The sequence below is a fragment of the Leptosomus discolor genome, chromosome 25 (assembly GCF_034619465.1).
Source record: "Leptosomus discolor isolate bLepDis1 chromosome 25, bLepDis1.hap2, whole genome shotgun sequence".
In the NCBI taxonomy this organism is placed as follows: Eukaryota; Metazoa; Chordata; class Aves; order Leptosomiformes; family Leptosomidae; genus Leptosomus; species Leptosomus discolor.
In genome coordinates, this window is record NC_141415.1 from 7230426 (window position 1) to 7295536 (window position 65111).

Sequence of the window (65111 nt, forward strand, 5' to 3'; positions counted from 1 at the left end):
CTAAGTATGACCGGATACACTTCATAATCAACACCATCTCCCTTATGAGCGTCCTGATCCCCAAACTGCCTCAGTTTCACGGAGTCCGGATCTTTGGGATCAACAAGTACTGAACCGCGTGGCTGGAGCGAACGGAAGAGGAGCAGGGGAGAGGGGGAAGTTCCTTCTCTCCAGTCCTGTTCCTTCACCCCCACGCACACTGGGATTTAATTTCACAGCGGCTGTTTAAATGCAGTATCCAATAGACATATACCGCATGCTGGATCCTCATGCCCAATAAATCTAAACAAGCTCCAGCGTAGAGTTTAGTGCGGAGCAGGGTGCATGGCGCTGGATTCCTTTTATTCCAGTGTCATAAATAGATGCGGATACACTGAGACTTGTAAGGTACAACACGGATGAATCCTGGGGAGATTTTCATCTGTCCCAGACATTGAAGGAAGAGAATAGGGATGAGGGGAAAAGCTTTTAGTGCTGGTACTATTGCTGTGGTAAATGCACTTTAAAATATATTTCCCTTTCTGAAGCTAGGTGCTTTAAGCGATATGTGGGGGAAATTCAAAGGGATACAGCCAGACTTCCCCAATACTTGATCGTTTCGGGGTTTGAGTTCCATTTTCGGGAGGGGGAAGAGAACGACAGATTTTTATTTTGCAATCTTTTACGTTACCGAGAAAGGAAGTTCTTTTACTAAAAACAGTACAGGAAGGAACGACCCGCAATTTGACAAAGCCTTCAGTTTTCTACGGTACCATTCTTGGAGTTCAGGGAAAAGCTCAATAGATCCTAATCCCTACTTGTTATTTTCAGCTTGTGCCAGAATGTCTGGGTAACGCTGCTCCCACCCCAAACCGCTAATCTTTAAGCTCATTCTGCAGCCTTTGGGCTAAGGGCTGGGTGCAGGTCGTTGTGATCGACAAGTGCCACTGGGCTGCTCGATACACGGAGGCTGCACAAGTGTGGGAGGAGCTGAAGACTGATCCGTACAGGCTGAATGAGAGACGGAGGGCTGCTTGCTCTAATCAGTTAGTGGCTAATTGGAATTCTGCTCCTCAACCCAGCTCTTTGGTCTCTTAAGTCTGTGTACGTTACTGGGATTTGCCAGTGGACCTGGCTCGGCGTTTGACTCAAGCGAGCGTGTGATTTCTGGCTCACCTGGAAGCCCGTCGCTCGGCTCCGTGCACGAGTGCGGCAGCAGCATCCCCTGAGCCCTCGGTGATCCAGCGGGGCAGCGAGACTAACGAGCAGCGCCAGCACCAGACTGAACTGACCAACAGAAGGATGCAGTGGGTCACCAATCATAGATTCTTTAGTACAGGAACAAAATTGAGCCTTTTTTCCCCTAAAATTACCACCTACACAAAGCAGTTTGCAGGTTTAGATTTCCTGGCTGAGATAGCTTTCTACTGTTCAAAATCATCAGTTTTTCTTTTGGGTTGTGTGCTGGATAAAATGTGGTTTTCCCTCATGCTTCCCCTGTAAACTCATGAAAGCCTGTATTTTTGTTGTCTTAGTGCTTATATTGTCTCACACTTTGGACAATGATATAAACGTTTGAAATGTGCTAGTTTTGTTCCTGCATTAGCCAATTCTAGCCGTAGAGGTCACAGCGGGAATCATTGAGTGGTCTGATGGTCTCTGAGCACAGGACAGGGATAGGGGAACTTCAGGGGTGCATTTAAGACCTAGAACTCCTCCACACATCATTTTAGGCAAGCTGCTTTACTGCTTTATCTCAGACTTGCTGTTGGACCGCTGCAGAGAAGGGAAGACACATCTGGTGTACCTTAAAGGGCTGCTGGAATGCCGAGAGAATCATTAGCTAATACCTTTGGAAATTTTTAATAAATCGTTTAAGTGACAAGGAAGTTTTCAAGCACATAGAAAGAGGAGAGAGTCTGGCTTGATACCCGCGTGCTGTTGTCCAGCCAGGGAGTTTGACAGATGGGCAATTCCCTTGATGGGGCGTTAAACCTTTCAACCACCACGACACCAGGGCGGCTGCTTTGGTTCAGGTATGCCGCACTCTAAAGCTAATGCACTCTTTAAGCTGCAAGACAATGACTTTTGGAAAAAACACTGTTTTCAAAACAGAGCTCTCTCATCAATCAGCCAAGGACCTTTGAAATGACTAAGAAACCAACGGTGTCCGTGCCCGGAAGGCTTGCGGAGGGGCCGCTGCCCGCCGAGCAGGACGGCCGAGCTGTGTCCGCAACGCAGCCTGTGCCTCGCTGAACGGATCGGACCGTCCGCCCGCAGCCCCGACGTGCGCGCCAGTCTCCGGAGGGTAGAGAACTGCTTAGCTTGGTAGAACACAAGGGGGAAAACATCCACTTTTTGGCCACAGAAACAGTCGCTATAGCTTGAAAACATCACTGCTGCCCAGACAGTCATATACTGATTGTTTCTGAGTAGATTACCTACATCGAAGCAGTTGTGCTATTTTTAGCAGAAGTTTAAATTGAAGGTAGGGTCAGCTCTCCTCGGTGAAGTACAGCACTTGACAGTTTCCTTGAAGGCCTTGGCATTACAGCTGAGGGTTTGAACATGTTATTTGTGCCGTCACCTGACACGATGAGCATCTGATTCTGTTTTGTTAAATTAAAGATCAACTGTAAAACAGAACGGGATTATAAACCTCGCAAAAAGGCAGTTTTTGAAGCTTAAAGTCTAAAACTTCTTGTTAGGCAAAGCCTTAATTGTGACAGGAAGCTTTTCTGATTGACCTTGTTCACACTGAAACGATTACGGCAGCCAGCACACAGGTACGTGTTACATGGCAAAGGACACTCCCTGCAGTGCAGGGGTGGCACTTTTGCCATGGAATAACTGAAGTTACCTTGGACTCACACAGTTAATCCAATCAAGAGAAACAAATGAAAACTGCAGAAACATGGAAAGAAGTGAGAGAGTCAAAGAAAGATTTCATCTTTTTGATGCGCTGTGATAAGTATCTCTGTACCATTAATAGTTACTTGAACAATGATACGTCTGACAGTGTCTTCTTTGAGATCCCACCTTAAGGGTAGGTATCAGAACTAATCAAAAGTAGAAATTGTAATCAAACCACAGTTGCAGTTGCTACTTGTTAGGTTACCCGAGGTAGTTTTTAGGTTACCCGAGGTAGTTTTAAGGGTGAGAGGTTTGGGTGCTGCTGGTCACACAGGAAGTGCTGGCTCCCTCCTGTCTGTGTGAGAGGAGCGAGCGGTACCAGGCTGGATTTCTAGCTGACTGTCTCGCTGCAGTGGTGTGGAAATAACGGACGGTTCTTGGTCTGTTGACAGAACTGAAACCACTTCTGTTTTACTTGTGTTTGGTAAATTTGTGTAGAAGCGAGTTCAGCACTCAAAAGCTAATCCTGCGCGCACACAAGTTAAAGAGCTCAGTCAAGACACTAAAACTCTCATGGGATGACCCATTTCTGAGAAAAGGGCGATCGGGACGGCGTGGGCAGGATGAGGGAGATTCAGACGAGTACTTGCAGCGATCCCAGGTGAAGCCTACCTTTTGTGTGGAGAACCAGAACGTGAGCCCAGAGACTGTCCATTCGTTCTTGCAGACTGTAGCACCTTCGCCACGTACCTGCGAAGGAGATCATTGTCGGTCACTGATTTTTAAATGGGATTTTGAACACATCACACATGGCAGATTTTCCTCCCAAACTTGTACTGCCTTCCTGAACAGCGACTCGGGCTCAGGTCAGCTGGAGAATTAATTACTGGATAAGCAGGTGCTTCGAACGCTTTGCTTTTCCGTTCTGCAGTGAATGCCGCAGGAGAAAAGCCTTTGGAAGCCACCACTCGAACCGTGCCCAGGCACTGGCAGAAGCCCTCCCTCGGCCCCATCTGGTCCTGGGCAAAGCCTCTTTAAGCCACTATCAAGGACAAGGCACGTAGTCACCCAGTGCAGCAGACGCTGCGCCAGGACAGTCAGAAAACAATCAGGTGCTGACGGGCCAATGCTTCTGACCCAGGGATCCTGTCTTGGGACCCATCTAACAGGGCAAACAGGATGTCCCACAGTCCAACCCTTTACAGGAAAAAGCCTTTAAAAACAAAAAAAAAAAAGCCTGAGGTCTAGGGCTACTTAACTCCCGAGTGTTTTTTTTAAACCATTCTTTAATTTTGTTTGTTTATTCTAACAGAAGCGTGGTGCTGGCCCTTGAAAAGGGGACAGCAGCTGCTACCGTCGTTAACACGTCCAGATTTCTCATTGCGACTGACGTTGCTTTTTCAGCGCCTATAATGTCTCTTAAGCATGAAAGTGTTTGCGCACACGAATCCTCACACGATCAGTTTAAGTGAGCTAAATTAGTTGGGGGTTTTTAATGGAATGTTCTGACATTGTACAAAGTTTTAGGTTTTTTTTCCAGTAGCCCTTCTTGTGTATACAGAAGTCTCATGTAGAGAACTTTCTAAAATAAAGTGTGAATATTTTTATTACTCCTTTGTACAGTATTCTAAGAGGAACTAATAAAGTCAGTCTTCATGTAAACACTTGAGTTTGACTCCCTGAATTTTCTTGCGGATGGCTTTTGCCTTTAACCCAGCACAGGAAACAAAGACTATGTGGCAATTCCGAGCCCACCCAGTGACCGACTGCAGCAAAGCAAAGAGCCTGCAGCCCCTTGGCCGGGCCCCGCACCGCTGCTAACAGCGAGCCATAAAGCACAGAACGTGTGTACGTCGCTGCTCAGCCAAAGTGCCTCCAGAAACAGAATATCGTCCCCAACACCACACTAATTAGTTACTTCTCACCGTGTAGTGAAATCCCCCTAAACCAGACCACGCTGTTCCTCATCCTAACAGACCAGAAGTAGAAACAAAAACCAGACCCACGCTAGCAGTCAAACAAATCTTACAGGAGCGGCAGAGCTGTACAACACGTTAAAGCGACCCACAGCCACGAGCAGATCTCGACAGGCTGACCCCAGGCAGCAACCGAAACTTCCCGGAGGAAGAACGGTGCAAGTGATGGGCTTTTTGCACGCTAATGCAGCGGAGGCTTCTGGGTCTCTGGGCAGAAAGGCGGGGACAGAGTGTTTTCCCAGCCCCGCTGTGTCGAAGCGCCCACACCAGTTCAAAGCCCAGCGGGCTGCTCCACACATTGCCCTCCAGCAGCCGGTCAGAAGCCACTCGCTCCTCGAACAGGCAAGTACATTTTTAAGAGCTTTTGGCAGGGAATGGGGGGGAGCAAACTGTTCTCGTTTTGGTTTTGCCTCTTTTTGAAGCCTCCCACGCGAACAAGCCCAACAAGTGCTACTAAAATGACCCCCAGTTAAGCACACGACTATTTCCCAGCCCCACCGCGTACAACGCGCCATCCTCTGGGATGTAACAGTCTTTCCCCTTTCTGGAAGAATCGGACTCAGTCTCTTTTTTCAGACCCTTGTGGGACATTAGGGAGAGGGAAGACATCCCCTATCCACTATCTGACCTGTAAACAGGGATCAGCACCTCTTCTCTAATGTGACTTGATAAAGCAGGGTGCAGAGGAGAGGAAAGACCTCACGCTTCTCCTCAATCCGTATGGGAAGTTTTTTCGTTTCTAGATTGAAGGGGGTTTTTGCCATGTCTTAGCACGCCAATGGAAGCAAGAAGCAAAAGTGAGTCTCCGGAATAAAACCAAGCTGTGACAGGAAACCAACAGTGATTTCGATTCTGCCTCGCAGACACCCAGCTCTCCCTGCAGGGTACAGGCACAGCACCAGGGCACACCCAAGCAGCTGTGCAGGGGTGATTTTTTAGCGCTTTTGGGAGGAGACTTGCCATAGAACAAACTCTCCCACTTTCCCTCAACCCCCTGCTCTCTCAGCACTTTCACTTGCCATATGACTTCAACGAAACCGTTTTTCTAACGCTGTGTTTCGTAACAACACCGCACCGTTCCTGTCTGCCAGGCAACGGGGAAAACGCTGAAGGAGTAAAAACCAGCAAGAAATTGCTCAAGCTTTTTTCCTCTTAAACTGGTGTCAGGGCAATGCGTTAATTAAAGATTAAAGCATTTTGGACCAGGATAGATCCTAGGCTAAGGAGCAACGTCTACTTTAGTCATGAAAACTCTGATGGTAGGTGCTGGTGCGTGCAACAAGTTCCCTTCCTTGAGCGAGCAGGGCCAGGCGGCGGTGCTGGAGACCAGCCCCCGCAAACACTGCGGGCTGCGTTCTCGGTCCGCACGGTGCCTGGGAGCTCCCCAGCAAAGGGGGATGAGGCTGAACAAGCCTCGTTACCAAGCCACAGCTCATGCTCCTGCCCCTCCGAGTGCTCCCTATGAACAGCCCTGTGAATCTTGTGTCTCTGTACTAATCTGGGCTTTGTTGGGGTTATCATCAATTTTGAAAAGTCCTTCATTATTAAAAAGTAACATAGCTGGTTAAAAACCTTCTGCTTGTATTTCAAGTAATTTTGCTAAACCTGTCTTGCCCCTTTCCTAAGGCACCAGTACACTCCGCTTTGCTTCACAAATTCATCCAGCTGCAGCAGAATGTTTAAGAAAGTCACCCAAGCCATAGCTGATGAAATGGATCCAAGAGGAAAACTGGTCCCAGTCCACAGCCTCTTAGACCAGGAACATTTCAAACCCCTCTGTCTAGTGAGAAGAAAAAACAAATCCATATTCCACCGATCTCCCCGCTACCTACAGACATGGTACACACTCGACGATCTGCTGCTGCCTGCAGAAGACAACAAAAGCACAGGTAAAGCCCACTTTTATCATTCTTAAGTTGATCATTTCCATAGACAAACCAGTCGGGTCATTTGTGGCTGAACTCTACCACATTTCATCTTCCTTGTTCGTTACCACATCAATTCTGTGTAATCATGCTCACGCTAGTGCATCAAATTATTTCAGAGTCCCTCTTTCCCAGCGGGGCTGGTCAAAATTCAAGGCAATTTACAGTCAAAAAAAGAACCAGTGACAGAGTTGATGGGAGTCTAAGCCTTTGTGTTGACTCGGCCAGCGTCGAGCTGATAGGAGCTGCCTCCTTGTCCAAAGGGTGGTCCATCAAGCTGGAGAAGAGCCACATATCGCTACCAAAACTTGATGCACTGAAAACAGAAAGGTAAGCAGACACACAGGGAGAACGTACCCTCCGGGCAGCCTCTTCTACCCCATGCCAGGTCACACAATGGCCTTTCAACTGCCAAAACCCAAGATTAAGACCCGAGAGGGTGCATTCTCCCTAAATATGCATGTTTCTGGAGGACAGGAGAGACAGCTTTGTAATGCTTATAGATTTCCCTGTAACTCAGAAGTATTCCCACCTTCCGGCATGGAGTCAAGCCACCTTTCCTCATGGTTTGTACCTGGAGAGGAGCATATAGGTCAGGACAGATCACCTGTGTGACCTGCCCGGCCACAGCCTCGCCGCTCCAGACCCCTCAGACACAGAAGGGGAACACGGTGAGGACAGCAAGAATTGCAGCCCATTTTCTGCCACCCTTCTTCCCCCAGAAGCCCCTGACATTGTGATACTTACACCTGCCCATGTAGCACGAGAAAGGACACAAGCATACGGCTGTTGGTTCCCAGAAGAGCACAGTACTTTTACCATAACCACAGAAAAACCACCGGGACATTGCATCCTTTCTCTCTTTTAGAAAAATAAACCTGAATCACTCCTTCATCCAACAACTACAGAAAACACAACAAAGTTTATATGTGGTTCATGAAGCAATAGAAACTGCCGAGGAGGCCAGCTACGAGGAATCCACCGGGGCAGAGGGGAGCTTCATGACCCAACTTTACGCCAAGTTCTGTGCAAAGGTTTGCAGTCTCCTCAGGCGCAGAAGCCAGTCCTTCCCCAGCATCCGCACGCCGTCCAGGCCTAGTAACGCATTTTTGTCACTGACCAGGGCAACCACGAGAGCAAAGCAAGCATAACCATCCCCAAGGGCTGCACCCTGGCATTCAAGGCAATCCATCTCTACATCACAGACTCATCGTGGGGTAAGTCACTTTCAGAAACTAGCGACTCCTCCATTCAGGAAACAAGGCAGAAGGGGAAAAACAATTTCTGAAGCATCATTCAGCCTCACGGCCACCCTCGGCTCATTCGCAAGGACGTGAACAGGCGCAATAGGGGTGACAGAAACCACCCGGGGGAAGGGCAGGCTGCGGGTGTAAGTTAAAAGAGCGGCTTGGGAAAGAGATGCCGTTTGGCTGGTGTTGGTAAGGAACTGCAAGAGGGACACTGGAAGCCTCAGCTCCATTTCAGGAACCGCAGAGCTCCTGTTGAAAACCGTTGGGGGGGTTTCATTCTTTTCTTTCCCTACTCAGAGGAAAAGAGCCAGGGAGCAAACGGGGTGGTTGACCCTTCAGCGGGAAGACCGGTGCAAAAGACTCTTCTGCAGGACAGGCAGAGAAAGAGAGGGCTGAGATCCACAAAACCCGCTGCAGGATTTCAGGGACCGCGTTTGGCTCGTGTCCTCTGTGCTCCACACTTCCCGTGCCTGCACGGGTCTCGCTGAGACTAAGCCGCCATTTTCATTTCCTCCTGTTTTAACACCCTAACTGGCCGATACAGACCCCAGGGAATGAGGTCTGGGAATAACGAGTTTTAAATGAAGGGGCAGGAGACAGATGCGCTAAAGAGGGCAAACGCCAGCCTGACCTACGACCCGCACGTGAGATTTCACACCTGGGACACCAGGACCTTCAGACTTCAAAACAACAACCCTGGTAAAAAAATACCCATCCAGTTTTAAGTATTTTTCTAAATCGGCAATGCCCTTTTTATCCCGTTGCAGATCTTACGTATTTCCCAAAACAAGGAGCACTCGCATCTGATAGTAAGCAATTTATTTTACTACTTTTGCACTACTTTTACCCCCTTTGGGTTAAGATGGAATCTCTCAGGACAAACACAAACCACCAAAATCAATGTGTTTACTGTAGAGTACTGCCTGTTACCTGAGACATGGCAACTGCCCAACTCAGAATTTTTTATTGCTTAAAAATGTTTTCACGGAAATATTGTAAATTCTATATTTTGGGGTGCCAGCGGACTTCTTGTGCAATTGCCTAGTTTAGAAGTGACATGTTTGGACTCTCTGGTTTTCAGGTCTCTCACAAGGAAAATTAGGACCACTGGAATCAGAAGTTAGAAAGAATTGTCAGATTCTCTCCATGTTGTCTTCCGATCTGTTTGCCATACTTTTAAAAGCCATCAAAGCTGTGATGAGAGACAGGAATCTCTTTCAAGAACTGACCCAGAAAGTAAGCAAAGCTCTTCTTACTGCCGGGATTTATAAACGCAGAGACATCCCAGACCACATCTCCTGCCCCAGAGGTCGTCTCTGCCAGGCCACAACTATCAGTCGCTCAGCACATGTCAGGTCTCCATCACCACAGGGAGAAGGAAGGGGCTCAGGACAGAGCCACCTGCTGAAACGTGTCCTGAATACAGCCTAGCAGGTTCACCTGAAGGTGTCAAACCACTTCATATTCCGCCTCTAACTGGAGCGGTGTGACCGCTAAAGCCGCAATTACCGCCTCATAAACAGCTAAGGGACGGGGGACACACATTACGTGCCTGTTCCCATGCCTCTGCAAGGGACTATCCACGGCCTCCCCTCTTAAATCCTGACATTTTTTCTTAACCCCCCAGATGCAAGCAGTTCTTGATGAAGCTGGTAGCTGTGAGCTGGAAACAGAAAGCCCAGACTTAAAAGACCTGCTGAGCAGCTTACGGGACTCTTCAAGCCAACTTCTCCTTCCGCTGGCAGGAGCAATCACCTACACTCTCGACGCGTTAGATGGTAAGGCTGTCGGCCATTTTAATAGAGAAATCCAGTAGCACCAGAACACATCCCAAGCATCCCCACCGACCAGACTAGCAGAACGCAGGAAACTTGCAGAGCGCAGGAGACTTGCCGAGGATTCACATAACAGCATTCCTTAGGCTGTGGGTGAAGGCGGTTTATGCCGAGAGCACGGACCCGTCCGTAGCAGCCGCCGTTCAGCCCCAGTCGCAGAGCAGCGACTGCCGGGAGCACGACACCGCATGACCACTCTGCCCAGGAACATCCTGCGCGAGGGGATCCTCGAAAAGAGGCTGGAAATCAGAATTAGAACACGGGCAAAGATGGCAAAATCGCTTTACAGCAGGAGCAGTGCAAGTTCCAGGGTTCTTTTCCCAAGGCTGCAACAAAACGCGGCTTGAGCCTCGCCTCGGCCCCGTGCTCTCTGCACGCCATGTCACAGTCCTCCGCGCAGCGTAACCTCGCCTCACGGGGGGGCTGCGCTAATCATCAGGCTTAACACACTGGGAGAACTCCTGAGCGAGGAGACGCTCCCTGCAAGACAGTCGACGGTCACCCTTCACATCCCACCAGTTGTCTCTGGAACACTGGTGGGGGGTTCAGGTACAAACTGTTTTCATTTGCAGAGCTAGCGGAGGATCAGCTGCTGCTGTTGCTGCAGTCCTTGGAAGAGAAGATCGTGTCCCAGCAGCTCAAGCTGGTGAGAGAACGTGCATCACGTTTGCCTCTAGATGAAAGGGTGGGGGGGTCGTTTCAATCAAGCAATATGATGTAGGTAGCGGCCCCCGCTGGGAAGAAGAGAAGGAATAATTGTTCCAAACTTGGCAGGGATTGCAATACTCACTTTGAGAGAAATCACCCCAAAACATCAGGAGTTACGATTTCTAACAACTGTTTTGCTGGTAATAAGTGTTAAATTGGACACAGGTGACTACCATTTTTCTGAAACAGCAGGCAGAAGTTTCTGGCTGCTTTGGCTCCAGATTTTAAAAAACAACACAAAACCGCACTGTGATTTTAATTTCTCGGACATAACGAATTCCTAAGAAATTGGGAACTGAATACACAAGCGGGATAACCTTCCAGGGTGAAAAGTCCCATATATACAGGTGGAGAATTTAGAGCACCCGTTAGAGGGTAAAGCACCCCACAAGTCAAAGAGATCATTTACTTAATGCCTTCTACGGATGGGAGCGTTAAAATACTGATTTTGCTTTTTTTTGTTGTTGCTGTGAAGGTTAAGAGCATCTTGGAATACAACATAGAATGCAGGAAGGAGCCTTTCCGCGTGGACGCCAGCTTGCTGTCCTTCTCACAGGAGATGGAACAAGAATTGACCATTGTGATGGTGGAGATGAGCGGAGTGAAGCTCCAGAAAGACGGATCTGCCATCTGCACTGGAGAAGCCTTCTCAGCCATGGCAGCCCTGTACGTGTCTCTCTACGTCCTCGATCTCCTGAGTAACTCAGATTAGGTCCCGCGTGTCCTCCCACTGGGGATGATCTGAAGGGAACCACTTGATAATCTACGTGGAAGTCTCTTGCTGCAAACCAGTTCCTCTCTCCAAACTTTACCCCTACACAGGCGACACGTTCCTTATTAAGGCTCAGTGCTGCTTTGGAGTAGGAAAAGCAGACTTCTGGCAAGGAAACTCCCTATGGAAGCCAGAAGCTGATACCAAAATTGACCTCCCCCCTGCCATATGAATGCAGAGTGCCAGCTGAAATATCCGCTTGCCCAAATAACCACAAGCCTCTCAATTGTGCTTTATATAATCCTGGCTTTCCTAAACGATGCTGCTACACAGCCACATGCAACCAAGAAGGCGCAAAGCAGTAAATACATCAGCAACAATTCACTTGCCCTGGTCACACCTGCGATTCGTGCGTGACTCAATAAGCTGTGGGGTCTCAGAGCACTTTAATGATGCACACGTGGTAAAATGGCACCTCCACCACACCATTACCCATCCCACCAGCAGCAGGAAGGAATAAATTACATCTCAGAATGACAAATACTTTGATAGCTGCTTTATAACCGCTTTATAAATAAAGAGAATAATTTCTTACTGAGTAACTGGGTGTCCTCAAAGGCAATTCTTTAACCCGCAGGTGTGCTCAGCTGCCCAGCGGTGCAGCCTGCCTGGTGGCCCGGCTCCCCTCAGGCCTCTGGGGCAAGGGGGTGCCCTCAGCAAGGGGCAGTGCTGCGGAGCTGGGCGGTCACTAGTGCCTCTGGGGGCACCGCCAGCACGGGGGGGCCTGGCTGTGCTCTGCACCGGTGTTGAGGGGAGCCGACCCCAGCCTCAGCCTCAGCCCCGAGCCCCTCAAAGGCGGGGGGGGGGGGGGGGCGACCATAATGGCGGCCGGGCCTCGCACCTCGCCTCAGCGCGGCGCGGCGCGAAGCGTCTGCGCATGCGCCGCGAAAAAGGGCGGGAACAGCCGATCGGCGGGCAGAAATACCAGAGCGTCCGCCGGAAACACCCGAGCGCGTGGCGGAAAGACCCGAGCGCTCTGCCGGAAACACCCGAGAGCGAAGCGCGGCGGAAGGAGCCGAAAGGTACCGGTTGCTCGGCGCTCGACCGCGCGTGCCTGGTGGCGAGGCCGGGAGCGGCTGGTCGGGCCTGGCGACTCCCGGCGTGCCCCGCGGTTGTTGCAGTGTCACGGCCGGCCCGGCGCGCCCGGCCATGAAGCAGGAGGGCGCGTCCCGCCGCCGCGGCGACAAGGCCAAGGCCCCCCCCGACGGGCCGCCGCCCGCCCCCCCCGACGTGGAGATGCAGGAGGAGGCAGCGACGGCCGAAACGGCCGGGGAGCGGCAGCCGCAGCGAGAGCTGGACGCCGTCACGTTGGAGGGTGAGGGGGGGTGGGGGGAGGGCACGGCACCGGAGGAGGACTCCGCTAACGGGGATCTGTGAGGGGGGGGGGGGGTCGGTTGGGAGGTCATGGGGAGAAAGGGAGGAGGGTCAGCTCGGTGCAGCCCCCGTGAGGGATCGCTGTAGGAGAGGGGGCTGGGGGAGGAACGGGAAGGGGGGGGGGGGGGCGGGGGTCTGTAGAGGAGGGGGCGGTGTGGGGTGTACGTGGGGGGAGAGGAGCTGGAAAGGGTGTCGGGGGAGGGGAATGTGGGGATCGCTGTGGGGAAGGGGAGTTGGGGGGCTGTAAGAGGAAGAGAGGTGTGTTTTGGGGGGGAACCCCTGGAGGGTCCCTGTGAGGCGCTGCAGAAATGGTGCGGGGGGAGGCTGGAGCCCACTGGGGCAAGGGAAGGGAGCTTGGGGTGGGGGGTTGTCTTCTCCACCCCCCTGCTCTGAGCGGGGTCGGGTCAGGTCACTTGGGGCACGGAGGCTGCACAGCCCCAGCGGACAGAGGGATCCGGGAGCAGCGGGACGGGGCACCTCGTACCGGGAGGGATCCCGGCGCTGGCTTCGCTCCGGTGCGTCCTTCAGCCGGTGGCACGTCCCCTCCGCTCCCGCAGACATCAAGGAGCACGTGAAGCAGCTGGAAAAGGCCGTGTCGGGGAAGGAGCCGCGCTATGTCCTGCGTGCCCTGCGGGCTCTGCCCTCCACCTCCCGCCGGCTCAACTCCAACGTGCTCCACAAAGCCATCACCGGCTTCTTCACCTCCAACACCGCCGTGCGAGACTTCCTCCTCGGCTTCCTGGAGGAGGTACGGCAGCAGGGGGGTGGGCAGAGGGGACACCTTTCCCGCCCCGAGGAGCCTCTGGAGTGCCGCTGGTGCAGGGTGGGAGGGCACCCAGGGGGACAGCACGGGTTTGGGGGGCGCTTGGGACATACAGCCCGGCTGCTCGGGAGCCCGTGTGAGAGGAGATGGGGCGCTGCAGCTCTGCCAGGGATGGGGCTGGAGTGCCACAGCCCAGGCTGGCTCTTGTCACGCCGAGCTGCCGCCAGGACGGGCCTCGCTGGAGGTGGGGGCGTGAGCGGCGCCGGTGGCACAAGGGGTCCAGCCCGTCTCTCTCCCCCCAGTCCATGGACACGGAAGCTGAGCTGCAGTTTCGCCCACGGACGGGGAAGGCGGCTTCAGCCCCTCTCTTGCCAGAAGTGGAGACCTACCTCCAACTGCTGCTCGTCATCTACCTGATGAACAGCAAGCGATACCCGGAGGTGAGATGCCCTGAGCTCTGTGTGGTGCTTCTGCTGCAGGTGGGGCCTGCAGAGCCTCGGGGGACCTGCCTGTCTTCGGTCCTACACCTGCCCCTTCGTTTCGGCTGTGTTTGCAGGCAGCCCTGGAGCTCAATCCCACAGCCCTGGCGGTGTCTCTGCTCTTCCCAGGCAGCAGTTCCTCCCCTCTGACCTCTCTGGTCCTCTCCTGCAGGCTCAGAAAGTGTCCGACGACCTGATGCAGAAGATCAGTTCCCAAAACCGCCGAGCCCTTGACCTGGTGGTGGCAAAATGTTACTACTACCACTCCCGCATCTACGAATTCCTGAATAAACTCGACGTGGTCAGGAGGTAGGGGATGGGGTCCTGCGTGCCGGCTCTCCCCGAGCTCTGCCCCGCACGCCCCGCTCAGCGGGGCTGTTTCTTCCCTCCGCCCCCCCGACCCCCGATGCTCTCCCGCAGCTTCCTGCACGCCCGGCTACGGACGGCCACGCTGCGGCACGACGCGGACGGGCAGGCCACCCTCCTCAACCTGCTGCTGAGGAACTATCTCCACTACAACCTCTACGACCAAGCAGAAAAACTCGTCTCCAAATCCGTGTTCCCCGAGCAGGCCAACAACAACGAGTGGGCTCGGTACCTCTATTACACAGGTGAGACCCAGAGGGGCCCCCGCCTGGGGCTGCCCCCGAGATCCAGGGGGCTCCGGTTCCCCAGAGAAACCCCTCAGAGCGGCTGGAGAGGGGGCTTCCAGGCGGGAAGGGGCCGGTTGGATTCACTCGGGGGGGGGGGGGGGCTTTTCCCCGACTGCCTCCCGCCCCGTGCGAGCACAGGGCGCATCAAGGCCATCCAGCTGGAGTACTCGGAGGCGCGGAGGACCATGACGAACGCCCTGCGGAAGGCGCCGCAGCACACGGCCGTCGGCTTCAAGCAGACGGTGAGCGGGAAGGGGGGAAGCTCGGGGGTGGGGGGGGGGATTGGTACCTCCAGGGAGCCCCGGGGAAGCTGCCTGGGGGCTGGGCCCCGCCGGGGACTCACGGTCTCTTTCTGCTCAAGGTGCACAAGCTGCTCATCGTGGTGGAGCTGCTGCTGGGGGAGATCCCGGACAGGCTCCAGTTCAGACAACCCTCCCTCAAGCGGTCGCTCATGCCCTACTTCCTCCTGACTCAGGGTACGACATCCCTTGCTGGGGGGAAGCAATGGGGGTTTCTCTCCTCTGCCCTCGATGGGATGCGGCTGCAGACACCACTTGGGGAGGAGGAGGAGGAGGAGGAGGGGATGGCAGGGCTGGGGGTCCACCCCACCTCGCTTTCCCCACCGCCCCCTCCCCAGTTAACACAGTCTCTCCTCCAGCCGTCAGGACCGGGAACCTGGCCAAGTTCAACCAAGTCCTCGATCAATTTGGGGACAAGTTCCAGGCCGATGGCACCTACACCCTGATCATTCGTCTGCGGCACAACGTCATCAAGACGGGTAGGAGGCGGGGGCAGGGGGGGACCCTGTCACAGTCGGTGCCGTGGGCTTGGCTCCACTTTCGTTCCTCCCCGCAGGCGTCCGGATGATCAGCCTCTCGTATTCCCGCATCTCCCTGGCTGATATTGCCCAGAAGCTGCAGCTGGACAGCCCGGAGGATGCGGAGTTCATCGTCGCCAAGGTAATGAAGTCCCGTCCCTCCGGGTCCTGGGGCTGCCCCCAGCCCCTGCTGCTCGCCGCTGGCCTTGCCCCCCTGCCCGGCTGCCCCTGCCCTGCCCCTGCCGCGCTCCCTTCCTGGGGCAGTCGCTGGTTTTAGGTCAAGGCCCCTCCAGGGGCTGCTGGGGACACTCAGGGCACCAAGTCCCCTCTCTCGGCGCTGTGTCCTGAGCCCACCGCTCCTGTCACAGCAGCCAGCTCCTCCCTTCACTCTAAACTGCTGCCTCAGCCCTCGGAGACAGCGGGTGCCCTGACCACGTGCCCTCCGGCTTGCAGGCCATCCGGGACGGCGTGATCGAGGCCAGCATCAATCACGAGAAGGGCTACGTCCAGTCGAAGGAGATGATCGACATCTACTCCACCCGGGAGCCCCAGCTGGCCTTTCACCAGCGCATCTCCTTCTGCCTCGACATCCACAACATGTCCGTCAAGGTGAGCGAGGGGCTGCCAGGGCCCGGCCGGAGGGGGCGGCGGGGCAGAGTCGAGGCGTTTCTCAGCTCAGACCTTCTCCTCTCCCTCCTCTTTTTTTTGTTTTCCTTCCAGGCCATGAGGTTCCCACCCAAATCTTACAACAAGGACTTGGAATCTGCAGAGGTGAGATCCTGGTCGACTCGCCGCCAGAAACGGCGGCGGCTGCTCCAGCCCTGAGGCCGCGGGAAGGCCGTGGCTCCTTGTCCCCCAACTGCCACCCCCCCCCTCTGCCTTTGCCTTCCAGGAGCGCCGGGAGCGCGAGCAGCAGGACCTGGAGTTCGCAAAGGAGATGGCAGAGGACGATGATGACGGTTTCCCGTGACCCTCTGGCCTGGCTGTATTTTTTTTTTTTATTTGTCCCTCGGGAAGATGCTGTCTGAGCGGAGCTCCCCCCCGCAGCCCCGGCCCACCCCCCGTCTGCCTTTCTTTTATAAATACCTGCATGTCTGTACTGTGGGAGGGGGACACGGGGGGGCCCTGGGCCCGCAGCCACCGGCCCTGCTCTCCCCTCCCCCTGCCACCCACGGCGGGAACCCCCTTCCCCAATAAACAAACGTTCTTTTAAGGTCGCTTGTGGTCACGGTCGTTGCTGAGCCCGGTGGAAGCGCAGACGAGCCCCTCGCCTGGGAGCTCCTGGGGCCGGGGCAGGCGGGGGGGCAGGAGCGCCCCCAGCTCTCGCAAAAACAATAACGGGGTCAAACTTTGTTAAGCTTCAAGGGTGACTTTTAAAATAAAAGTTGGAAAAACACCAGCCTGGCCTGCTCCTGCCGTGGGTTTGTTGGGACCGTGAGCGCGCGCGGGGCTGACTGCTGTTGCCTGCTCCCCTCCCCGGGGGCTGGGGACCAGCTCTGAGGCACATCCCACCCCGGGGGGGGCTGGAGCTGACCTCCCAGCAGCTCAGGGTGGGGGTGCTGGGGGCTGTGGGAGCCGGGGGCCAGCCTGGAGCTGAGCCAGGGGCACCCGATGGTCGATGGCAGCCGCAGGGCCGGGCAGGGAGTGCCACGGCTGCTCCAGCCCCAGATCCTCTCTCCCAAACAGCACCTTGTTCTGCCCCTGCAGACAACCGCCAGAGCAGGGATTACTGGGATCAGCACTGCGAGAGCAGGTCTGGGCGCAGGGCGGGGGGAAAGGGCTGAGCCCCACCACCCACTTCCCCCTGCTGGGAAAGGCACCGAGGGTCAGGCTGGGCCCTCCTTGTACCCCACCGCCCACCCCAGACCCCAGCCCTGGGGAGTGATGGGGCCAGGGGCCGTGCAGCTGCCCTGGGTGGATCCCACCAGCAGCTGGGACCAGCTGGGCTCATTCTCTGGGGAAATCTGGGAATCTCCCAGCACGCCCATGCCAGACCGGGGGCCGGCGGTCAAGCGTGGGGCTGCCCAAGGGTGGTGGACGCAGCTTGTCCCTGCTCCAGGGTCGTCCCTGGGGGGGGACTAAGGTGGAGCAGGGAAGGCCAGAGCCTAGCCAGCACTGGGGAGCGCTGGGTGCAGCACTGGGGACACCCGGACACCCCGGAAGCGCTGGCTCGTTGGCAGATGGAGGAAGGAGCCAAGGGTGCCCAGGTCAGCCCCGCGGAGAGGAAGGGTGGCCACGAGGCAGAACCGCAGCGGGGTGGGTGCCCAGGACAGTCCCCAGGGCCAGGCCGGGCAGCTCCAGTCCCAGGGGGCGGGGGGGACGGTTGTGCTGGGCCAGCTCTGCCACCCGCGACCCAACACCCACAGGGTTTCGGGTCCGGTCACCACTTCCTTCCTTGGAAAGCTGACGGGGGCTTTGGGCCCCACCAGGCGCTGATTCACGTCCCCCCGCACCCAAATTCCTGAAAGCACCGACCTGCTGAGATGGCAGCTCCGCTCTGGGTAACAGGGCGATCCCGCAGGCCCTCGGGCAGGCCATGCCAAGCCCTCTCAATGGCCACCCGCTCTGGAAGGCCCCTGACTTCCCCCGGCTCCGGGGAGGGCACGTACTGAGCCGGGGGAGGGGGTTTCTCCCAGAAAATCCCATGAACAGCCTCCACTGCTGAGGTCCTTTCACACAGCCTAAGAGTAGAACACTTAGTGCTGCCAGGTGCTGGGAATGGAAGTCATCGTTAGGTTTCAGAGTTAACACCTGCCTCGTGCTGGGCGAGGCCTTGGGTGGTGCTCGCGGATTGGCTGCAGCCGCCAGGGGGGTTCCTTTCCCCAGCTGGAGGTGGGAGCAGCTCCTGGGGCTTGGGGCTGGCTCTGCCGGCCGTGCCCCGTGGGCTGTACCCCATCCCGGTGCACACCGAGGTCTGCGGCGTGCAAGGATGGGGGGGCCCTGTCCCCATCCCCACCCCCACGGCCTGCGGGAGGGCGGTGATGGGACCCAGGCCGGGGGTCAGTGGGGCAGAGTGTGACCCTCCTGGCTGAACACTGCCCCAGGGTCACCCTGCCCGGACCCTTCCTCAGGCCCCGGGGCTGGGGGTTGAGCGGGTGCCTCCCATGCCCCAGCCACCCGTGCCGGGCAGGAGCTGGTCCAGCTGGCACCGGCCCAGCGGATCGTCCTGGAAGCACTTGCGGGAACTGGCACGAGCCAAAATTCCCACGTCAGAGCCGTGGGGCCACAGTGGGGCAGGGAGCAGCTCCCGGGGCTGCCCTGGCAGCCGCTTCCCCGAAGGGGCAGGCAGGAACGGCACCTCACTGCTGGGGGGGGGGGGGGTGTCGGGCCCCCCGTGCAGCCGGGTGCTTGGCGCTGCACGCAGGGACGCTGAGCACGGCCTGGCCCAGCGGCACCCAGTAGGGCAGGATCTGGCCACCGTGGTGCTGGGCGGGTGCATGGACGGGGTCTTGTCCACCTCCAGCTGGTCCCACCACCGTGAAGGTCACAGCACCAGCGCCTGCCTTGACGCCGGGGTGAGGGGCTCGGGGAGGCGACCACGCGGGCTGGGGATGGCGACAATCCCGGAGGGACGCCGGCTACGAAAAGCCACCGTCCCCTTGCCCCGTCACCTGCGAGTGACCCTGGGCACCAGCCAGCCCGGCTGACAAGCGGGTTAATGAGTCACCAAGCCCCCACCAGAACCGTCCCGGCACCTGGCACCTGCCCCAGTGCCAGGACTCCGCTGGGCGCCCGCCGCCGCACCGAGGGGCACCGCTGCCCACCGGCCCGGGGAAAGCCCCGCGGGCAGCGAGGCGCGGGCAGCGGCCGGGAGCACCCAGCTCCCGGGATTTGCATGTTGGTGATTAAGACAATGAGGCAATCGGCACTGTTGCCACATCAGTGTGAAACCCCGGAGCCCGCTATAAATGCCCTAATCGATGAGGCCGCCCAGAGCCGGGGCAGGAGCGAGCTGTGCCGGCCGGGCCACGCTTGCAGAGAGGACGAGACGCCGGAGCCGGCCACCATGTGCTTCCTCACCCGTGAGTACCCGCAGCCCCCACCGCACCCACTGCACCCACTTCCCCCACTGCTCCCACAGCACCCACTTCCCCCATAAACCCCACCTTACCTGTAGCACCCACTGCACCCCAGCACCCGCTGCACCAGCACACCCAGAGGTCCTGGCACCGTGGGGCTGGTGGGACGCAGGGAGCACCCGGTCCCTCTCTCCCTTTTGAGGGGGGTCCCTGCCCCTTCCCCAGGCTGCAATGGTGCCGTCATCGCTGGTTGCTGAGGCCAGACCCCAGCGGTGGGTTGGGGACGGGGGTGTCCCCAGGGTGGGCGCTGAGCCGCTGTCCCCCGCAGGCGTGCTGGTGCTGCTGGTGGGCGCGCTGCTGTGGGCACCGTGGCGGGCGCTGCACGGGGCGCCGCTGGCCGAGCTCTCGGGGGACCAGGACTTCCAGCTCTTCCTGAACAAGAACCTCGAGTTCACCCGCAAGATCAAGGGGGACGTGGCTGCGCTGCGGCACGTGGTGGTGAGTCCTGGGCACCCCATGGGGGGGGACGGACGGTGGCCGCAGGCGCTGCGGGGTGCCAGATAAGGTGACCTTCCCCTCCCCAGCTTTATCGGCACGGCGAGGCCGGGAGCCAGCGGTGGTGTCCCCTGCGCCTCGGCCTCCTGCCGCTCTGCTCAGCCCCGGGGTCCTGGGGCGCCCGTGGGGGCTGTGACCATGCAGAGCCCCGCTGCTCCCTTGGGGACACGTGGGGACCTCCCCGGGGCACTCACTGGCCGGAGCGGCCACGCTGTGGTTTGCTCATCCCGTCCCCATCTCACCAGGGCAGCAGGTCCACCCCATCCCCTCCCTCCTCCTGGCTGGGCTGCGGGGTGGGGGGGTGGTCCTGCACCCCAGGGATGGGGTGCCAGGGTGCAGCGGGGTCCTCGGGCTGCCCTGACCCTGTCCCCTTCGCCCGCAGTGCGTCACCTTCCAGCTGTGCGAGGAGGAAGAGCTGCTGCTGGTGCGGCAGGCCCTGGGCATCACGCAGGCGCCGCTGGAGCAGTGCCACAGCCGCACCTTCCAGGCGGTGAGTGCTGGCAGCCCATCCCTGCCACGAGCTGGCCGGTCTCAGCCCCACCGGCTTCGCCACTGCTCGGAGCATCCCGAAGCCCGCCGTGGCTCAGGGTGCGGTGGCCGGGCTGTGCCGAGCCCCCGCTGACCGCGCCGTGCCCGCCCGCAGGAGGCCTGCTTCAGCCAGATCCGCGACGGGCTCCGTGCCTACCACGGCTCCCTCGCCGCCGTCCGGGAGCTGCTGCCGGGGCACGCCGGGCTGGTGGAGACCCTGCAGCTGGACGCTGCCAACCTCTCCTCCAACATCCAGCAGCAGGTGAGGGGGACACAGGGGGTTTGGGGGGAACGGGGTAGGCACACACGGGGGTCAGAGACGGGCAGGGGACACGGGGCTCTGCCTCCCCCGGGCTCACACCAGCTCTGAGCGCTGCCAGGGTTGCTGCCGCGCTCCCAGGGCGTCTTTGGGTCCAGAGCTGATGCCTCTGCCTCTGCCCGGCTGCAGATGGAGGACCTGGGCCTGGCCACGGTGACGTACCCCACGGAGGACCGGGGTCCCCTCCCCACCTTCTCCTCCCGCTTCCACCAGCAAGTCGGTGGCTTCTTCATCCTGGCCAACTTCCAGCGGTTCCTGGAGACGGCGTACCGGGCGCTGCGGCACCTCGCCCGCCTCTGACGCCCGGCCCCGCACCACCGCACCCTATTTATTGACGTCCCAGCCTGAGCGACCTTCCCCGGGAGCGCCCGGCTCTGCTGCTTATTTAATATTTATCGCTATTTAATATTTATCTGGCCGGGGATGCTCCCCCGAGCAGGGCGGCCGGCCCTGCGGTGGCATCCGTGCACGGGTGTCTGTGCGCAACTTCACCCTTGTTTAATATTTAAACAAAAGCGTATCTCTGCTATGAGGTTCGGGAGCTGGGCTGAGCCCCCCGCAGCTGCCGCGGGCACAGCGTGTGCCTCGGTTTCCCCACGGCTCGCGCGGGGCGCTGCGGGTGCCTCCTTACCCCTGCAGCATCCCACCCGGCCGAGGGGAAACCGTCTTCATCTGTGGATGAAGATGCTTCAGGGCAGCATCTCCCTGCCCGGGCTGCAGCCTGCAGGGACAGATCTGATGGGTGTTATTTCTATTAGGTGTAGTGACACTAATTAATATTTATTAGCCATTAGGTAAGAGGGAGGGAGGGGAGGATGGAGCTGCCGACGAGGCTTTTCCAGGGAAGCTCCAACACCTTTGGCGGGGGGGGGGGGGCTGCACCTCTGCTCTGCCAGCGCCCGCCCCCCCCCCCCTTTCCCTGCTAAACTCGGTGTATTTATTGCAGTTTTAACTTATTTGCACCCATCTCCTGGCCCGGGGGAGCGGCTCAGCGCTGCCCTGGGTGCCCTGAGCCTGGCACAGCCCCGGGTCTCGTGGCTGTGCCAGCAGCTCCCACCGGCCCACGCAGCCGTATTTGTGTATCGGAAATTTCGCAGCCCGCCCCGGCGGGGCTCTCGGCGGTGTGTTTTGTACTTATTTATTGCTGCAGCTGCGTGAGCCTCAGAGAAATACATGCTGGGGGGTTTTTTATATGGGATAAAAATGGAAATAAACTCTATTTTTGCTCCAGAGCCTGGGCTGGCCTTTCTTGCTGTCCTCTGCTTGCATGGGGGACACACACTGTGTGGCCGGAGCGTGGGGACACGGGGACAGAGAGATGGGGCACAGGGGAACGGGCTCATTCGGGGCCGGCCTGGGGTTGCTGGCATCAGCTCAGCGATGCCCAGCCCCGATGGCCACCAGCACCCCCAGCCCTCCTGCCCCTGCCATGCGGCGTGAGCCCCCTTCGAGAGCCGGGAAGCACCCGTGGGGTGACGGGGTGCGGCTGCCCGGGGGCGGCAGCTTCCTCCCACACCCGCCAGCGCCGCTTGGGCAAGAGCCGATTCCTAGAAAGCGCCAGAGCAGCGCCGAGCCCAGGGCAGCAGTGTGGGGCCACGGGGAGCAGCCCTGGCACCGCCAGCAGCTGGAGTGGGGGGGTCACCCCCATCCCGTATGCCTGGAGCCCTCCCGGAGCTGCCCCGACGGGACGGGACTCCCAGCAGCGAGAAAGGCAAAGCGGAGGGACAAGGATGTGCCCGAGCGAAGGCGGCAGAGCCAGGCGACCCGGGCATCGCCTCCCCCCCGCCCTGGCAAGCCCCCGCAGCACTCCCCAGCCGGGCCACGGCCTCTCCCTGCTCCTCTGGGGGTGTTCGGCCACCCCCGGGCTGTCCCTGTGCTTCCAGGCTTGCACCAGCCCCGTTTCCTCCCGCCCATCCCGTGGTCGCATCCCGTGACCGCCGGCATCCCCGCGCCGCGCTCAGCCCGGCCGCAGCGGGGACGAAGCCAAGCTCCCGTGGGTGCCGGGGCGTCCTTCCCCATCATTTCCCAGCCCTGGGAAGGGGCAGGTGCGAGGTGGGGAGCCCCACTGCCACCCACCGCCCCGTCCTGGAGCATCGCCACCTCCCTGCTGCGGAGAAGACTTGTTTGGCCGCGCACCCTGCCTGCAGCGGCTCCCGGGAGAGCAACGGGGCGAGAGCCATTGCTCCTTCCTCCCGCGGCTTATCAGCGCTTACAGGAACCCCCTTCTCCCGCCCCAGCCCCTTCCTGGAAGGTGAAGTGCCGGGCGCCAACACCGAGCGCGCGGCTGCCGCCGGCAAATATTGACAGAGCTGGGAAGGCCAAGAGCGCCGGGTCCTGCTCTTTGCTCGGAGCTAACGGTAAAGAGCTGCCCGCGGGCGAGCCGGCACTGCCACCGGCCCGGGGCAGAGGTCGGTACCGGCTCAGCGCAGGACTCGTGCCCGCGGCAGAGCCGGTGGGGAGCAGCGCGGGCACCGAGCGCTCCGGCGGGGCAGCCCTCGCCCTCCGTCCCGGCCTGTGCAGCAGCTCCACCCAGCCCTGCCACCCACTCTCCGCCTGCCCTCGTACTGGGGGACCAGTGTGTGCCAGGCGGCTGCCCACTGGGGCTCACAGGAGGCAGCAGGACGGGGTGGGCGATGGCCAAGGACCGGCCACCACCCGCAGCCACCCCAAAGCGCGGCCAAGCTCCTCCGCTGACCGCACCGGGGTCTCTCCCTCCAGCAAAGCCCGCGAGCAGCCAAGAGCTGAGCTCACGCCGGGGGGCAGGCAGGGGTCAGGCAGGCCCTGAGTCACCATCCCGCCGTCTTCTCCCCGGCCAGCGTTGACCCAAATCCTGGGGCGCCGCTCTGGGGCCTCCCGGTGCCACCTCTCCCACCCCGGCGCCAAAGCCCTCGCTTCGGAGCCCCCCAAAGAAGGGCTGTGAGCCCTGCTAATGCCAGAGGGGGGTGGGGGGAGGCCCAGCCCAGCCCTGGGGATGCGGCAGGGACCGGGCTCAGAGCCCAAGCAGGCCCAGGGGAAGGCTGGTGCCCGGCTACCCCAGGCACCGCTTCCCCCTTTCTCGTGAGTCAAGCAGAAAACAGACACGAAAGGAGCAGAGGCGAAGGGGGCCCGGCCCTGCCACCCCCTCAGGGCCGGGGTTTTGGGAGGATTCACCGCCGAAGAAGCTGACTGGGGGCTGGCCCGACCCCGCGGAGGAGCCTCTCCCACCCCCAGGCCGGCACGGTGCTGGTGAGACCGCGGTTACTCACTGGCCGGTGGGTGCCGGGCTCAGAGCTGGGGACAAGGGATGGACTCACGCTCACGTGGAGGAACTTCCACCACGAATTTGCTCGGAGCCGGCAGCACGGCCGAAAGGCAGCCCCGCTCCCCCAGCGGAGCGCCCCGGGCTCCTCGGGGGTCAGGGCAGGCGGCTCAGGGACAGAGCGAGGGCGATTTCCCTCCCCTGCCCCGCGCAGGTCTTGGCCGCTTACTCTCCCCTCACCCCCACCATCAAGCTCAGCCCGAGATGAGGGTTTTGGGGAGCCCCAGGGCCCTTCAGGAAACCCAACAGAAAGGAAGCAAAGCCTTGTTCTACAAAAGGACGTTATTAATTATAGAAAAAAGAAAAAGCAGGGGGTTTGTCTCAGTCTCTGGAAGCCCATCGCGAGGCAGCAGGGGGGCAGGAGGCCGAAGGCAGAGGGAAGCAGCCCCCGGGCAGTGACAGAGGCTGTCCCAGGCGTCCCAGCCCCAGCCCAGCATCCAGGATCTCACGGATTTCCCGGCCGAAAGGAGCTGCCCCGCTCACAGCGCGGCGATGGCTTTGGCAGCGACCCGGCGGCCCAGGGGCAGGCTGAGATCCGTGATGGCCAGGACGATCTTGGGACTGGACATGGTGGAGACTTTCACCAGCTCCGAAACCTGTCCAGAGAGAAGAGGAACGGCGCTGGAGCCCGGGGAGCCGGGACTCCCCTGGACAGGTCCGTCCGTCTGTCCGTCCCGCGGGACCAGAGCGCCCCGTGACCGGGGAGAGGGGTGTCGCGGCGGCGGGGCTCACCATGGTGAAGGGCATGAACTGGAGGATGCTGCCACGGCTGCCCTGCTCCAGGCAGTCCACGCACTCCTCCATGAACCACTGGACAAACTGGGTGTGGGTGCCGGCCGTCTTGGCCCCCAGGATGGAAGAGATGAGCAGGAAGAGGTTTGCTGGGGAGACCGAAAGCCAGGCCGGTTTAGGGAGGCTGGGGACGGCCTGAGCCCCCCGCACAGGGGACGGGGCCCCACCGGCGTCTCGGCGCGGCTGGACCCGAGCCCACGGCCAGCGTGGGGGTACCCGCGGGGGGGATTACCTAGCACCCTGTTCAGCGGGTCCCTCATGCTGACGGTGTGAAGCTGGGAGGCGGAGAGCGAGCTGCTCATCGAGCGATCTGTTGGGGGGGAGAACACGCACCAGGCTGCGGGGGGGGGCAGGCTGCAACGGCCTCTTGGCCGCCCTTGGCCGTGCCAACGTGCCCACCCCGGCCAGCTCTGGCCATTTGAGCTCGCCCAGCCCTCAGGCTCCAGGAGGGGCTTTGCCAGGAGCTACCCCGTGGAGTGGGAGAGGTCTGGACCCCCTCGGTACCCAAACCCAGACGGTCTCTGCCTCGGCCACCGTCCCTCCCCGCTGGCAGGCGGCGCAGACCCACGCGTGCCCCGGGCCTGCGGGAGCGCAGCAGCCCCGGGAGGGCTCCACACGCTCCCGGGGTGTGACACTTGGCTCTTGCACAAGCCAGACTGATTCCTGACCGCGTTTAACGACGTCTCCAAAGGTCAAGCGTGAGGGAGGCCGTGAGCGGCGCCTCCCCGCTCGGAGGGAACCGCGGCGGTGACTCGTGCGTGACGCCCCGCGAGGGCACGGGCGACGTGACGCCATGTCACGACAAGGGGCGGCGGGGAAGGGGGCGCTGCCAAGGCTCTGCGGCGCTGCCGGCGGCGGGGGAGCGAGCCAGATGTTCGGCAGCTGCACGGCAGGACTCAGATCTCCCTCCCCGGTTACGATTTAGCTACCAGAGCCGTCTCACGGACCAGCAGCAAATCTGGGGACAGACCACGGGGATTTAACTGACCCAAACACTCCCGGGTGCTCCCATGGGAGGGGAACTGGGCCGTCCCCAGTCCCAGCGCGACGGGAACCTCCTGGGAAGGTTCTCGTGCAGACCCCATCGCGCACAGCTACTGCCAAAGCCCACCTTGTGCTGCTCCGAGGATGCTCCCCGAAAACAAAACCCAACACGGAAGCCCTCCCACACTTTTCTCATGGAATCACGAGCTACGTGGCTGCTGCAGGAAGCAGCATTTCCACATCGCTGCAGCAAACAGCCCAAAAAAAGTCCCGAATGTCACTGGAAAGAGGTGGAACTGCCTCAAAAAGTTAAAAAAAGATAGTGAAATAAAGGGAAAACCCCATATTTCAACAGTAATGAAACCAACAAAAACCACAGGTTGATGGATGTGCTGAAAACTGAAGAATAAGTCAGGATAAGGGCATCGGGAGTAACAATGACCAAGGAACATCCTGACTCACTGCCCAGGAGTCCAGACAATGCGTGTGGGAGCCGTGACAGCAGCCCCCGCGGCAGGAGGACGCGGACAAGCCCTCGGCGTGTCCTGCCGGAGCTGTCGCAACCCCAGGCACCGCGCTGGGGGGACACGGGGACTCATCGGCTCCGCGCGCTGCCTGGTTAACAGCAGTGGAATTTTGGGATTTAGCCACAGCCATCGGGAACGTCACCTCCCGCAGCACATCAGCTCTTCGGTCTCACGCAGGCTGGCTGGGGGTGACAACGAAACCTCCCCGGGCCGCTCGCGAGTGACGCACTGGGTTGGGTGGCAACGTCCCGCAGGGAAGGTGTAACCTCACCCCCTTTTCCTAAGTTGTTCCCATCAGAGAAATAAAGACCTTGACCTCCTCTAAGTGCAAAAGCTCCAGGGTAACTCAGCAAAACACACTCGAGCGCTCTCACGTCTTCACCTGGCCAGCTTGGGAAGAGAAGCGTTTTTGTGCTAACACACGTTTCACACTCAGAAACGAGGGGCGAGGCGGGCCGGGGCCTTCCCCGGGAGCTGCCTTCCCCGGGAGCTGCCCTCCCCGGGAGCTGCCCTCCCCGGGAGCTGCCCTCCCCGGGAGCTGCCCTCCCCGGGAGCTGCCCTCCCCGGGAGCTGCCCTCCCCGGGAGCTGCCCTCCCCGGCCGCACTTACTGGGGCTGGAGAGGATGTTGGCGTCCTCCTCGTTGGAGCTGAGCAGGCGCATGAGCTTGGAGGGCTGCGTGTCGTCCAGCGGGAAGAGGCTGATGTAATCCTGGGGTGGGGGGAGGGCAGAGGAGGTTCAGCCCCACCAGCCCCTCTCTGAGGGGGGAGATCCTGCCCCCCCCCCACATCCCTGGGGCTGACGACCCACCCCGGGCTCTGCACACCCCCACGGCCCAGGGCTACAACCTCCATTCACCCCGAGCATCTCAGCCTGGGCCAAGCACACACGGACCACCTCATTACAGCCCCACCTTCCCCAGAAAAAGAGAAGGGAAAACCCGGTGTTTTAAGGTCAAAGGACCTCACACAGCCCAGAGAACCTGGGCAGGGCGTCTGGTCTCAGCTACCCGCTCCTCCTGCCACCACCGCCTCCCGCAGGCGCACAGCGAGCCTCCCCCCAAACCCCGCTTCCCCGCCGGCCGCACCTCGATATCCTCTCGGTGCCTCTTCTTCTGCCTGGCGGAGGCCTGGCCCTTGTTGCGGGAGGAGTAGGAGCTCAGGGCACACCAGACGGAGAGCCTGGGGACAGCAGGGACACGGCGAGGTGCTACCGGCTCCCCCCCGGGCGACGGCGCGTGAGCGAGGGGACACGGCAGAGCCCAGAGCACGTGGTGGGACTGGGCACAGCGGGTCCCTCCTCGGGGAGGAGCAGCAGGGAACTGGGCCCAGGACACCAGCATGCCTGCTGGGCCACGGGAGGAACTGGACAGCTGGGACTCCAGACAGGCCCACCCGCTCCCAAGGAGACAATGCCCGCGGGTCCGGGGGTCTTACTTGGCCAGGGCTTTTCCCGGGGGGTCCATGAGGGTGTGCCACTTGGAGGAGTCCGTGAGGAGGTTGGGCAGGATGTGGCCCAGCAGGGTCAGCGTCAGCTGCTGCATGTCCAGGCAGAAGATGGCATAGAGCAGCTCCACGGCCCGCAGCGTGTGCTCCTTCCGCGTCTCCTTCAGCAGCTCCTGCGAGGGGGAGAGCGGGGCTGAGGGAGGCGCGGGCACGGCTGGGCCTGCCCTGCTCGCCTCCAGGGCCCAGCACTGTCACAGCCGCTGGCCCACGCCAGAACCAGCGCTCCTGGACACTAGGAGCACGGGCTAGAGCCCCAGTTCTACCCCCGACACTCAGCCACGGTGCTGGGATTGGCAGCCACCTCCCTCCTCCACCCCATACCTTGACCAGGTTGTTGCAGAACCAGTAGACGCCCCCCATGTGCAGGAGGGTGTCGAAGATGTGGATGGAGCGGCTGTCGACCCAGCCCTTCTCCAGCACCTTGGTGAACACGGTCATCAGCACCTCCTTGATGGGCTTCTTGGGGGGCAGGAGGTTCCAGTAGGGGATGGTGTCCATGCCCGTGGAGGGGAACTTGATCTGCGTGGCCGTCTGCTGCAGGACATCGGCGCACATGTGCTCCAGGATGGAGCTCATGATCACCACGCTGTGACACAGAGGGCCAGGGTCACGCAGGCCCCAGGAGGGGGAAGGAGGGCAGGAGACAGCACGGCACGGGGACTGGGGCACCAGAGCTCACCGCTCGTTGTAGAACTGCAGCGTGTTCTCGCCGTACAGCGGGGTGGCCAGCTGCCGGATCATCTGCAGGGACTTCTCCCGCTCATCCAAGCCCAGCATGCGGACGTGGGCCACCAGCCAGGCCACGGCGCACACCGCCATGCTGCACACCTTCCCCTTGATGTTGTCTGTGATTTTCTAGGAGAGGAGATGGGAGCGGAGGCGGATGAGCACAGAGGTGGGGGACGGGCACAGAGGTGGGGGACGGGCACAGAGGTGGGGGACGGGCACAGAGGTGGGGGACGGGCACAGAGGTGGGGGACGGGCACAGAGGTGGGGATGCGCAGGCTTCGCCTCAGCATCACCTCCCAGGTCTGCAGGCCCCGACTGCGGGCTCCAAGCCGTTCTCTCCTCCCCAGGACACACGTGCCAGCCCCACTGCCACCACCGGGGCTGTCCGGGGCAGCATCAAGGGGCCGGAGCCACCTCAGTTCTCCACCCAAGTGAGGAAGGAGCCAGCAAGCTCCGCAGCGGCTGCAGGAGCATTCAGGGCAGGAGGACAGGGGAATGCTGCCCTTTCTCAGGACACAGCTCAGCACCAGTGCCCCCGCTCTGCCCCACGCCAGGCCCACCTGGATGGACTCAAAGGTGAGGACGCCGTTCTCCCAGGCGTTGAGGATCTCCAGGATGGCGGCCGAGATGCTCAGGCACGCCTCGTGCCAATTCATCTGCCTGTCGAGGAAGAGGGGGAGCAGAGGGGGGGGGTCAGGAACTTGTTCAGAGCGGCCACGGGGCCAGGGAAGATGGGGTGGGTGCTCCCCCTCCCAGCCTGCCCCAGCCTGGTAGGGTAGGGTGGGCGCACGGGATGAGCTCTTACACCAGCTTCATCTCAGAGGAGTTGTTGAGGAGGGCGACGAGGGACTCCACCTTGGTGGAGTCGGGGCGGAAGCAGGGGTGGTCGGGGTTGAGGATCTTCCCCTCCTCGGGCATGCAGGTCAGCATCCAGGTCTCGAAGAAGGGCACCTCGCCTGCGGGGCTCGACTCCGACAGGATCACCTGGAAGGGAACCGGCACCGGGTCTGCCACGTGGCCTGCATCCCGCAGGGACCCCCTCCCACCACCACCCTGGGGCAGGACCCCCACCCACCCTGGGGTCTGCCCCCCCCACCTTGAGGAGCTCATGGCTGCGGGAACAGCGCCGCCCTGTGGCCTGCAGGGAGGCAGGCATTGGTCAGCCCCCAGTAAGGCACTGGTCAGCGCCCAGTTTCCAGTCCGAGGGCTGTGATTTTCCCCCTCTACCAGCGGACTCCCCGGGGGACCAGGGCCCATCGCGGAGCAGCGCTCCCACGGCTCCCCCCGGGGAGATGCCAGGACAGGACCAGTCCCGAAGGGCCGCGAGCGTGGCAGCAGGGCCACCACGTCCTGCCCAGAAAGGGCCACTTCTTGTCCCCCACCCGCCAAGGGGTGCCCGGGGTCCCCAGGGCCGGGGCTGGCTGGCCCACGGCTCCGCGGTGTCGGGGCGCACAGCCTGGGGTCGGGGTGCAGAGCCCAGCTGGGAGGGCTCTGGGGGGACACACACACACACACAACACGAGCTGGGAATCCCGCACGCCGCTTCCTCCTTTCAGCCCACCGGCACCCAAGGGACACTATTTTTGTCAAGAAAATCACTTTTGCACATCTGCTCAGCAGCAGCTGGTCAGGAAAGTCGCTCTGGGCTGCACTGGGGGGGGATGAGACCTCATCAGACAGCCCCGGGCACGTCCGCTCCGAGCTGCTGCCTCCAGCCAGGACTCCCCCTCCCCGCTCCCCAGGCTCCCCCTCCCGCCTCTGCCTTGCGCTCCCTCTCCACGTCCCCGGTGTTTCGGTATCGTTTCGCCTCCCAGCGCACCCAGATGTCGAAAACCTGGGAAATTTTCATGCAACCAAAGTGCCGTTTCCTGAGCGGGGCTGCAAGTTCCTCCTCTCATGGGGGAGGGCCGGCACTCAGCCGGGCTCCTTGGGCACCCCCCCACCAGCCAACCAGTGCCAGAACAGAGGGGCAACGCTGGGAAAAGCCCGGTGAGATCAGAGCCAGCCGGGAGAGGGCACAAGGGCAGCGTTCACACCGATACCACGGTGCCACAAAGGGAGGAAGACAGACCAAAGCCCCCAGGAAGGCTGCGGCCACCCCTGCTCCATCACCTGGCACTGACAGACCCTGCAGGGGGGGATTTTCTACCTGCACCAGGCGGAAGGGCACTGGGTGCTTTACCCCAGCGCGGCGGGGGCCGGTGGCAGGCTGGCCGCTAGAGGAGGCTGGCAGGCTGCAGCCCAGGGGGCTGCGCTGGCAAGGTCAGAGCCCCATCCCCTCGGAGGATGCTCACCTCCGAGCCGTAGGTCTGGGCCACATGGCACAGCATGAGGAAAGAGATGTCGAAGAGCAGGGACCGAACCGAGGCTCCTTTGGCTGAGGGAGGAGAAACAAAGGCCTTGTGGAGCTCCAGCCTTGACACAAGGAGGCAGGCAGGAGCCCTGGGAGCTCGGGGGGAGGGGGAGCAGCTTTTCACAGAATCACAGAGTGTTCAGGGGTTGGAAGGGACCTCAAAAGGTCCTCTAAGTCCAACCGCCCCTGCCAGAGCAGGACCACCTAGAGTAGATCACCCAGGAACGCGCCCAGGCAGGTTTTGAATGTCCCCAGAGAAGGAGACTCCACAGCCTCTTGGGGCAGCCTGTTCCAGGGCTCTGCCACCCTCCCAGGGAAAAAGTTTTTCCTTATGTCAACGTGGAATCTAACCTCTTCTAACCTTCAAGGGCTTGTGTGCGAACGAGGGCTGCAGGGGATGTGCCAAGTGCCTCCCTCCACCCCGTCTGCCTCTGCTTGAGCCCCCAACGCAGCTCTGGCCTCCCATTTGGCAGCCCCAGCCCATCCCTGGGCTCCCCCCGCGCCACGGAAGGTCAGAGCACTCAGCAAGTTTCATCACACGCAGATGCAGTCAGAGTCCTTATCTCAGGCTCCGTGCTGACACATCACCCCTTCCAGGGAGGGAGCCGGGGCAGGGGCCCCACGGGCTGGGCCGGGGAGAAGGAGCTGCTCCCCTGCAAGCAGGGAACACCCCACATTTGGGATGGACACGCATGTGCCACGCGTGAGGGCAGCGGGTCCGCGGGAGCTCGGATCCCTGGAGGCACCAAGCTACGTGCCCCTGCGCTGGGCTCCCCGCCGGCAGCCCCCAGCCGGGCCCAGCACAGCTCGGCTCGCTCTGGCGCCAGAGCCAGCCCCAGCTTAATCCAGCCGGCCCCGCAGCGTCCCAGCACGTGGCAGCGGGGTGGGGGGGGGGGGTTGGGGAGCAGCACAGCTCCGACCACCCCACACCACGGATGCGCACGCACTTACGGCCTTCTCCGGCGACGTGCTTCGTGAATTCGTTCAGCCTAGAGGGAGCAGAGAGAGCGGCAGCGAAGCGTTATCATCACGGGAAACCGGCCTCTTCCCACCCCCGAGGCAGGCGGGGGCTGCCGCTGCCTGCAGACCCCTGCCCGCCCCCAGCACCCAGCACCGTGCCCCGCACAGCGGGGTGGGCAGGGACCGAAGCGGGGGGGCCCGGCTCCGCAGACACCCTGCGGCAGAGCAAGGGCTGAGCCGCCTCCTCCCTCTGCCTCTGCTCCCCTGCAGCAAAACAGGTCCAGCCACGCTGCTTTTCCCCACACCCACTCAGCCAAAGCCGGCTCTGCCCGCCCGCGTGGGGCTTTCCGAGTGTGGGCTCTGCGCGCCGCCGCCGCGGCACGAAGCCCCGGACGGAGCGAGGGTGGCGGGGCCCGGCTGGCGGGGGTCGAGCTGCCTCGGGCCGCCCCTGCTCGAAGCATCACACCCCGCAGCCCCCTGCGGGCCGGTGCACGGGCTCTAACCAGGACACGGGCGCCTGGGGACCGCAGGCGCACGCGGAGCCCTGGTTGGGAGGCCGTGCCGTGCTGTCAGCTCCCTTCACACCCCCAAACCCACCCCACTTCGATCCTCTGCCCTGTCCACCCAGAAGCAAAGGCGATGGGGTGCTGCAGGGGGAGCAGCCTCCCCGAGATCCCAGCCCTCCCCAGGGCTCTGCTGCATCCAGGGCTGCACAGACACTGGGCCAGAGGCGCAGCCAGCCCTGTCTGGGGGGGGCGGGGTGGGGAGAGCTTGGGGGGCTGCCCGCTCACCCCAGCCCCGCTTGTCACCAGGGACGGCGCCGCCCAGGTGGACACTCACTTGATGAACTTCCGAGCAAAGGATTTCAGCTTCCCCGTCGCCGCCGCCGCTGCCAGCAGCAAGTCCAGGCTCTTCCCAGACAGCATGTGACCGAGGACCCCCAGCAAGCCCTCCGGGGACTTGGAGTGATCCGCATCCATGGTCTACGAAAAAAAAACAGAGGGAAGAGAAGTCACAGGGAACGTGTGCTACGGAGCAGCGGTAGAAACTCCGGCCGTGGGGGCAGAGTTGATCGGCTGCCGGAGCTGTGCCGTAAGGCCTCGGTGAGCAGGGACCCCCAGGGCTCGGGAGGGTGGGGATGCAGCCCTCTGTGTCCCAGGCACCGCAGGGGAGAGCAGCGGCACGCCAGGGCACCACGACTGGCACCAAAACATCCTCCCGCGCTCAGCAGCGGCGAGGCAACCACAGTGACACAGGGACGGGGAGAAGGGAGCCCCCCGGGACCGGGGGAGATGCACGCAGCGGCCGAGAGCACGAGGGGCAGAGCTGGCTGGGCTCAGGCTGCTGGCACTGCCAGCAACGTGCCCCCTCACAGCTCCTCCGGCTTGCTGGGAAGAAGAAGGGGAGCTCCTGGTCTCCACAGCAGAGCAATAAGGTTGGGAGCGATTCCTCCGCTCCTCCATCCCAGCGCAGGGGGAGATCAGGCACCTCCCAACCACCCTGGCTGCCTGGTGAGACCGGTGCTGCTGGAAATAGGCTCTGGGGCTGAGACCAGCCTGGCCAGCGCGGACACAGGAGGGGACTCACCTTCAGGATGTTGGTGACGGTCGGCTCAGCCCTCAGGATGAGCCCCGGGTTTGGCTGGATGTTGGCGTTCTCCGCCGATTTCAGGTGCGGAGCGTGTTCTCTGTCCGCCTTCCTGGGGGATGGGCCAAGGGCCAGTGAGCAGAAATCCATCACCCCGCCTCACGCCTCCAGCTCCCACCCACCTCCACCATCGGCACCCCCCTCCCCCCCAAGGGAAGGCCACCACCTCAGGCCACCACCAGAGAGGACAGACTTTGACCGCACTCAGTCTGTCACGGAAAGCAAAGCCTCGTCCCTCCAGGCCACGGGAGAGCCAGCAGCTTCACAGCGGGTCCTTCACGCTCCCCTCCAAGAAGGGCAGCAAGACGAGGTGCTCCAACCCCCCTCGGTGGCCCAGCCTGTTGAGGGGACCGTACCGTTTGTCAGTCAGGTTGTTCATGTTGGCCTCCGAAAGCAGCCCCTGCTTGCTGCACTCCTGCAGGAGCTGGTTCATGCAGTCGCAGCTGAAAGAGAGGAGAGCACAGGGACGGCATTCCAGCTGCCCCAGGGCAGGGGGACTCCTGGGTTGCCCCTCCTGGCCCTGCTCCCACCCCTCTGAGGATGCTGCAGGGCCAAAAGCAGCTCCAGAGACCACACAGCATCACCGACACAGGCATCAGCTGTGCCTTGCTCCTTTGGCAGCGTCAGGTCCTCAGGAGGAAGAAATTGGTACAGAAACCAAAAAAAAAAAAAAGCCTTGCCAGGAGGTGCCGCAGCACCCCGCACCACGGCTCCCCTCAGAGAGGACAGGGTCGCGGCGGCACGGACTGGCCACCCAAGGCTCACAGGGCTGCGGGGTCAGCCCCGAGCACTCACTTGCATCGCTGATCCGCTTTGTCGAGCAGAGGGGTCAGCTTCAGCAGGAACTCGAAGGCGCAGTTCACGTCCTCGGTGAAGTCCTGCACAAAGCCAAGCGCTCAGCCGCAGCCCGCCTTCCCCTCCCGCGCCGCCTCGTCCCTTAGAGGGAGGGACACGGACCGTTTCCCACCCCGGCCACCCCCGCCCAGCTCTGGCCAGACACCAGCGCAGCCAACACGGCGCACTACGCGGCCAACGGCTCCAACGAACGGCGCTCGAGGCTCACCTTCTCCCCTTGGGGATACTTCTTGAGTTTAACCAGGACCTGGGGCATCTGAAAGACACAGGGCACGATGCCACCGACCGAGGCAGACCCCCATCCTGCAGCCAGAACCTCCCCAGGCATGGGCCCACACCGAACACGCCTGCAAGCAGCTGCTCTCCCAGCCCAGGGAAAAGAGCGTTTCTGGAGCAGCCCAGGGGACTTTGTGCCCCTGTCTCCCCCCCTGCAGGGTCCTTCCAGCGTCACAGGGAGCCACAGGGCATGGCCACCCCTCGGACTGAGGCTGAGGAGGAGCCCAGAGCATGGGTCAGGCCTGAAACTACACGCTGATCCCTTTTGTCTGGTACAAAGACAGGAGGTGACGCAGACAGCTCCAGGGCTGCCCACCACTGAGCTGGGGCAAGGCAGGCCCCGAGGCTGCCGCGGCGTCTCTCAAAGGCCACCATTTGCCCCCACAACATCCCAGGAAAGCTGCTCTGCAAAACCAAGCAGGGCTGGGCTGAAAAGAGGCCCTGGAGAGCAAAGCTGATGCTCAGCGGGTTGCAGGAGGGCTGCTGCAGGCTCAGCCGGGGCGCGGGGGGGAGGGACCCCGAGGGTAACGCTGCAGGAGAGGAGAACTAATTGCTCTGCCAGGGTTTAGCACTCCGTGGGGGCCGGGCGTGCAGGGAAAAGGCAGCAGCAGGCCCGGGGCTCGGAGCCTCACCTTCAGGAAGGTGAAGGCTGTCCACTTCAGCTCCTCCGTGCCCTCCGGGGACTCGATGAGGCCCACGAAACAGGCCTTCCAGATCTCCAGCACGAAGAGCGGGGAGGGGATGCGCTGTGGGGCACACAAGACAAACCCCCCCCTGCTGTGCTGGAAAGGCAATCAAGTGCCTCCCCCGAGCACAGCCAAACCCTGAAGCCCCTGCAAAGGTGTTGACGGGCTCGCGCTGCTCCCTGCGGCTGCGCCCATCGCCTCGGACCAGGATCAGCACAGGGCGGGACACACAGCCCAGAGCTGCAGCGAGACCCTGGCCCCACAGCCCCAGGCCACCCTGAGCAGGAGAACAAGATGCCATGTCTGTACCTGCATCCTCTTCACCATCATCAGCTGCTCCACCAGCGGCTGGGTCTCTCCCGTGAGGTTCATGGTCCCCTCCAGCAGCACCACAGCGTGCACGGTGGGGAAGCCGGTCTTGTTCAGCTGCTCGGAGTGGACTGAGAGCATGGTGGGGATGCTGGGTGAGGGACGACAGCACAGGGTCACTGGAGCCTTGCAGGGACGTGTCCTTGCTCCTCCTGTCCCACCCTCCTTTCCTGGCCAAGCCCCCGACCTTTGCCGTCCCGCATCTCCCTGGGGCAGGAGGGCCGGTAGCTCCTGGGCCCGGCAGAGCAGCCCTCAGGGAACAGCCAAGCCCCCGTGGCAGAGCCCAGGGAGCAGCTCTGGGGGGATCCGGAGCAGGGATGGCAGCTCTGGTACGGCCAGAGCAGCTGAGGGATGGCGAGGGGCCCCAGGGTCTCTGGAGGAGCACGCCCTGACACAGCAAGTCACCACTAGCCCTGTCCCCTCTCCTACCCCAGGGCCTCTCACCAGCCCCAGCCCACTGCCGGTGCCGGGGTCCAAGCCAGGAAGGGACAGGAAAGCAGGGAGCCGCCATGGAGGGAGGCAGGAGGCTCTCAGCCCCCCAAGCAGGGCTCAGACCCACGTTACCCCCCGAGCCCATGGAGAGAGCGGCACAAATCTACCTCTTGATGAGGGAGACGCAGTCGTCAGCCTGGCTCCGCAGCGGGGAGTTGTTGAGGCTGTTCAGGTTCTCCCCCAGCTTGACGAGGGACTGCTCCACCGCGCTCCAGGAGGCTGGGGAGGGAGGGCAGGGCTTCAGCTGGGGGCGGGGGGGGACGACAGTGACACACTGAGAAGCCAGGCAAGCTGGCTCCGAGGGTCTGCCAAGGCTGGGGCTCCCCACCGGGCCCCCGTGGCGAGCAGAAGTTGGCACAGCTCTGCAAGCCCAAGCCGAGGGTCTGCGTGCCACCCAGCAGCTCCTGCTTCAGGCTCAGCCTGGCACAGCCTCCGGGCCAGACGCAGGCCCCGAGCGGAGGCGCAGGCCAGGAACGGCTCACGCAGCCTTCGCACGAGTCCTGCTCCTCTTCCAAGGGCAGCGCGGAGGGGAGGGGGCAGAGGGTGGCACGGAGCCAGGGAGGAGACAGCTCCAGCAACAGGGCTGGAAGATGGATGGGCTCAGAGCCGCAGGGACAATGCGGCAGGAGGCGGGCAGGGGGAAGGGAGAGGTGGCAACGCCACCTCCCCAGGGCCGGCGGCGACGAGGAGGGAGCCCTGGCAGCGGCCGCGGGCAGGGAGCGCGCCGCGGGGCAGGGCAGGGCAGGGCAGGGGCAGCGACGTACACGTCTCCTCCAGCTTGGCGATGTGGATCAGGGCGCGGTTCTTGGTGCTGCTGAGCATCTTCTCCAGCCGCTCCAGACACATCTTCAGCTGGCTCTCGGCCGCCGCCTGCTCCAGCGTCTCCTTCACCTTCTCGGCGTAGAAGGCCGCGCAGCGCAGGAGCCAGTTGAGGGCACTCATCAGCGCCCGGCAGAGGCCGATGCACTCCTCCGCTTTGCCGTGGCAGCTTGGCAAGGGGAGAGAAACGGGACCGTGCTCACGGCGGGCCGGGCTGCCGCCCCTCCCGGGGAAACCAAGGCACGGAAACAGGCCGGGGAACCCAAACCCGCCCCCGACGCTGCCGGCCCAGCCTGCCCACCCTGCCACAGATCCCAACCTGCTCAGCCCACGAGCATCCCCGCTGTGCCAGGGGAAAATAAAAGGCTCCCCAGTGCAGCCTCCTCTCCGGTCACTCTACTACAGGGAAACTTTCCAAGTCTCTAATCAAATTATCTTGCTCAGAGAGGCTCAGCGTTGATGGACGTGCTGCGAGAGGTGAACGCTTTCCCCTCCTGATGCACAAACCATCGGGGCCAGAAGTTTTGATCAAATTAAGCAGAGGATCAGATTAGGCAGGGACTGGATTAAGTGGCCGGCTCTGCAGTTGGCCAGCAACAGCTCCTTGTCAACATCTGTGACTGATGCATATTCATTGCTGCTGCTTCATTTCATGTAATTGAAGAGCTGCTGCCTTCAGCCTTCCTCCTCCTCCTCCCGCTGCCCCCCCCACCCCCCGCCCCATGCTCTCTGCTCCAGCCTCCCAAAGAGGCTGTCAGGGGTTAACAGGAAGATTTCTGAGCTTTCTAAAAAAGTTTTTTTTGTGGCCTGAATTGTCTGGACTCCCCTGGGTCCTGCAACACTAGCGGAAGAGCACGAAGCAAAACAAGGCAGCTGCCTGGGGCAGCTCAGGCAGGTCTCGGGGACACGTAGCCGGGGCCCTGGGAAGCTGCAGAGGCCACACGAGAGAAACAAAAAAAATTCTCCGAGGGGACAGATGCCCTCAGGCCACAGGGCTTACGCCCACCCCCATCTACCTGAGCTGGGCAGCAATATCACAGCGGAGACCTTTATCCCAGAATAGGTGGGTTTCTTGCAGCCTCCCACAAAGCTGGTGAGGTTTTGGACTCCCCCTGCTCTCCCCACGCTGCCACTCGCACAGCAGCCCAGCCGGGGGCAGCCAGAGGGGGAGAGCAACTCGGGAACGGGTGTGAAACTGGAGGGGGAACCTGCCTCTCTAAGCCGGGGCGAGTACCCCCGGCTCAGCCAGGCCCCACCGGCCCCCGGCACAGCCTGGGGCGAGGCGGCAGGGCTGGAAGGGCCACACGGTACCTGAGGCGGTCGCAGAACATGTCCATGATCTCCAAGAGCGACTGGACGCACAGGTCCCGGGAGAAGTCATCGAACTAGAGCGAAAGAACAAGGAGGGGGTTTCAGATGGGGGGGGGGGGGGGGGGGGGGGCAGGCTGCTGGGCTCCGGCAGCTCCGAAAACAAACGCAACCCCTTCCTCCCCGGGCTGAGCCGGCCGCAGGACGCTCGCCCTGGCAGCTGCCCAGCAGCCACTCGAATGAGAACTAGGTCAGGGCTGTCCGACGGCCGGGTCGTGCCCTCCCGGGGTTGCGGGAGGCAACCGGGCCGCGGCAGCGGGGGCCGAGGCCGCGTTTCCTCGGCAGCCTCCCCTAGACGGCGGCGGGGGCGAGGGGGGCCTGAGCTCCGCTCCCCGCCAGCCGCCCTTGCCGCGGCGGTGGCTCGGCGCCAGCCCCCGTGCCCAGCCCCGGCTCGGCGGGGCTGGCAGCGTGCGCCAACAGCCCGGCTGGCCGCGGGGCCGGGAGGGCGGCGGGGCAGCAGAAGCGCGGCTCCCTGCCTCCTCGCAGAGCAGATGGGGCTGCCCCGCTGGGCCGGAGCTAGCCCGCAGCTCTGCTCTCGGCCCACGCTGCTCTGAAGGAGGAAGGCTCGGCTGTCAAGGTCAGCTCTCCGCCCGCCCTGCCGCAACGGGCAGCGAGGCACGGCCAGGGCAACGGCGAGCCTGCGCCGTCCGGAGCGGACCTGCCACCGCGCTCGGCGGCAGCCGGCCGCACGCTGGCTCTGCCCTCCCCTGGGAGGACACCCACCACCCCGGATCGGGGCTGAGCCCCGCTGGGGGGTTCCCCATCCTCCCCCGGGGGTTTTGCGGCAGGTTGACGGCCCAGCTCCAAGCTCAGCCTGCGCCGGCCCAAAACAACGCCGGCATCGCGTGGCTGCCGGCGCCTTTCTCCTCCTGTCCCCCGGCGATCACAAGGAGGCGGGAGGAAAGAAATTATTCTCCCTTCAACTCTTCTTCCTTCAGATCAGGGGTCGCCCTGACAAGGCCAGTGCCCGGGGAGGGCGGGGGACCCGAGGCAGCCTGCGAGGGGCTCTCGCTCCCCACGGAGCAGCCCCAAACGCCGAGCGGAGGCGGCCGCAGAGGGCTCGTCCCCACCGAAGCGGCGCGGGGACGCTGAGCACCCACGGGAAGCCAGCCGGGCAAGCAGTGGCTCGGGTGCTGGCAGCCCTCCCTGGCGAGCGGCGCTGCTTTTCCATCGCCAGCTCCGGATCCCCACGGCGCTGCCAGCACCGCCAGCCACAGAGGGATGCGGTTTCCGGCAGCCGAGGCGCGGTTGACGCGCAGGGCGCTGCGGGGCAGGAGCCTGCCAGGCCCCACACGGTGGAGGGACGAGGCTTTCACACCCGTCGCTGCCCCCGAAACCAGAAAGGGACCCGCCAGGCACAGCAGCAGCCTGTCCCCAGCGGGACATGGAAGGACCCGGGTGCTAATCTGCGCTGCCTGACCGCTGCTGACTCAGCAGAGGATGCTGTTTTCCACTTGACCTATATTCGGTGGGAGTTGTGGGGAGGGAAATGGATACGTGGGTCACAGGTAAAGAGAAAAACCTCCGACAGCGCCCGCCGGAGCCGTACCTTGCTGATGGCCGTCAGGACCGTGGAATAAGACACCATCTAGGAACAGAACACAAAACCAAAACAAACCGGCGCGTTAGCGGGGGATGTTTGCCAGCGCCGGGGCTCGTCGCTGAGGAATGGCAAGGTCAGGGCACGGCCCCGCTGCCTGTCACCGCAGACGGGGCCGGGGCGCTGACCCGGCACAAATCCAAACGGACGTTTTTAGGCGATCGCTGGTGTGTTCCGCGCAAACTTTAGGCGACACGGACCGCCGCGCCGAGAGAGCGCCGAGGCTCTCGGAGGGCGAGGATTCCCACCCCGCGCGCAGCCGGGCGTTGGGCAGAGCATCCTTACAGAGACACCCCTGCCCTGGGTACGCGCTGAGCCCTCCCGAGCCCAGGGGAGGCACAGATGGGAGACCTGGGGTGTCGCCACCGACTCCTCACCCCGTTTTCTTTGCCCACCTGCTAATTGGGGCTGCGAGGCGACACCCAAGCGGCGCCTGCAGCGCGAGGCAGGGAGGCAGCACGCCGGGGGTGTCATTACCTGGGAGCTGATAGCGTATTTCAGGTAGGACAAGATGAGTGGGTTCGGTGACGGCCCGATCATGGCCTGCTCCAGAAGAGCCTCTGCAAGGGAAGGAGAGGGGCCAGGAGGTCCCAGGTCAGCACGTACACGGTGCGAGGACACGCAGACGCCCGCCCGCTCTGCCCTCACCCCCCGCCCCAGGAGAGGTGGCAAGGACAAATTGCGCTAACCACAGCGACTCTGCACCGCTCTTCCCCGAAACTAACTGAATCCCACAACTTTGTAATCCCCGACGGCAAAAGCCAGTAAATAATTCAGGCGGTGCGAGCAGCCTCCTGCTAACTCAGCTCTTCCCCGGGCACCCTGGCCCCAAAAACAGCGCCTGCTGCTCTCCAGACACGTTCCCTTCCCTCCCACGTCCTGCCCAGGAGGCTCTCGCATCCTCCACCGAGTGCCTTTTTCTCTGGCACCTGGGGCTGAACTCCGGGCAGACAGTCCCCCCCTCTCAGCTGGGACCAGCCCTGCACGTCTGGCCCTCCCCGCCGCCGGCTGCCTGCCAGCGCCGGCCCGTGGATGCTGGAGGGGCTCTGCCCGTCCTATCTGCTCAGTCAAGCCTTTAATTGACCATTTGAACTATGGCAGAGCGCAGGAACCACCTCCCGAAAGCAGGCCCCGGGCTGCGGCAGGGGCTGGAAGTAGGTCAAAGCCCCCAGATGCAAGAGGGGGCAGCAGCCGTTCGGGAAGTCGTCGCCCCAAAGAACGAGGAGGAGGAGCAGCAGACGTCGCCGGATCCCGACCGCGGGAGCGGGAGGCTCCCTGGGTCTCGCTGGAAGGCTGAGACCTCGGCCAAAAGCATCTCAGCTCGAGGACAGAAGGCTAATGGCAGCCTTCCCCTCCCCATCTAATCAGGGAGTGTCAACACGAGCCAGCCACATGCTGTTACCCACTGCAGACGTGTCAGCATAGATTTGCTGGGCACCGCCGTGATCCTGGCAGCTCGTGCCAGCTTTTCCTCCCTTTGTCGTTTAAACCTGAAAGGCACGAGCTCGGGAAAGGACGGCTCCAGGGCTGCGGCGAGGGAGGCGGCGGTTGTCACGGCCATCGGGGCCTCGGGAGCCGCCTCCCCGTGTGCCCACAACAACTCTCGTGCCGCCCAGGACAGCGTTGGCGCCAGCGTCCTCCCTTTTAAGCTCCCTTTTGCAGCAGAGGGGGGCAAAAAGGGACCCGGCTCCCTCCCCCTCCTCACAGAGGGGCTGCCCCCCAACAAAGCTGGGGCTAACAAGCCTTTCCCTGGCTAAGAGTTTGCCCAGGAAAAACCTGTTTCTAGAGAAATGATGGGAAATGATTATCTCTGGCCCTGGTTTCAGGGATACGCAGACGAGCCCACGTCAAGGGCCTCGCTGCCTCCGTCAGCGGAGCAGGAGCCGGTCTCACCGGGCCGGGAACAGGCACCAGGGAGCCCCGGGGACCAGCTGGCCAGCGGCAGGGCTGGCCCTCGAGCCAACCGCCTCCCACAGTGCTGTGCTCACAGCTCCCGCTCCCCCAACCACGCCAGCACCATCCCCCACAGCAAATCTGTCGTCACCCCACTGCCACAGCCAGGCCCCCCGGCTCCAGCTCGGCTCCTCCAGCCCCACACCGCCGTGGGGCCGGCGATGTCCATGCGCTGACCCCACCACGGGCCGCAGCGGGAGAGGGACAAACCCGGCCTGAGGAGCTCAGCTGGGGGGGATGTAGTTTGACAAACCCCACCATCGCGGGCCAGAAGCTGCCAGAATAAAATCTCTGGTGGGAGGCAGGGAGGGAAAAAAGACCTGCTGGGGAAAGGTGTGGGCCCCCCCCCTCGGCGTGGCGAGTAGGCTGCTGCCTGCACCGGGGCTATTGCCCTTTAAATCCCCCGGTGCAGCCACCCTCGAGGGCTCTGTTTGCTTACCCAGGGCTTGCAAACACCAGCTTGCTGCAGAGGTTAAAAAAAAAAAAAAAAGAAAAGAAAACCCAACTAGCAACAAGTTTCTATAATTGGCACAAAAGCCTGGCAAACCTTTAAACCGTGGAGCTCAGCAGGTACCAGCGTTTGGCAGGATTTGTGTCAAACGCCCTTGAACAGGGACGGGAAGAGAAAACCTAATAACTGGGGGTGGGAAGCAGCTTTTCGGAGCAGCACCTGGCCTCTTCGCAGAGCTTTTCGCTCGCTTGGCCAAGCACGCTGAGGAGGCAGACGGCGTCGTTACTCGCTCTCGGCGGGGGAAACTGAGGCAGCTAGCGGGGACCTGCGTGCAGCCGGGTGGGGATGGAGGCAGGGGCATTTCAGCCCACGCAGCGATCCCGTGGGTGGCAGTAGCATTTCAGCACGTGTCACCGCAGCGATCCCATGTCCTACCAGGCCCACCCTCCACCCCACAGCGATCCCACGGGGGTCCTACCAGGCCCACCCTCCACCACAGCCTGAGCTTTAGGCCAACTTAACCCCAACCTCAGGCAACAGACCCCACGGGAACAAGCAGCCCCAAAGCAGAAACCCCCCTCCCACACCCCTGCAACATGCCCCCCCCACCCCTCCCCAGCTTCCAGACCTGCCAAATTGAGGATATCCCACGTAGCTCCACGGGGGAAAAACCTCTTCATATTGATGGCCCACTGGTAATCGCTCCACCGCTCCTTCCAGGCCTGCAAGATGGCCTGCTTCAGGTTCACCACCTTCATGGCCGCGCTCTGCGAAGGGAAGGTAACAAGAAAAGGGCGGACAGGCTTTTGGGGGAGAGGGGGAAAGATTTCTGACCCCTCCCCGGGGAAAAACAGAGAAGTTTGAGGAGGCAGCAGGGCCTGGAGGGGAGGCCGCGGAGGCGGGGGGGGCGCTCCGGGGCCGGCCCCCGCACCTCTGGTGCGGGGGCCGGCCCCGGAGCTTCCCCCCCGCCCCGCCAAGCCCCTCACCTTCGCCCCGCACCGTATCGGCCGGCAAACGCTTCCCTCAGCGCCTGGGCACCGCCATGGTGGCACCCGCCAGTAAACCGAGCGCTGATTGGGCGGTGGGGAGAGGCGTGTGCGCGGGGGCTGCTGGGAAGTGTAGTTCGGAGCGGGGAGGGTGCGTGAAAAGGGGGGTTGCGAAGGTGTGGGGGTGCAAAGGCCTAAGCGAGCAAAGGCACGGGGTTGCAAACGTGGTGCGTGCAAATGCACGCGTGTGCAAAGGCACGGGGGTGCAAAGGCACGGGGGTGCAAAGGCGTGGGGTTGCAAACATGGTGCGCTGCAAGCGCACGAGTGTGCAAAGGCGTGGGGGTGCAAACACGGTGCGGTGCAAATGCACGAGTGTGCAAAGGCGTGGGGGTGCAAACATGGTGCGTGCAAAAGCGTGGGGGTGCAAAGGCACGGGTGTGCAAAGGCATGGGGTTGCAAATACAGTGCATGCAAAGGCGTGGGGGTGCAAACATGGTGTGTGCAAAAGCGTGAGTGTGCAAAGGCATGGGGGTGCTGTCACGCGGGTGTGAACATAGGGCTGTGTATGCGCAGGTGTGTAAACATGGGTGCGCACAGGGAATGTGTGTGCAGGCGGGTGTGTGCGTGCTTGTGCCCGAGCGTGTGCGCAGATGCATAGGCGTACGTATGCGTATGCACACGTGTGAGTGCCGGCGTGCACACCAGGCACGTGTGTGTGAGTATGGAGGTGTGCACATGTGGGTGTGCAAACATGGGTGTGCACTCAGGACGACGCGCGCCTGCAGGTGGGTGTCTGCACACACGTGCCTGGGGGTGCGCGTGTGCGCAGGTGCACCAGCGTGCGTGTGCGCCTGCACACGTGTGCGCGCAGGTGTGCGGACAGACATGTGTGCGCTCGCGTGTGCGTGTGTGCGCAGCCACAGACGCCCACGGGCAGGTGTGCACAGGTACCTCCGGTGGCCGCGCACACGCACACGGGTGTGCACAGGTGCACCGCGGACACGCGTGTGCGTGCACACGGGCAGGCAGCCGTGGGGCTGGGCTGCCACCCCCCGCCCCCCCCTCAGTGTGGAACCAGCAGCTAAAAATATCCCCACGGCTGCCGCCAACCATCGCCATGGCAACGGGAGGATGGGGAATGGGGTGGGGGTGGGCGCAGCCCCCCCCAGCACCCCCCACCCATGAGCACGGCAGCCCAATGTGGCTCAGGAGCGGGGTGAAGCCCCCCCGGTGTGCCTGAAGGTGCTGCTGTGGGGTGACAGCCCTAGGGGTGCCTGCTGCCCCCCAACCCTCCCAGCTCGGGGCGGCGGGGGGGGGGGGGGTCGGGGGGGTCCCTGAGGCCCCTTAATCCCCCGGTGAATCATTCATGGGGCCGGGGCGCTGCAAATCCCCCCGCGCCGGGGCCGGGATTAGGCTGGCGAGCGGCTGCCCAGGCGGCGAGGGGCCCCGGCAGCAGGGGGGGGGACCCGGCAGTGGAGGGGGGGGCCCGGCCCCTATTCATGAGGAAACATTTCCTGTGCCAGGGGCGGGGGTCCCGCTCCCCACCGCTGGCTGGGGGGAACCGGCGACCACAAGGACCAGAGCAGCCCCCCGCCCCTCACAACACACACACACCCCCCCAATGGCAAAGCACCCCCAAACCGGGCTCTGGGCCTGGTGGGGGGGCCGTGGGATGCGCTAAGGGGGTCGCAGCCCCCCCGGCCCACTGTGGGGGCGGCTGGGGCTGGGGGAAGGCGTCGAGGCCTGGGCCCGGCGCCCCGGGCCTTGGCAGGGCGCCCCGGCCCAGCTGCTCCAGCCCCGGGGCCGCGGGGGGGGGGGGGGGGGCGGCCGGAAGGGGCCGGGGCCGTTCCCAGCGCCGGGGGCAGGCGGGGGGCCGGCGGGGGGGGCTTCGCCTTCCCACGGGGTGACGGGGACAGCCGGGACCCCCTATACTGATCCCTGCTTGGGGGGGGGGGGGGGGGGGGGGGGAGCGCATGGCTGGTTCCCAGCCGCCCACGCTGGTGTTTGATGGGGTGCGAAGGATTTGATTCCCAGGGGGGGCTCCCAGGGGGAAGGCGACTGCGGCGGGGGGGGGGGGGGGGGGGCAACACACACAGCCTAGACTGTGGGACACCACCATGAAGCCACCTGGACCCCCGGCCGGCGGTGGGTGCTGCCCCACGGGGGTCTTCAGTGATGGGGATGCAGGTGCCGGGGCTGCACCCAGCATCACCCCCTTCCCGGGGGGCCCGGGGGGGGGGGGCCCAGCTCGGCCCTGCCGCCGGCGTCGGGGCTATATATAGCGGCTCCGCGCCGCAGAGCAGCGGGATGAATTTTAATGAGCTTGTTCCGGCCGACTGCGTTGAGCCCCGAGAGTAACGCAGCCCCTCCATGTCCCTCGTCACATCCCCCCCCCCCCCCCCCCAGCTCGGGGTCTGTTGTAGGGCGTGGGGTCCCCACCGGGGAGGGGGGGGACGGGGACAGAGAGGCCTGGGGGTGGCAGCGGGGACAACTCGCAGGCTCATCGTGGAGGATGGGGGGGCTGGCGACGGGTGGGAGAGGCGCCTGTTCACCCCTTGTGGGGGTTTGCAGGCAAGCGCCAGCCCTGCCTCAGTTTCCCCCCTTGGGATGGAGGGCGCTGGGTGGCCGCGGGTGGGGGGATTTGGGGACACGGCGTTGTGCTGAGGTGGCCGAGCCGAGCGGGCTGGGGGCAGACAAGCTCAGCCCCGGCCACGGCCTTATCGCGGGCAGACGGCGTTGCGGGGGGCCGGCCGCAGCCGCGCCGTGTTTGCCGAGGATAAAGTGTACGGTACAGCGGGGGGCCAGCCTGGGGGTGCCGCCACCCTGCCCCTGCCACGCTGGCACCCCGGCTGCCACCAGCCGTGGGGATGGGGTCCCTGTAGTGCTGCGGGGACTAGGAGGGCCACGGGGACCATGGGGTCCAGGGGGGCCACAGGGCTGTGAGGACCAGGGGCAGGACAGGGACTGGGGGACTAAGGAGGGACCAGGGCAGCACAGGGACTAGTGGGACCAGGGGGGCCATGGGGACCACAGGGGGGGGGGCACGGGTGTGGGACACTCGCCAGCAGCCCAGGCTGTCACTCTGCCCCCAGCCCTGGGGCGGAGGATGGGGTCTGCTCTGGGCACCGCCATGCCACGGGGACCTCCATCCCCTGGGTGTCCCCATCCCCTGGGTGCCGTCATCCCCTGGGTACCCCCATCCTCTGAGTACCACTATCCCCTGGGCAGCACTGTCCCCTTGCTGTCCCCATCCTCTGAGCACTACCGTGCCCTGAGAGCCCCTGTCCCCAGAAGACCCTCCTCCCCTGGGTGCTGTCGCACCCCAGTTATCCCCATCCCCTGGGTACCACCATCCCCTGGAAACCTTCATCTCCTAGGGACCCCCAACACCCTCGTTCCCTTGTCCCCTGAGTACCGTCGTCCCCCAGGCGCCACCGCACTGCCTGTGCAGCCCAGGGAGGGGCGGGCCATGGGGCTGGGGGTGGCCAGATCGAGCCCCCCGGGGGTCCCAGGGCCGAGCTGCGGTGCCTGGGGCGGGGGTGGGGGGGACACGGGACACGGCAGCGGCCCTTTTAGCCCGGGAATGATGGGATGTGTAGTTCGGGGGGGGGGGGGGGGGGGGGGGAACTGGGCGCAGGGGCTGCTGGGAAGGAGGTGGGGTGGGACGGGTGGGTTGGGGTGCTGCAAGGGGGGACCCCCAGCGCCCCCCCCACCCCCGCGCCCCCACTGCACGCTGCCACCCCCGGCTCCACAGCGGATCCCCGTCCCCCCCCCAGCGCCCCGTCCCCCCCCAGCCCCACACTCCCCCGGGGGGGCGCAGGGGCAGGGCCCACCCGCCATGCGGGTGCTGGGTACCCCAGGGGGCCGGGGCCGGATCCTGCCCGGGGCGGTGCGGGGCCGCGTGGGCCCCTCCGTGCCGTGGGTGTGCCGCCGCACGGGGACCGGGCTGGGCACCCCGGGGTGCGGGGCTGACCCCCGCCTCGTGGACACCGTCCTCAGCTCCCCGTCGGTCCCATCCCTGTCCCGCCGCGGGCACTGCCCCTGGGACCCCGTGGGCACCGTCGCCAGCTCCCCGTGGGTGCTGCCCCCAGCCCCTGTGGGCTCCGTCCGCCGTCACCTTTGGCACTGTCACCGCATCTCTGTGGACGCTGTCCCCAGCTCCCCGCGGGCACGGTCCCCACCCTGTGATGGGCACCGTCCCAGACCTCTGTGGGCACCGTCCCCAGCTCCACTTAGGTCCTGTCCCAAACCCCGTGGGCAATGTTCCCTGTCCCCATTGTCACTCTCACTGCATCCCCTCGGGCGCCATCCCCAGCCCCTGTGGGCGCCATCTCCACCCCACCACGGCCACCATCCCTGGGGCCCCGTGGCCACCTTCCCCAGCCGCCCCTGGGTGCTGTCCCCAAGCCTTGTGGGCACCCCGGTGTCACTGTGACCGCATCCCTGTGGGCACCATCTCCACCCTGCCATGGGCATCATCCCTGGGCCTTTGTGGGCACCGTCTCCAGCTTCCTCCCCCCCCCCCCTCCTCGGGCACCGACCCCAGACCCGTGGGCACCATCTCCTGTCCCCGCTGTCACGGCACCCCTGCGGGCACCGTCCCCAGCTCCCTGTGGGCACCGTCCCGGGCCCCCCACACGCACCATCCCTGCCGAGCCACGGCCACCGTCCCCGCCACCCCCACGCCGTCCTTCTCGCCACCGGTCCCCTGGGGCCCCCCGTCCCGGGGTCGCCCGTCCCTCCCTCCCCATCTCCGCCGTTCCCCCGTGGGTCCCCCACGCGTGGTCGGTGGGGCGGGCGCGGCGGGTGCAGGGAGCGGCTGCGGCCGGCGGAGGGGGCTGCGGCCGCGGCGGAGCGGGCGGGCGGGCGGCGCGGCGGGGCCGGGGGAGGAGCCAGGCGCCGTCGGCCGCCGCCGCCGCCGCCGCTGCGCCCCGCTCCGCTCCGCGCCCCGCTCCGCTCCGTGCCCGCCGCCCGCCCCGCGCCCGCCGCCGCCGCCGCCGCCCAGGTACGGCCCGAGCGGGCCCCGCCAACCGCCCCCCGCCCGGCCCCGCCGCAGCCCGGTTGTTTACCGCCGGCCGCGGTCCGGCCCCCCCCCACCCCCACCCCACCCCCCCGGGGCGCCCCCGGCTGAGCCCGGGCGCAGTTCGGTGCGTGCAATGATGGGGGGTGGGGGGTGGGCTGGGGGAAATCGGGGCGGGGGGACCGGGAGCGGCGGGGGGGGGGGGCCCGGGCCCGAGCGCGCACCGGGAGGAAAAACACGGGTAAATATTTTTCTTGAAAAATCCGGGCGTTTGGCGTGGGGCGGGGGGGCCGCGTCCCCCCCCTCGTGAGGCCGAGGGGAGGGGGGGGGGGTCCGCGCTCAACCCCCCCCTTCGCCTCCGCTGCTGCAGCGCGGGGCACGGCCGCTGCCCCCCGCCCGCCACGCCACGCCACGGCCCGGGGAAAGCGGGGGGGGGGGGCCGTGCACGGCGGGCAGCTCCCCCGCCCGCCCGCAGCGCCGTGGCCCCCCGGCCCCGCGTCTGCTGCTGCGTGGCCGTGGCGTGGCGGGGGCCCGTGGGCCCGGGCCGTGGCGGCGGCGTGGCTCCGCGGGGACGGGTGCGGGGCCGAGCCGCGGCGGGGCCGTGCCGTGGGCAGGTCGCGGGGCCGTGCCGTGGGCAGGCCGTGGCCCTGTCGCGGTGCGGGGGGGGGGGGGGGGGTGCCGTGACCGTGCCCCGTGGCCGTCCCCGCCCGCTCCCGCTCCTGGCAGCGGCGGCAGGAATGCCTGCGATTTTTAAAATTTTTTTTTTAATTTTTTTTTAATTATTTTTTTTTCTGCGCTGGGAGCAGAGCGCGGGGAGGGGGGGGGGAGGGGGGGGGCGGTTCGGCCGCTCCCGGTTGGGGCGGGGGCAGCGGGGGGCGTCCCCGGCCCCGCACCTCCGGGCTGCCCCCGCCGAGCGGGGCGCGGGGCGTGGCGGGGGCTCCCCTCCCCACGCCGTCCCGCGGGGGGGGGTGCGGACCACCGCGTCTCCCCCCTCCCCCCCAACCCTGGGGGGGCATCGGGTCGTGCTCGGGGTGCGGCGGTCCCGGTGCTACCGGCGGGGCGCGGGCTGCGGTCCCGACCGGGCTCCGGTGCGTCCATCCGTCGTGCCCCCCCCCCGCCCCCCGCCGCCGTGCGAAGCGGGGAAACTGAGGCAGGGCAGCCGGGTGCCGCGGCCAAGGTCACCCCGGGACCGACCGGCCTTGCCCGGGCCTCCGGCTCGACCTCCCCGCCGGCCCGGACGAGGCGGCGGCCCCGCGCCGACCTTCAGCCGCGGCGGCCGCCGTGACCCCCGCGCCGCGGGGCTGACACCGCCGGCACCGGCCGCGGGGGGGGGCCGGGGCTGCGCCTCACCCCGCCTGACCCCCGCCGGCACCGGGGACCCCCGGGGCTCCGGCAGGGCGGAGGGGGCTGGGGCCGCCGTGGGGTGCGGGCAAGTCCCGGTGGAACCGGTTTGGGGGGGGCTCCGCCGCCCGGGGGTCTTGGCGCAGGGTGGGGGCGCGGCGCATCCCCCCCTTCCCCTCCCCCGGCGCTGCCGTGCGGCTGCGTGCGTGTGCCCCCCCCCTCCCGCAATGCTCGCACGCGTCGGTGCAGCCCCGCACCCCCCCCCCCCCCGGGCTGGCGGCGGGGGTCCACGGGCGGGGGTCTCCTCCTGACACCTCCCACCCACCCGGCCGCGGCCGTGACCTTCGTGGCAGCCCCGCGGGCGGAGGAGGAACGGAGCCCGCTCGGGGCGCTAAGGGCCGTGCACTCCCGCACCCCGCGGCCGTTTGGGGGGGGGGGGGGGGCTGCGCCCGCACCCCCCATCCCCTCCCGGTGGGCGGTGGCTGCAGGAAGCGGGCCCACCACCACCACCCCCCCCCCGATCCGCTCTCCGCCCCACCGCGCACTTTCTTGGGGCAAATCCTGGAGCAGCCGGCGGGTCGCCCCGGGGGTCCCAACCCGTGCCGACCCCCGCCCCCCCCGCCCCGGCCCCGCCGGACCCCGCGCAGCCGCCGGTGCGCGGTGGAGCGCGGGGGCGGGGCCGGACGCCTGGGTCCCCTTCCAGGCGGGGGGCGGGGGGGGGGGGGGGGGGGGCGAGCAGGAGGAGGAGGAGGGGGGGGGGGGGGGGATGCGGTGAAGGCGAAGGCGGGCGCGGGCAGGGCGCCCGGGGCGCCGCTCAGGCTGGATGAGGCCGGGGAGCGCAGCGGGGTCCGGGACCCCCCGGGGCGGTGCGGCACGGAGGTGGTCGCGGCGCTGCGGACCCTGGCTGGGCAGGGTCGGGTGGCCGTGGGGACACTGTGGGGACCGTCCCCCACGTTCGCTTTTCGGGTGGAACGGGCCCCCCGGGTGGTCTCGGTGCCGGTGCCCGTGTCCCACCGTCGGTGCCGACCCCGGGCAACTGGTGGTGAGGTGGCGGCTGAGTGCCCCTTGTGAGCGGGGCCCCCCGGGGAGGGAACCCAGGAGCCCCCCCCCCCCCCCCCCCCCCGCCCCATCCCAGTGCACGTGAACTGGAGCCCCCGATTTAGAAACGTCCCCATCCCAGTGCCAAGCTCCAAGTGCTGAGAATAGCTCCCCGGTGTCCCGGCACAGCCTCCGCGGGGACAGGGGCACCCCGCGGGGCTCGGGACCTGCAGCCAGCCCGGCGAGCTGAGACCGTGGGCGCTCGGCACACGCCAGGCGCCCAGGGGTCCCCGTTGGGTGTCCTTCGTGACCAGGAGGAGCAGGGGCACAGGAATCCAGCCGCGTCCTGCTGCGCTGGCACGAGGGGCATGGCGCTGGGGGAAGTGGCACCGTGGCTCTTCCTCTGCCGAGCAACTCCCCACCAGTGGCCCCACGGGGATGGGGAAACCGAGGCACGGCAGGGTGGGGGGGAGCGGAGCCGTGTCGTCGCGGGAAGGAGTGGCCGGCAGGGCCTCGGTTGGACTTGGCACCAGGAGTCCCTTGGGTTTCGTGGTGGCTGCAGGGCCAGGTCAGGGTCACGGCGCAGGTCCCCGCCGTGGTGATCCAGGACCCGTCAGAGGTGCGAGGCCGCGGCAGCCTGTGGGTGCCCGGTCAGCACCGGGGCAGGTCACCATCCCTGCGGCCACCTGCCCTCGCTGGGGTGGTGGCTTCCCTGAGCTGCCGAGCCGTGGGGCGGTTGCGGACCTGGACTCAGCCATCCTACACCGTGGCGTGGCCTGGACCCCTCGCGCACGGGAGGGGGCACCACGCAGGTCCTCTGTGGTCCAGGGTGGGCTGCCCTGATGTCAGGCCCATGGCATCCCTCGCGCTCGGGCTGCCCAGCTGCTGCACATGCCTGGGATTCCTCCAGCCTCCTGGCACTCCGGCCCTGCCACGCGCTGCCATGCGTGCCCCACGGCACCCCATGGCACCAGGCACCGCATGGCACTAGGCACCGCATGGCACTGGGCACAGGGTGCCACGCACCAGCAGAGGTTTGGGGCGAGCATATGGCACTGGGCGCGGACACGCGCGTGGCACCGGGTGCAGCCGCACACATGGACACCGGCACGTGCCGGGTGCTGCCAGCCGTGCCACGGCAGGTGCCCCCACGTCTGGCCGCGTTCCCACGGCACCGTCCTGCCAGCCGGTGCAGCCGGAGTTTCTCCGGCCAGGCCAGGGTGGTGCTGCTGCCCCGGTGCTTGCCGTGCCGCTGCCTGCGCACCCGGGCATCGCGTGCCGGGGTCCGGCGGGTGCGGAGCTGGTGGGTCTGCCCGCGGCGCCCTGCCCCCAGCCCGCGCTAATCGCGCTAATTGGCACCCTGGCTAAAGCGCTTAGGCCCTCACCTCCCTGACCCAGCTGGCAGCTGGGCGGGGGGATGGGGCGCCCAGGACCCCCGGAGTCCATCTGTCCTGGGGGGGCTGGGACACCGACAGGCATCCCTGTGAGTTGTCCCCGGCACCTATGTCCGGCTGCGCCGAGGCGGCTAGTGCCTTCGTGGAGGGCTGTTCCTCAGGCGGTGGTCCCAAGGGGTCCCCGGGGGTGGTGTCCATGGGGAGCGGGGTGCTGGGGGCCCCCCGTGGGGTGACGTGGCTCCCGCCACCAGCCCAGCCCTGGACTTTGCCCCCAGGTTGTTTTCCATCGCCTGCAACCACCCGACTCAGCAGAAATGCTCCCCTGGGTGTGGGGCTGGGCTGGGGGGTGAGGGTGGGGGCGCAGGGGGGGGGCCCCCATCGGCTGTCACCCTGCTCCCACCCAGCCCCAACACCTGGTCCCGCAGGGTGGGGACGCGCGGGTTGAGGTGCCACCCAGCACAGGGAGCAGCGTCGGGGGCTGAGACCCGACTGCACTCATCACATGCATCCCGCAGGAGGAGGAGGAGGAGGAGAGCCGCCTCCCGTGTCTGTCTGTCTGTCTGTCTGTCTGGGCCGCCCCAGCACACCCGGGATTCCTCGAGCGACGGTTCCTGGAGCGGCACCGCGGGCTCGGCCGGGCGTTGGGTGCTGGCAATCCCGGGGGTGTCGGCGGGGGCTGACGGGGACGACTTAGCGGCGCTGAGCCCTGGCTTTAGCCCTAAGCCCCTCTAATTCGACACCACTCACCGGCCAGGCCTCCCCGGCGGGGAAACTGAGGCAGTGGCGGCCAAGCCCACCCTGTGCTGGGTTTTGGTAGCCCCCCCCCCCCGCCGTGCCCCAGCCCACGCCAGCTTCGCCATGGTGGCGATGCACCCCAGCCCCACACATGCACCGAGCGGGTCGGGGCTCTGCTGGCGTGCGGGGTCCTGGAGGAAGGGGGGCTGGGGGCGGCGGGGGGGGTGGGGGGGCCGGTGCCCGGCGGGGCCGCACAGCCCTGGCGCGCAGCCAGTGCCTATACTTGGAAGTCTCCGCGCTCCGTTCCCATATGGAACAAACATTTGCTGCAGCCCCCGGCCGCACCGCCCCGGCTCTATAGGTACCGCCGGCAGCCGGCCCACCAAAGCCTGGCCTGGAGCTGCCGTGAGGAGCCCCGGCCCCCCCCCCCCCCGACACCTCCCCCCCCCGAGCCCCCCGAGGTGGGGAGTGGACGCGGGGGTGGTGGGGTGCCCTGCGGTGCCTGGGTTTCCCCGCAGAAAGGCAGGCAATGTGTGGCGTCCCCCCCACCGCGGGGCATGTGCCTGGGGGGGGAGATCTGCGGGGACCCCTCGTGCGAACCCCACCCCCCCCTTCTGCGTCGCACAACCCGCGCTCACCCCGCAGCGACGCGGGGTACCCCCGCGCACCCATGGGTGCAGCATCCCTCACCCCTGCGCTACGCGGGCATCCCCAGCTGGAGGGGGGCCAGGGGGCTGGGCCGGGGTGCCCCGTGGTGTGTGGGGAGGGGGGTGCCGGGGGAAGGCGGCGGGGGGGGGGGCGGTCTGGGTGCAGCCGAGCCCCGGCCGCTGCGTTTTAAATCCGCCGGAGGAATTTCTGCCGCGGCCAAGACAAACGTGACCTACTTTCTGCCTGTCCCCGCACGGAGCGGAGGAGCCCGAGGGCCGGGCACGACGCCCAGCGCAGCCCCACGCCCCCACCCCCCCCCGGCGCGGGCTGGGGGCCCCCGCACGCCCCCCCCCCCCCCCGCACCTCCGTGCCGGAGCGGGTCACCGGGGGTTCACAGGGGGTGCTCACAAGCAGAGCCCCCCACCCCCTGCTGTCGTGCTGCGGGGTGTGCGGGGGGGGTGTGTGTGTGCTGGGCACCCGTGGGGACGTGGAGCCTGGGGGGGGGGGGGTGTCTGCTGGGTCGTGGGTTTCCCCATCACCGCGGGGGGGGGGCTTGCAGCAATGGGGGGCGGTGGGTGCCCCCCGCGCCCTGGCCTCACCACGCCGTGTCTTTGCCACAGGAGAGCTCGCAGAGGAGGGATCGCCTGGCTCCCCCGGCCCCCCCCGGTGCCCCCCTACCCCGTAAGTGTGTGTGTGTGTGTCCCCACCCGGCGAATGCATCAGGGCTCAGCCTGGCCCCCCAGGCGCGGTGTCCGTGGGGGCTCCCCTGGGCAGGGGGGGGTTGCCCAGCACACCACCCACCCCCCCGGGCTCCCTTCACCGCTTGGGTGGGCCCCCCCCGTGGGCCCCCCCCCCCCAGCCCTTCCCCATGCATGGGTGCAGCACCCGCTGCCTGTGCTTGCGCTTCCCCCCACACTCTCACACAGGCCTGCACACCCGTGCACGCTCTTGCACACCCGTGCGTGCTCTTGCATGCCCTGCATGCTCTCGCACACCCTTGTCCCGCCCCGCGTGCCGTTGCACACGCCGTGCAAGCCCTCCCTCACTCCACGTGTTCTTGCACGCCCCTCGTGCTCTCGCCCAGCCCTGCGCGCTCTGCACGCCGTTGCACGCCCCACACAGCCTTGCACACCTCGCGCGCTCCTGCCCAGCCCTGCTCGCTCCTGCCTGCTCTTGCACGCTCCCACACGCTTTTGCACACTCCCCGTGTTCCTGCACCCCTCGTGTGCTCTCACCCAGCCGTGCACAGTGGCGTGAGCTCCCGGGGGGGCTGCCCAGGGCTGCAGCCTTCACCGGGCATCCGGGCTCAGCCACAGTTTGTCTCGGCAGGGTCCATCCCGGGATGCTGCACGGAGCTGAGCACTGAGGTGGGCGCCATGGGGCGTGCGTCGTAGCCCCCCCGCTGTGACACCCCCACCCCACCCCCTGCGCGTGGCACCGGTGGCGGAGCCCACTCGGTCGGTGCTGAGCGCTCCTTGATGGAATTGCGGTGAATGGAACAGAAGCCCAGCACCCTGGACCCGCTGTCGGAGCCAGAGGACACCCGGTGAGTCCCCGACCTGCGCCCACATGAGCACTGCCCCTGCTGCCCCTGCACCACCGTGCCCCATGTGTCCCCGTGTGTCCCCATACCCTGTGCGTGCCAATGCCCTATGTGTTTGTGCATCCCCGTGTGGCCGTGCAGATGTCCATGCGCTGTGCATGCTAATGCCATGTGTGTCCCCATGTCCGGTGTATCCTCATGCCCTCTGTGTCCCCACACGTCCCTGTGTGGCCGTGTCCGTGTCCGCGCCCTGTGTGGCCCCACGTGTCCCCACGCCCTGTGCACGCCAGCGTCCTCCCTGTCCCCATGCCCAGTGTGTCGCCGTACCCAGTGCATACTCATGGCTTGTGTGTCCCCAAGTGTCCCCGTGCGTCCCCGTGCCCCCTGTGTCCCCCTGCATCCCTGCACGGTTGTGCCTGTGTCCGTGCCCGGGGTGTCCCCCTGCACCCCACGCCCCCGCGTCCCCCACTCGTGTCCGTGCCCCCTGCGTCTCCCCGCGGGGGCCTCTCCCAGCCGCCCCCTTCCCGGCCGGGGCCCCTTGGGCCACCCTGTCCCGGGGCTATTTCGGGAGGGCCGCCGGCTCTCACGTGCCCCGGGGGGAGCCAGGCCCGGGGTCACCTTGGGCTGGAGCCTGGGACCCCCCCGCCCTGTGCCGCGCCCCTGGGTGCGGGACCCCCCCCCCCAGCCGCCCGCAGGTGCCCATCCCCGCGGCGTCGGGCCCCCCCCCCCCCCCGGCCCGGCCGCACCAAGCCCCTCCGCCAATGGGCTGGTGCCGTGCGGGCGAGGCGCGGACCCCCGCCGCCAGCCATTGGCTGAGCCCCTCTGATGTCACTTCCCCGCTGAGCCAAAAGGACATTTTGTCTTTGACTGTAAATGAGCCCCTCCCCCACTCTCTCCCCTCCCCCAGCCTTTCCCTGCCCCTCCCCCACCCTCCACCCCTTCCCTTCCCCTCCTCCACCGCCCACCCTTTCCCTTCCCTCCCCCCCCCCCCCCCAGCCCCGCCTGAGCCCCCCCCCCCCCCCCCCCTCCATTCCCGCGCGACGCCGTGTCCCGGGTGGGGGGTCCCCAGCGCCCCCCGCCTCACCCTGCACCCCTGGCACCCCACTGCCCGTCCCCGCCCCTGGCATCGCCCCTGCCCGGGACCCCCGGGGTGAGGGGTGCCCCGCTGCGGGTGGGGGGCGGTCCCGGGCTGTGGGGGGCTTTGGGGGGCCGTGGGGCTCGGTCCCAGCCCGGTCCCCTCCCGCAGGTGGCTGGATGGGAAGCGCAAAAGAAAGAGCAGCCAATGTTTGGTGAAGAGCAGCATGTCAGGTACGGGCTCCCCCCGGGACCCCCCCGCCGGGCACCCCCGGGGGTCCCCTGGGTGCTCCAGGACCCTGTCGGGCACCCTCGGGTCCCCCGGGCACCCCGCGTCCTCACCGGGTTCCGCAGGCGCCGCGTGTCCTGCCTGCATCCTGCGGGCACCCCCGTGTCCCTGGTGGGCACCCCGGGGTCCCCAATGACTCCCCTGGGTCCCCCAGGGTCCCATGGGCACCCCCGTGTCCCTGGTGGGCACCCCGGGGTCCCCAATGTCGCTGCTGGGTCCCTCGGTGTCCCACCGGCACCCCCCAGGTCCCCAATGTCGCTGCTGGGTCCCCTAGGGTCTCACGGGCACCCCCATGTCCCTGGTGGGCACCCCGGGGTCCCTAATGTCTCTACTGGGTCCCCCAAGGTGCCATGGGCACCCCCATGTCCCTGGTGGGCACCCCGGGGTCCCCGATGTCTCTACTGGGTTCCCCAGGGTCTGCTGGGTACCCCATGTCCTTGCCAGGCCCCCCAGGGTCCCACGGGCACCCCACTCTCCTGCCTTCCCCCCCCGCCTTCCAGCACCCCACATCCCTGCTGGGTCCCACGGGCACATCCCCAGCGGGGACCCCAAGCACCCACGTCCCCGTGGGGTGCCCGTCCCCCTCCGGGCCGGTGCTATCGGGCCCGGCAGCACCCTGGGGTGGGAGATAAGGGGGGCCCGGCCGGGCGCTGCCCCCCAGCCCTGCCCCATTCCCCAGCGGGGAGCGGCCGGCGCCGGCGGGATCCTGCCGGGTGGGAGGAGGGGCCGGTGGAGGGACCCGGGCGGCCGGCTCTCAGCCCATCCCCCCCCCCGCACCCCTCCCCGCTCTCGGGGTGGGGGGAGGACCCGGCCCTCCCCCCCCCCCCCCGCATCCGGCACCCTCAGGGTGGGCTCTCAGGGCTCCCACGCTTGGGTTCGCTCCATCTCGGGGGGGGTGTGGTGGTGTGGGGAATCCCGGGGTGCTGGGGACACCCCACCGTGCATCGTGGGTGCTTTGTGCCTCAGTTTCCCCATAAAGGGGGGGGGGGGGCGCTGGTTCCTGGGCTGCCAGCCTGGGGGACCCCGGACAATAGCGGGGACAGTGGGCCATTGTGTGCTGGGGGGGACGGGGACACCCCCCCTCAGCCAGCCGGATAAAGGGAGCTTTATTGCTGCGGGGGGCTCAGGCAGCCCCCGCCCCCCCAGCCCCCCATTCCCCCAGTTTTAACTCTTCCCATGCCGGGGCTGCCCGCAACAGGGCGGTGGGCAGTGACAGGGCTGGGGGCAGCTGCTGCCGCAGAGGGAAACTGAGGCACGGAGCGGTGGGCGCGGCGGTGGCAGCAGCGGGGCTCACTGGGGGGGCGTCCCTGACGCGTGGCGCCCCGCAGGGTACATCCCTAGTTACCTGGACAAAGATGAACAGTGCGTGGTGTGCGGGGACAAAGCCACCGGCTACCACTACCGCTGCATCACCTGCGAGGGCTGCAAGGTGAGAGGGCAGGGGGGCGGGCAGGGGGGGGGGTAAGCGGGGGCGGGGGGGGGGGGGGGGGCTCACCGGGGCTCATCGTCCCCCCCCCGCCACTGTCCCCAGGGCTTTTTCCGTCGGACCATCCAGAAGAACCTGCACCCCACCTACTCCTGCAAGTACGATGGCTGCTGCGTCATCGACAAGATCACCCGCAACCAGTGCCAGCTCTGCCGCTTCAAAAAGTGCATCTCCGTGGGCATGGCCATGGACCGTGAGTGCGGGGGGCACCGGCGGGGCGCGGGGCTGCCGCCGTGGGGACGGCTTGGGGGGTCCCGGCACGGCTGGCGGCGGGTTGGGGTGCCTGGTGCAGCTGCCGGAGCGGGCTGGGGGTGTCGGGGCGGTGGGTCGGGGTGCGGGGAGCCTTGGGGGGCTGACGGGGCCGAGGGGGGGGGGGGTGTTGTCCCGGCAGTGGTGCTGGATGACTCGAAGCGGGTAGCGAAGCGGAAGCTGATCGAGGAGAACCGGGAGCGGCGGCGGAAGGAGGAGATGATCAAGTCGCTGCAGCATCGCCCCAACCCCAGCGCGGAGGAGTGGGAGCTGATCCACGTGGTGACGGAGGCCCACCGCAGCACCAACGCCCAGGGCAGCCACTGGAAGCAGAAGCGGAAATTCCTGGTGAGGGCACGGGGAGAGGGATGGGAGGGGGGGGGGGAGGAGACCACCACCACCGCCACCACCACCCCGGGACGCCCTCCGCCCTGGCATGGTGTCAGCTGAGCACCCGCACGCTCGGTGCACGTGTGGCGGGCAGTGCTCACCGTGCCCCCGCGCCAGGGGTTTGGGACGTCGCTGGGTGTCCTTGAGCTTGTCACCCCCCCCAGAGAGGGGTTAAGGGGTGAGCGGTGACCGAAGGGGACAGCTGTGCCCTGCTGGGTGGCCCTGTCCCCACGGCAGCGCTGGCACACAGCTCCCTCTCCTGGCTGCTGCCCTGCACCCACAGCCCTGCCTCGGTTTCCCCCCCCCGCACTGCGATGGGGGTCTTGGGGTGGGCGGGGTGGGGGATACAGCCACGCTCCCCTCTCCCAACCCCGCCATCTGTCCCCACAGCCCGAGGACATCGGCCAGTCGCCCATGGCCTCCATGCCCGACGGGGACAAAGTCGACCTGGAGGCGTTCAGCGAGTTTACAAAAATCATCACCCCGGCCATCACCCGCGTGGTCGACTTTGCCAAAAAACTGCCCATGTTTTCGGAGGTAAAGAGGGTGGCGGGGGTTGGGGGTCGGTGGGGGGGGGGGTGGGGGTGGGCTGCAGCGGTTCCCCACCCGCTGCTGACGCCGTCGCCCCCTCCCCAGCTGCCTTGCGAAGACCAGATCATCCTGCTGAAGGGCTGCTGCATGGAGATCATGTCGCTGCGGGCGGCCGTGCGCTACGACCCCGAGAGCGAGACGCTGACGCTGAGCGGGGAGATGGCCGTCAAGCGGGAGCAGCTCAAGAACGGCGGCCTCGGCGTCGTCTCCGACGCCATCTTCGACCTGGGCAAGTCCCTCTCTGCCTTCAACCTGGACGACACCGAGGTGGCCCTGCTCCAGGCCGTGCTGCTCATGTCCTCAGGTAGCCGCATCGGTGTCTGCCCCCCGCCCCCGGGGGGCTGGTGAGGGGGGGGGGGGGGGGGGGGAATGGGGTGGGCAACCTGGTGCGTGGGGAACCATAGGGTGCGTGGGGTGGGCACCGCCGGTGCGCAGAGCCCGCGGCATCTTGGGGGTGTGTTGGTGCCCAGAACCCTCAGTGTCCTGGGGGTGCATGGGGTGGGCAGCCTGGGGAAACTGTGCCCCCTGGCTTTGAGGGTGTGGGCACCCTGGTGCGTGGGGAACCATAGGGTGCGTGGGGTGGGCACCCCCGGTGCGCAGAGTCCCCAGCATCTTGGGGGTGCGTTGGGTGGGCGCCCGGGTGTCCAGAACCCTCAAGTGTCTTAGGGGTGCGTTGGGTGGGCACCCTAATGTCAGAGCCCCCAGTATCCTGGGGGTGCATGGGGTGGGCACCCTGGGGAAACTGTGCCCCCTGGCTTTGAGGGTGTATGGGGTGGGCACCCTGGGGTCCGTGGGGTTGGGCAGCTTGATGCCGTGAGCCCTCAGAGGTGGGCACAGCCGGGAGCTCGCAGGGTGGGCGCTGAAGTGCTGAGACCCTACAAGCTGAGGGTGCAGGGGGTGGGCACCCAAATGCCCCTGGGGAGCTGTGCTGGGGGAATGGGGGGTGAGCACCCTAATTCCCAGTGCCCTGGGGAGCTGTGCCAGGCTGGAAGGGGTGAAACGGGTGGGCTCCCCAATGCCCAGGAGCCATGGGGTGGGCACCCCAATGCCCAGTGCCGCAGCAGCCTGGGGGTGCAACAGGTGGGCACCCCAATCCCTAGGAGCCACGGGGTGGGCACCCTAGTGCCCAGTGCCGCAGCAGCCTGGGGGTGCAACAGGTGGGCACCCCAATCCCTAGGAGCCACAGAGTGGGCACCCCAGTGCCACAGCAGCCTGGGGGTGCAGTGGGTGGGCTCCCCAGTGCCCAGGAGCCACGGGGTGGGCACCCCAATCCCCAGTGCAGCAGCAGCCTGGGGGTGCAACGGGTGGGCACCCCAATCCCTAGGAGCCACAGGGTGGGCACCCCAGTGCCACAGCGGCCTGAGGGTGCAGTGGGTGGGCTCCCCAGTGCCCAGGAGCCACAGGGTGGGCACCCCAATCCCCAGTGCTGCAGCAGCCTGGGGGTGCAACGGGTGGACTTCCCAGTCCCTAGTGCAGCAGCAGCCTGGGGGTGCAACAGGTGGGCACCCCAATCCCTAGGAGCCATGGGATGGGCACCCCAGTGCCACAGCGGCCTGGGGGTGCAGCGGGTGGGCTCCCCAGTGCCCAGGAGCCACGGGGTGGGCACCCCAATCCCCAGTGCTGCAGCAGCCTGGGGGTGCAACGGGTGGGCACCCCAATCCCTAGGAGCCACGGGGTGAGCACCTTGATGTCCCGGGGAGCCACGCCAGGCTGAAGGGGGGGGTCTACAGGGCAGGCACCCCAACACCCAAGGCGGGGGGGGGGGGGGGGCCCGTGTGGGACACGCAGCCTTGCGGGAGGGCGAACGCCCTCGATCCTGGATGCCGGACTGTGTGTGCCCGCAGACCGGACGGGGCTGATCTGCGTGGAGAAGATCGAGAAGTGCCAGGAGACGTACCTGCTGGCCTTCGAGCACTACATCAACTACCGCAAACACAACATTCCCCACTTCTGGCCCAAGCTGCTGATGAAGGTGACGGATCTGCGGATGATCGGCGCCTGCCACGCCAGCCGCTTCCTGCACATGAAGGTGGAGTGTCCCACCGAGCTCTTCCCCCCCCTCTTCCTCGAGGTCTTCGAGGACCAGGAGGTGTAGGGCTGCCACCCCCCCCACCCCCCACCCCGTGCCCACCTCCCACCCCTCCACCCTGCTCTGCCTCTCCCTGCCCCCACCCCCCCCTCAAAAAAAATTTTTTTCTTATCCCTGCCCCAACCCCCAAGGGGCGAGGGCAGGGGGGTGCTGTGCCCAGGGTGGGGGTCCCGCTGTGCCCCCCACGGCTGCCCCCTCCGCCGCGCCCCCCCGCGCCCCAGGACTTGACGAATTTTGTTTGTTTGCACAGGGAAGGGCCCCGACGGTCGAGCGTTTCCTTTATTGTCCTTCTCTTCTTAGATTATTATTTTTTAAGCATTTATTTCCCTCCCTGAGAGGCTAAAATATTAAACTAACTGCACTTTGGAAGGAGAGAGGAGGAGGAGGAGGAGGAGGAGGAGGAGGAGGAAGAGCAGAGGAGAGGAGGGGGCTCTGGGCTGCACAGGGAGAGGCTGCCCCGGCCAGGGGGGGCCGCGGCCACATGCACTTTTGGCTGGGCAGCAGCAGGGGGGCCGGGGGGGGGCCAAGACACCCCCCCCCCCCAATAGCAGGGTGGGGCGCACAGGGGGCACAGCAGCGGCGAGGGGGACCCCAGCCCATGGAGGTGCAGGGCTGGTGGATGCCCCCCCCCCCCCTCCTCCAGCCTGCTGGCCTCTGGGGCTGCCCCGGCTGGGGTGGCCCCCCCCGCCCCCCCATCCCACCCCCCCCCTAAATTCGGGGCCAGATTTCGGGGCTTTGGTTTTCTCTTTTTTTTTTTTTTTTTTTTGGGCTGAGAGGAGACGATTTTGTGCCAAGCGCCGGCAGACGGTGGGCGCTGCGGGACGCGGGGGGGGTGGGGGCCGTGGGGACCCGCTGCAGCCGCCCCCCCCACACCCCCACCTTTTCCGTTGTCCTTTTTCTGTTGTTTTCCCCCCTCGTCTTTGTGGGTTTATTTGTCGTGTCCGTCAGGAGTTACAATGGCCCCGGAGGCACCGGCGGGGTAGGGGGGCAGCGGGTGCCCCCCCTGGGACCCCACACGGCCCCCACTGCACTACTGCCCTGGCCCCCCCCCGGCAGCAGCACTTTGGGGGGGCTGCACCCCCCAACCACCCCCCCTGCTCCCGGGGTGGGGGGGGGGGGGGCCTGCGCTGCAGCAGGGGCCAGTGGGAGGCCTGGGGGGGGGGCCCGGGGGGGGGGGGATCCCGGCTCGGCGGGGGGGTAGGGCTGTGGCGGGGGCACCCGGGAATGGTTTTATCACCTTTTCCCCCCCCCCCCCAATTTAGGTTTGTGAATTTTTTCTTACCTCAGGCGGAGGCCGAGGGGGGGCGCGGGCCGGGGGGCGGCCGGCGAGGCAGGCAGCCTGCCGGGGCCCACCTAAGCTAATATATATATATATATATAAATATATATAAAATATATAATTTTTGTAATTAAAAAAAAAAATCTTTTTACGGGTCGTTTAAAAGCAGAAATCCCAACACGAGACACTACCCCCCCACCCCGGGCACAGGGGGCCAGGCCGGGCTCCCCACCACACCCCGGCCCCCCCCCCCCCCACCATGGGGGTCGTGTCCGGGGGCCCTGCCGGACCCCCTGCAGCCGGGTCGGGGGGTGCAGTGGGGCTGTGGCGTGGCAGGGCCGTGACACCCAGGGGTGCCCTCGCAGCCGGGGGGGGTTGGGGGTGGGGTGGGGGTCGCAGTGCCCTCAGCCCCTCGCAGCAGGGCCGGCTTTGCAGCGTGGTGCAAAATGTCTTAAAACTCTCACCCCGGGTGCCCGGCACAGGGGGGGGTCCCGGCACAGGGGGGGGTCCCGGCACGGCCCCCGGTGGGCACGGCTGTGCCGGCACCGGCTGCGGGTCGTGCAATAGGAGCTGGTGCCGTGAAACACTAACACCCACGCTGGAGGGGGGGCACAGGGTTTGGGGATTGACCCCCCCCGCTCCGCCACCGGCAGCACCGCCACTCGCCGCCCCTGGTCACCGGCCGCGTGCGTGGCATCCAGCGCCGGCCTTAACACGTGCCTTTGGGCTGTGGGCAGGGGCCGCGGCCCCCACGGCACGGTGCCGGTGCAGTGGTGGCTGTGCCGTGCGATGCCGGGGCGGCCGCCGCGCGTGTTGGAGCCGTGCCCGTGCGGGGCCGTGGCTGTATGGTGCCGGTGCCGTGGCCACGTGGTGCCGGTGCCGTGGCTGTGCATGCTGGTGCAATGCCGAGGCCGTGGCCGCGTGGTGCCGGGGCCGTGGCCACGCGGTGCCGGGGCCGTGGCCGCGCGGTGCCCGCGCGTTCCCCTGCCCCCCGTGAGGCGCTGCCCGCGCAGGGCAGAGCCGTCGCGGGACGTGTCTTAAGCAGCAAACGTGACCCCCCCACCCCCCCCCCCTGCAGCCGGGTGTGGGACCCCCCCCCACCTCCGGGTGGCAGCACGGTGCCCTGGGGTGGCTCGTCCTTGGGGGGCGCCGCCCGGCCCCCCGCCCCGCTGGCCAGCACGCCCTCGCCCTCGCACTCCCCCCCGCGCCCCCCGGGCCGTTCCCTTTCGTCTCCGTCTCGCGTCGCCATCGCACGTCCAGCGTCGGCCCCGGTTTCACCCGGGGGGGGCAGGACCGGTGCCCCCCCCTCACCCCCCCCCTCTCCACCGCCTCCCCCCGGGCCGTCCCCCCATCCCCATGTCCCCTGTCCCCCCCAAGCACATACCTCATGGCTCCCGGAGCTGCCCCTGGTTGGGGCCGCGTCGAGCCCAGCCGGCACGGCTCGGCACGCCCTGGCACGGCTCGGCATGGCCTGGCGCGGGGTCCCCCTACTATGCATGGTGCCGCGGTGGCGGCGGGGGCCACGGCCGGCGTCGCTGAATGTAGGGCGCGGGACGGGGGGGCCGCTGAGCTCCGTGACAATCACAGTCTGTGACGTGCGATTTTAAACCCTTTTGTGTTTTGGTCAGGATTTTAAAGAAAGATATTTTTATGGTAATTGTTGCTGGTCTATTTTACTATATATTTATGTAATAAATATATGATGAAAAAAAAAAAAAAAACAACCCAACCAAACCCAACCAAACCCACCCACACAGTTCGGCTGGATCCGGCCTCTGCTTTCCACCGTTGGCTGCCGGAGTGGGGGGGCTGGGGCGGCGGAACCCCCTCCGGTGCTGCCAGCGGAGCCGTGGGGCTGGCTCCCAACTGGGGATGGGGGGTGGGGTGTCCTGGCATCCCAGCGCCCACCTTGCGGGGGGGGGGGTGGGGTGGGGTGGGGGCTGCAGCTCCCCCCAGGAGTCCGGTGGGTGCCGTGGCGTTCGTGCTGCCCCTCGGGGTGGTGGTGGTGGGGGGGCTCGTGTGTCCCCTCTCCGCCGGCGGTGCTATGTACAGGAGTGGTGGGTGTGCAGGGGGCGTGGGGGGGGTGTGGTGTGTGTTTTCCCCGGGGTCCGTCGGGGCCCTACTGGGTGTCGATGCGGAAGGAGAGCAGCTTTTCGGAGTGGAGGTTGTTGAGGGTGCGCAGGTCCGGCAGCTTCAGCAGCAGCTTGGTGAACCGCGACGTCTCCGCCGGGTGCGTCTTCAGGACGAGGGCGCGCAGGGCGCGGATCAGCGTCTCTTGCAGCTGCTCCACCGACGCCGTGTCCTCCATGCCCGAGCGGTCTGCGGGGACGGGGTGTCAGCAGGCAGCGACCCTCCCCTGTCCCCCTGCCCCTGCATCGCCCCGGCTCCCACCTGCCGAGACCAGGACGACGGCGGTGAAGAGCCCCAGCTCCTCGTCGGTGAGGTCGAGGGCGCTGAGCTTCTCGCTGAACTCGAACATGGAGCTGAGCAG

General features: G+C 65.2%; 7 protein-coding genes across 12 annotated transcripts in view; 5 read left to right on the top strand and 2 right to left on the bottom strand.

Moving 5' to 3' along the window:
* The window catches only part of ORMDL3 (ORMDL sphingolipid biosynthesis regulator 3), an 8118-nt gene extending 6554 nt beyond the window's left edge, over positions 1-1564 (top strand). For both annotated transcript variants that reach the window (XM_086477953.1, XM_009946390.2), the window contains one exon: positions 1-1564. This exon is cut by the window's left edge and continues 23 nt beyond it. In XM_086477953.1, coding sequence (XP_086334079.1) covers positions 1-113 — 113 coding nt within the window. In that variant the 3' untranslated portion in view covers positions 114-1564.
* Positions 1565-6438: 4874 nt separating this feature from the next.
* GSDMA (gasdermin A) lies at positions 6439-11831 on the top strand. The gene is made up of 9 exons (XM_009946379.2): positions 6439-6697; positions 6853-7063; positions 7602-7767; positions 7857-7950; positions 8751-8792; positions 9065-9219; positions 9611-9761; positions 10391-10464; positions 11002-11831. Exons 1-9 carry the CDS (start codon positions 6484-6486, stop codon positions 11236-11238), a joined length of 1344 nt encoding a protein of 447 aa, XP_009944681.2. The 5' UTR covers positions 6439-6483; the 3' UTR covers positions 11239-11831.
* Positions 11832-12447: 616 nt separating this feature from the next.
* On the top strand, positions 12448-16783 carry PSMD3 (proteasome 26S subunit, non-ATPase 3). 2 transcript variants are annotated; one of them, XM_086477792.1, is made up of 12 exons: positions 12448-12613; positions 13230-13425; positions 13719-13875; positions 14087-14223; positions 14335-14525; positions 14706-14809; positions 14929-15043; positions 15226-15345; positions 15423-15526; positions 15838-15993; positions 16105-16155; positions 16277-16783. In XM_086477792.1, the coding sequence occupies exons 1-12, from the start codon at positions 12448-12450 to the stop codon at positions 16352-16354; spliced, it is 1575 nt and encodes a 524-aa protein (XP_086333918.1). In that variant the 3' UTR covers positions 16355-16783. The 2 variants fall into 2 exon arrangements, with proteins under 2 accessions (XP_086333918.1, XP_086333919.1); XM_086477793.1 differs by having other exon boundaries at positions 13230-13420; positions 13738-13875.
* Positions 16784-19237: 2454 nt separating this feature from the next.
* Positions 19238-21105, top strand: CSF3 (colony stimulating factor 3). Its single transcript, XM_086477962.1, has 5 exons — positions 19238-19406; positions 19732-19901; positions 20341-20448; positions 20602-20748; positions 20935-21105. The coding sequence occupies exons 1-5, from the start codon at positions 19238-19240 to the stop codon at positions 21103-21105; spliced, it is 765 nt and encodes a 254-aa protein (XP_086334088.1).
* A 3412-nt stretch (positions 21106-24517) lies between these two features.
* MED24 (mediator complex subunit 24) lies at positions 24518-43494 on the bottom strand. The gene is made up of 26 exons (XM_086477902.1): positions 43454-43494; positions 43096-43234; positions 40541-40623; positions 40013-40051; positions 38407-38480; positions 37041-37264; positions 36384-36495; positions 35725-35875; positions 35362-35475; positions 34662-34709; positions 34394-34476; positions 33955-34041; positions 33539-33650; positions 32792-32934; positions 31943-31980; positions 30933-31015; positions 29444-29622; positions 29199-29298; positions 28589-28764; positions 28231-28495; positions 27841-28022; positions 27492-27585; positions 27016-27115; positions 25128-25205; positions 24836-24984; positions 24518-24699 (listed from the first exon to the last, which is right to left on the bottom strand). Exons 2-26 carry the CDS (start codon positions 43223-43225, stop codon positions 24583-24585), a joined length of 2961 nt encoding a protein of 986 aa, XP_086334028.1. The 5' UTR covers positions 43226-43234; positions 43454-43494; the 3' UTR covers positions 24518-24582.
* Positions 43495-55109: 11615 nt separating this feature from the next.
* THRA (thyroid hormone receptor alpha) lies at positions 55110-61348 on the top strand. Of its 4 annotated transcripts, none has more exons than XM_086478082.1 (8): positions 55110-55176; positions 56420-56494; positions 57848-57965; positions 58068-58215; positions 58414-58619; positions 59052-59198; positions 59298-59556; positions 61097-61348. In XM_086478082.1, exons 1-8 carry the CDS (start codon positions 55124-55126, stop codon positions 61345-61347), a joined length of 1257 nt encoding a protein of 418 aa, XP_086334208.1. In that variant the 5' UTR covers positions 55110-55123; the 3' UTR covers position 61348. The 4 variants fall into 4 exon arrangements, with proteins under 4 accessions (XP_086334208.1, XP_086334209.1, XP_086334207.1 ...); XM_086478083.1 differs by having other exon boundaries at positions 56420-56481; positions 57865-57965; XM_086478081.1 differs by having other exon boundaries at positions 56420-56476; positions 57818-57965.
* A 3391-nt stretch (positions 61349-64739) lies between these two features.
* The window catches only part of NR1D1 (nuclear receptor subfamily 1 group D member 1), a 2810-nt gene continuing 2438 nt past the window's right edge, over positions 64740-65111 (bottom strand). Inside the window, exons 6-7 of the mRNA XM_086477963.1 lie at positions 65012-65111; positions 64740-64939 (exon numbers count right to left, since the gene is read on the bottom strand). The exon at positions 65012-65111 is cut by the window's right edge and continues 111 nt beyond it. Of these exons, the coding sequence (XP_086334089.1) occupies positions 64740-64939; positions 65012-65111 (300 nt within the window). The remainder of the gene's footprint in view (positions 64940-65011) is intronic.

Excerpts from the sequence above, each read along its gene's own strand:
- CSF3 (XM_086477962.1), top strand. The coding sequence starts at position 19,238 with ATGAGGCAATCGGCACTGTTGCCACATCAGTGTGAAACCCCGGAGCCC. Across the intron at positions 19,902-20,340 it reads CTGCGCTGCGGCACGTGGTG|TGCGTCACCTTCCAGCTGTG; the intron begins GTGAGTCCTGGG and ends CTTCGCCCGCAG. Across the intron at positions 20,449-20,601 it reads ACAGCCGCACCTTCCAGGCG|GAGGCCTGCTTCAGCCAGAT; the intron begins GTGAGTGCTGGC and ends GCCCGCCCGCAG.
- THRA (XM_086478081.1), top strand. The coding sequence starts at position 55,124 with ATGGAACAGAAGCCCAGCACCCTGGACCCGCTGTCGGAGCCAGAGGAC. Across the intron at positions 58,216-58,413 it reads CGTGGGCATGGCCATGGACC|TGGTGCTGGATGACTCGAAG; the intron begins GTGAGTGCGGGG and ends TTGTCCCGGCAG. Across the intron at positions 59,557-61,096 it reads CGTGCTGCTCATGTCCTCAG|ACCGGACGGGGCTGATCTGC; the intron begins GTAGCCGCATCG and ends GTGTGCCCGCAG.
- MED24 (XM_086477902.1), bottom strand. The coding sequence starts at position 43,225 with ATGAAGGTGGTGAACCTGAAGCAGGCCATCTTGCAGGCCTGGAAGGAG. Across the intron at positions 35,876-36,383 it reads TGCGTCTCCCTCATCAAGAG|CATCCCCACCATGCTCTCAG; the intron begins GTAGATTTGTGC and ends TCCCTCACCCAG. Across the intron at positions 31,016-31,942 it reads GCACGTCGCCGGAGAAGGCC|CCAAAGGAGCCTCGGTTCGG; the intron begins GTAAGTGCGTGC and ends CTCCTCCCTCAG.
- PSMD3 (XM_086477792.1), top strand. The coding sequence starts at position 12,448 with ATGAAGCAGGAGGGCGCGTCCCGCCGCCGCGGCGACAAGGCCAAGGCC. Across the intron at positions 15,044-15,225 it reads CTACTTCCTCCTGACTCAGG|CCGTCAGGACCGGGAACCTG; the intron begins GTACGACATCCC and ends TCTCTCCTCCAG. Across the intron at positions 15,346-15,422 it reads GCACAACGTCATCAAGACGG|GCGTCCGGATGATCAGCCTC; the intron begins GTAGGAGGCGGG and ends TCCTCCCCGCAG.
- GSDMA (XM_009946379.2), top strand. The coding sequence starts at position 6,484 with ATGTTTAAGAAAGTCACCCAAGCCATAGCTGATGAAATGGATCCAAGA. Across the intron at positions 6,698-6,852 it reads AGAAGACAACAAAAGCACAG|AGTCCCTCTTTCCCAGCGGG; the intron begins GTAAAGCCCACT and ends AAATTATTTCAG. Across the intron at positions 8,793-9,064 it reads AGGAGCACTCGCATCTGATA|GTCTCTCACAAGGAAAATTA; the intron begins GTAAGCAATTTA and ends TCTGGTTTTCAG.